At 42.9% G+C, this 63844-nt stretch overlaps 4 protein-coding genes and 1 long non-coding RNA gene across 5 annotated transcripts; all 5 read left to right on the forward strand.

Annotated features, from left to right (window-relative positions):
- The first annotated feature begins 1516 nt into the window (after window positions 1-1516).
- On the forward strand, window positions 1517-4519 carry LOC112244064. Its single transcript, XR_006082770.1, has 2 exons — window positions 1517-1566; window positions 3079-4519. It is a non-coding gene; the product is annotated as an uncharacterized LOC112244064 (long non-coding RNA).
- Window positions 4520-8859: 4340 nt separating this feature from the next.
- On the forward strand, window positions 8860-12144 carry LOC121845780 (zinc finger protein 558-like). Its single transcript, XM_042317692.1, has 2 exons — window positions 8860-9677; window positions 11918-12144. The coding sequence occupies exons 1-2, from the start codon at window positions 9308-9310 to the stop codon at window positions 12142-12144; spliced, it is 597 nt and encodes a 198-aa protein (XP_042173626.1). The 5' UTR covers window positions 8860-9307.
- A 6469-nt stretch (window positions 12145-18613) lies between these two features.
- LOC121845773 (zinc finger protein 180-like) lies at window positions 18614-23029 on the forward strand. Its single transcript, XM_042317686.1, has 2 exons — window positions 18614-18773; window positions 21676-23029. Exon 2 carries the CDS (start codon window positions 21915-21917, stop codon window positions 22920-22922), a length of 1008 nt encoding a protein of 335 aa, XP_042173620.1. The 5' UTR covers window positions 18614-18773; window positions 21676-21914; the 3' UTR covers window positions 22923-23029.
- Window positions 23030-34662: 11633 nt separating this feature from the next.
- Window positions 34663-40251, forward strand: LOC112248008 (zinc finger protein 501). The gene is made up of 2 exons (XM_024416829.2): window positions 34663-35392; window positions 39256-40251. The coding sequence occupies exons 1-2, from the start codon at window positions 34924-34926 to the stop codon at window positions 40029-40031; spliced, it is 1245 nt and encodes a 414-aa protein (XP_024272597.2). The 5' UTR covers window positions 34663-34923; the 3' UTR covers window positions 40032-40251.
- Window positions 40252-52942: 12691 nt separating this feature from the next.
- Window positions 52943-59295, forward strand: LOC112248004 (zinc finger protein 135). Its single transcript, XM_042317690.1, is given in 3 exon segments — window positions 52943-52994; window positions 57857-58433; window positions 58435-59295. Coding segments are annotated over 2 exon segments (885 nt in total). The 5' UTR covers window positions 52943-52994; window positions 57857-57918; the 3' UTR covers window positions 58805-59295.
- Window positions 59296-63844: the final 4549 nt, after the last annotated feature.

Here is a 63844-nt window from a genome sequence, read left to right on the forward strand (position 1 = left end):
CTCAATTTCGTTACCCACTCCAGTCAGCAGATGGCGATGTGCATCTTTCAGGTGATGCTGCTAGTGTGACATGTAAGCTTATTTACAATGACGGCCTACACCAGCCAAACCTGGACCACCCTGGGGCAATCGTGCGCCGCCCTATGGGACTCCCAATCACGGCCGGTTGTGGTACAGCCTGGAATCGAACCAGACCCTTCTGAGTATTCCCTACAATACTTTTAAAGGTAATTGTTGGGGGCATTTATTTGACCTTGGAACATGTTTTAAAAAACCCAAATTTAATACAAATGTCACTTAAATATGAATAATTGTTCATGTTTAGAAAAGTATTTTTCATGTATAATTAATGAATACAAGTTATTGACACGCTATTTAGAAAAATGTAGACATTCCAGAACTCCGGGAAGTTTTTGTGTTGCTGACGAGACTCAGAGCTAGTGCCGCTTTCAAAACATTTGGGAACTCGGAAAAATACGTGGTCAAATCATGATCTTCAGGTCGGAAAGTCGGAGCTCTAGAAAGAGGCCCGAGTTCCCAAGTTGGAATTCCGAGTTGAACGACCGTTCAAATCGACTTTTCCCAGTCGGAGCTAGTTTCCCCCCCTTATTTCCCAGTTGTGTTGAACGCACTGAATCGGAAGTCGGAGATTTCCGAATTCCCATTTGTTTTGTACGCGGCATAGAATTGTACCGCAGGAATCACAGAGGACAGATGCTGTGGTGGCGGCTGCAGAGAAGTACTTGGGTGTATGAGATTTTTACTGCAGAAAAGTTACAAGGTGTTTTGAGCGAAAGTGTCCCGTCCTCCCAGGCTGCTGTCCTGGTGTAGGATCAGATAGGGCCAAAGTAGTGGAATAGTGATGAGTTTTTAATGGGTGTAGGATTAGTTGCTAGGTCTTTTTTATTTCAGTGTAAAGAATTCATACTACAGAGTAGGCTGATACACAGCCATACAGTAGGTGGCGGCATGCACCTATAACAGTTGTTTGCAGACCGCCATAATACCAAAGAAGAAGCAGACGCTGCTCTTGTCAGCCATCTCGTTAGCTTGCTAGCCAACATAGCCGAAACATTTGAGCCGTTTAGACACTTTCAGTGACTGTTAGCCACTGTGTTTTAAACCCACTTCTGTCGTATCTACTAGTTACCCCATTTACTGTCATATGTACGCTGTTGCTGTTAGTTAGCTAGCTGGCTTGTTAAATTGGCAGTAGCACTAGGCTAGTCGCTAATTCTAACTAGGTGACATCCTCGACCACGAGTTCACTGAGTTACTTGCTAAAGAAGAGGGAGCATGCTGGGCGGAGGAAGAAGCTCTCGTGAAAGTGGAGAGGAGGCTGTTAAACAAGAAGTAGAGGATGAGGCTGTTTCAGTAGACATTTCAGTGAAGAAGAGGAAGAAGCTTTCAGAGTGAAAGAGGAGGATGTTAATGTGAAAGAAGAGGAGGAGTATGCGGTTTTTGTAGTGAAAGGAGGAGGGGGAGGATGACTGACAAAGAAGTTTTGGAATTGAAGGCGGGGGGAGATTGTCACATTAGAGGAGACTGGAGATTTAATGAACACCAGTGAGTACCGTCTTAAAAACATGGGCACAAACGCTACTGTTGTTGAACTGTGTGGCTTTAAAAGGGCATATTCGACACACATTTTATTTGATCACATATACATATTAGCAGATGTTATCCCAGGTGCGAAATGCTTATGTTTCCAGCTCCAACAGTGCAGTAATACCTAGCAAAACTTAATACCAAATAATACACACAAATCCAAAACATTTGAAGAAAGAAATGAAGTATCAGAACGAGCAATTGCCAGAGTCCAGAACATACATATTCTGGTGTTATATGTAATATATAATGGTGTTTATGGACAGAATCTGAATTAAAAAAGGTGGGTACAGCGTTAGTTATATAGGATGAGCCATAACTAGAATACAGTAGAATACATATACAGTATATACATATGAAGTGGGTAAAACACTATGTAAATATTGTTAAAGTGACCAATGTTCAATGACTATGTACATAGGGCAGCAATCTCTATGGTGCAGGGTAGAGTATCGGGTGGTAGCCGGCTAGTAACAGTGACTAAGTTCAGGGCAGGGTACCGGTAGGAGGCCTTCTAGTGGTGAATATTTAACTCTCTGATGGCATGGAGATAGAAGCTGTTTTTCAGTGTGTCTGTCCCAGCTTTGATGCAGCTGTACTGCCGCCGGCCTTCTAGATGGTAGAAGGGTGAACATGCTGTGGCTCGGGATCCTTGATGATCTTCTTGGCCTTCCTGTGACACCAGGTGCTGTAGATGTCCTGGAGGGCAGTGTGCCCCCTGGTAATGTGTTGGGCTGACCGCACCACCCTCTGGAGAGCACTGCGATTGCAACGGTGCAATTGCTGTACCAGGCGGTGATACAGCCCAGCAGGATGCTCTCAATGGTGCATCTGTAGAAGTTTGTCAGGGTTTTAGGGTCTTTAGCCTCCTGAGGTTGAAGAGGTGCTTTTGCGCCTTCTTCACCACACTGTCTTTGTGAATGAACCATTTTAGGTTGTCGGTGATGTGCAAGCAGAGGAACTTAACTTTTGACTGTGGCCTGTCGATATGATAGGGGCATGTTCTCTCCGCTGTCGCCTAAAGTCCACGATCAGCTCCTTGGTTTTGTTGACGTTGAGGGAGAGGTTAAATTCCTGGCACCACTCCGCCAGGGCCCCCACCACCTCCCTTTAAGCTGTCTCATTGTTGCTGGTCATCAGGTCTACCACTGTTGTGTTGTCAGTAAACTTGATGATTGAGTTGGAGACTAGAAGCTAAGGGGTAATAAATGTCAAAATATTTTTTCAGAGTGGAGCTTAGTTTATAAATTGCCTGGCTGGGCTGATGGGACAGTGGATGTGTAGAATGGAACTGTCAACAGGCATTACTTGTGGATCATCGTGATTAACTAACAGCTATCAACCATTCAGCATTCAAGATCCAAATGTACCATTTTATGAGGGATCTAGTCTGGATTAAACCTCATAGTTTAATCATGTGGCGGTTTCAGTTAGGGCTGTTTAACCAAATACTCTGTTTGTATTTGGCAGGAGAGAGGTCAGACTCTCACTCTGACAGCGGGAAGAGTCCTTCAAGGGAACCAGACCCAGAGACGCCCAAACCAGCGGGACGACACCACACCTCCCATTGTGGAAAGAGTTGTAAGAGGTTATGGACACTAAAAGAGCATGGGAGAACACACATAGGAGAAAAGCCTAACCACCGCTCAGACTTTGGGAAGAGGTTTTGCCAGATAGACAGCCTGAAACGACATAAGAGAACACACACAGGAGAAAATCCTCACCACTGCTTCCAGTGTGGCAAAGGGTTTTACCCGTTTATGTTACCTGAAAATACATGAGCGAATACACTCTGGAGTGAAGCCTCATCACTGTTCCCAATGTGGACAGAGTTTTACCCATTCAGGAGCCTGAAAAAACGAGAAAACACACTCAGCAGAGAAGACCTACCACTGCTACCTACACTCCCAGTGTAGAAAAATATTTATCAGTTTATGGCACCTGAGAATGCATGAGAGGGCACACACAGGAGGGGATAAGGCCTACCACTGCTCCCAGTGTGAAAAGAGTTTTACCCAGTTAGGGAACCTGAGGACGCATGAGAGGGCACACACAGGAGAGAAGCTTTATCATTCTTCCCACTGTGGAAAGAGTTTTACCCGGTGGGGGAGCCTGAAAAAGCATGAGTGGATACACATACGTGAAAAGCCCTACCAGTGCTCCTTGTGTGGAAAGAGTTTTACCCAGTTAGGAAACCTGAACCAGCATGAGAGGACACACACAGGAGGGGATAAGACCTACCACTGCTCTCAGTGTGGAAAGAGTTTTACCCGGTTAAGGCAGCTGAATAAGCATGAAAGAATACACACACAGGAGGAGAAGACATACCACTGCTCTCAGTGTGGAAAGACATTTTCCCAGTCAGAGGACCTGAAATCACATGAGAGAATAGAGAGGCTGTGTTCTGACTTATGTTTTTGATTGAGAATGTGTTTTTGTTTATGCCACACAAAACCAAATGGTATGTATGAAAGCTTTCGAAAAAAAGAATAGGTCTACTTTTTATTTTTTTATCGAGACCATGATCATATATAAAAAATCTGATATTAACATTTTGTTTTGATTAGGAACTTTGATTGACTGGATAGTATCAATCCTTAGATGTTCATTTTATGATTTTGGGATATTTCAAAATGTAAATAATTAAGTAGATTTATTGGAAGTTGAATTTCTTTGTTTTAACCTTAATCTCTGGAATGTAGTTGTTTCATTTCATTCATTTGTGTACGATTCATCAAGCTAAAAGTTGTATGAAAATGTAATGACGTAGTTCTGATGACATTAAGTTGTTGACATGAAAAACATTCATTACCTCGTGAATATTCCCATCAGTATTATTCCACCATGTCAGAGAAAACTCAGGTGTTGATTGTAAAAAGGATTTGATTAAATGCAAAATATTGTGTTTGAATTTTTTTTTAAATGTGGAACACCAATAGATCATTATATACATCTACATGATGTATTGTTACACCATGCAGGAGCAGTATAGACCTAGTCTGTTCATTATATACATCTACATGATGTATTGTTACACCATGTAGGAGCAGTATAGACCTAGTCTGTTCATTATATACATCTACATGCAATCTGTTTTCCGCTCAGGTTATGAATATGTTACTGCAACTTTAAAGGTTCTAAATGATGTCACCATTGCCTCGATTCTAAGCAATGTTGTGCTGCTATTTTTATTGACTTGGCCAAAGCTTTTGATACGGTAGACCATTCCATTCTTGAGGGCCGGCTAAGGAGTATTGGTGTCTCTGAGGGGTCTTTGGCCTGGTTTGCTAACTACTGCTCTCAAAGAGTGCAGTGTATAAAGTCAGAAGATCTACTGTCTCTGTCACTGCCTGTCACCAAGGGAGTACCCCAAGGCTCAATCCTAGGCCCCACACTCTTCTCAATTTACATCAACAACAAAGCTCAGGCAGTAGAATGCTCTCTTACCCATTTATATGCAGATGATAGTCTTATACTCAGCTGGCCCCTCCCTGGATTTTGTGTTAAACACTCTACAACAAAGCTTTCTTAATGTCCAATAAGCTTTCTCTGCCCTTAACCTTGTTCTGTACACCTCCAAAACAAAGGTCATGTGGTTTGGTAGGAAGAATTCCCCTCCCCACCGGTGTGATTACAAACTCTGAGGGTTTAGAGCTTGAGGTAGTCACCTCATACAAGTACTTGGGAGTATGGCTCGACGGTACACTTTCCTTCTCTCAGCACATATCAAAGCTGCAGGCTAAGGTTAAATCTAGACTTGGTTTCGTCTCTTGTAATCGCTCCTCTTTCACCCCAGCTGTCAAACTAACCCTGATTCAGATGACCATCCTACCCATGCTAGATCACAGAGACATAATTTATAGATCGACAGGTAAGGGCACTCAAGCGGCTATATGTTTTTTACCATTCGGCCATCAGATTTGCCACCATGCTCCTTATAGGACACATCACTGCACTCTATACTCCTCTGTAAACTGGTCATCTCTGTATTCCAGTCGCAAGACCCACTGGTTGATGCTTATTTATAAAAACCCTCTTAGGCCTCACTCACCCCTATCTAAGATAACTACTGCAGCCCTCATCCTCCACATACAACACCCGTTCTGCCAGTCACATTCTGTTAAAGGTCCCCAAAGCACACACATCCCTGGGTCGCTCCTCTTTTCAGTTCGCTGCAGCTAGCGATGGGAACAAGCTGCAAAAAACACTCAAACTGGACAGTTTTATCTCCATCTCTTCATTCAAGGACTCAATCATGGACACTCTTACTGACAGTTGTGGCTGCTTCGCGTGATGTATTGTTGTCTCTACCTTCTTGCCTATATGCTCTTGTCTGTGCCCAATAATGCTGCTACCATGTTGCTGTCATGTGGTGTCGCTACCATGCTGTGTTGTCATGTGCTGCTGCCTTGCTATGTTGTTCTTAGGTCTCTATGTAATTTTGTGGTGTCTCTCTTGTCGTGATGTGTGTTTTGTCCTATATCTTTATTTAATTTATTTTTAACCCCAGCCCCCTGCAGAAGGCCTTTTGGTAGGCCGTCATTGTAAATAATAATTTGTTATTAAATCTTGTTAGGGATAGGCGTCCCGTTAACGGGACAGTTGTAATCATGCAGCGCCTTGTGTCACGATCGCAGATTTTAGAGAAACAACAAATGACGGTACATATAAGTGTCTTATAACGTCTGAAAGCTTAAATTATTGTTAATATACCTGCACCTGTCCAATTTACAGTAGCTATTACTGCAAAAAAAATGCCATGTTATTGTTTGAGGAGAGCTCCTAACAACAAAACTATTTTTTTACCTGCGATTTTTTCACCTCTGAAGGTGAAATGTGTTCTTACATTCTGAAATGTGTTCTTACATTCTGAAATGTGTTCTTACATTCTGAAATGTGTTCTTACATTCTGAAATGTGTTCTTACATTCTGAAATGTGTTCTTACATTCTGAAATGTGTTCTTACATTCTGAAATGTGTTCTTACATTCTGAAATCTTGCTCTGATTTAACATCCAAAGGGTCGCAGGGATAACATGAAGTGTTGTTTTGTTAGATAAAATAATTTTTCATATCCTAAAAAGGTCCATATATCATGCACGATCGATTTTGTATTTCCACTCGTTCAATTTGCAAAGAAAGGAATCTGAAAATCTAACCCTAAACGTTGTTTCAACCAGTCAAATCACATTTGTATGTATTCCTCAGAGATCCTAGAACGTAACCAGACTCCAGTATATCATTAGGGGTGTAGGATATCCTATAGGACACACAATTTGGTCAGAGAGCGACGCCTTCATGTCATGCCGATGATGCGGCCGGTCTTCATTTGATCAAATCAAATCAAATGTATCTATATAGCCGGTCTTACATAAGCTGATATATCAAAGTGCTGTACAGAAACACAGCCTAAATCCCCAAACAGCAAGCAATGCAGGTGTAGAAGCACGGTGGCTAGGAAAAACTCCCTAGAAAGGCCAAAACCTAGGAAGAAACCTAGAGAGGAACCAGGCTGTGAGGGGTGGCCAGTCCTCTTCTGGCTGTGCCGGGTGGAGATTATAACAGAACATGGCCAAGATGTTCAAATGTTCATAAATGACCAACATGGTCAAATAATAATAATCACAGTAGTTGTCGTAAGTAAGTCAGCACCTCAGGAGTAAATGTCCGTTGGCTTTTCATAGCCGATCATTGAGAGTATCTCTACCGCTCCTGCTGTCTCTAGAGAGTTGAAAACAGCAGGTCTGGGACAGGTAGCATGTCCCGTGAACAGGTCAGGGTTCCATAGCCGCAGGCAGAACAGTTGAAACTGGAGCAGCAGTTTTAGTGCTTTATCCGGGTAGCCGGAAAGTAGTGCATTGCAGTAGTCTAACCTGGATGAATGGATGAATTTTTCTGCAACATTTTTGGACAGAAAGTGTCTGATTTTTGCAATGTTACGTAGATGGAAAAAGCTGTCCTTGAAACAGTCTTGATATGTTTGTCAAAAGAGAGATCAGAGTCCAGAGTAACGCCGAGGTCCTTCACAGTTTTATTTGAGACGACTGTACAACCATCAAGATTAATTGTCAGATTCAACAGAAGATCTCTTTGTTTCTTGGGACCTAGAACAAGCATCTCTGTTTTGATCGACTGTATCTTTGAGCCAGCTAGATAGCCAATGATTAACCTTGTGCGACAGCATGCCTTTTCCTTTTGGACAAAAATTATACGAATATTGGCTATCTAGCTAGCTTTGTTTGACCCCGATTGGTGCTTATTTGACAAAGATACACACCCTGATCTCTCTTTTGACAAACATATCAAGACTGTTTCAAGGACAGCTTTTTTTCCACCTACGTAACATTGCAAAAATCAGAAACTTTGAAAACTGGTTGTTTTGCAAATGTTGAACTTATAAAATGGCTACTAATACTAGAAAAGCTAAATCAAAGTCCAAGTATACAGATCTGACGATGTTCTCGGCTCTAGGAAGTCTTGGTGGTTCCAAACTTCTTCCATTTTAAGAATGATGGAGGCCACTTTATTGTTAAGGACCTTTTTTTGTTACCCTTCCGCACATCTGTGCTTCGACACAATCCCCTCAACCTCATGGCTTGTTTTTTTGCTGAACTGTCAACTGTGGGACCTTATATAGACAGGGTGTGTCTTTCCAAATCATGTCCAATCAATTCAATTTACCACAGGTGGAATCCAATCAAGTTGTAGAAACATCTCAAGGATGATCAATGGAAACAGGATGCACCTGAGCTCAGTTGTGAGTCTCATAGCAAAGGTTCTGAATACTTATATAAATAAGGTATTTATGTTGTTTTAAAATATGCCTAAAAACCTGTTTTTAGGTCCTCATTATGGGGTATGACACATTACTATGGCAACACTAAGCATTAACCATTACTATGACGTCACCAAGCATGATGGATTACTATGGCAAAACCAAGCCTGACGGATTACTATGGCAAAACCAAACTTGACAGATTACTATGGCAACACCAAGCATGACAGATTACTATGGCAACACCAAGCATGACAGGCTCAGGAAGAATCATAATGCTTATATGGGGAAACAGGAGTGAAAAATGTAGAGGAGAGGTGATTATGGGAGTGGGAACAGGTGTGGAGGGAAGGGGTGTGGCCTTTGGTAATTGGAGGCAATTAGAGTCATGTATGTAGAGGTGCCATAACCCTTCACAACAGTAAGTGTTGAAGATAATGGACCTATGTAATTAGTGCTGCACTCTCATGGAAGCCAATTGAGATTATATTGTCAACATTAGCTTAGCTAGGTTTTTTTAAACAATTACTATTCTAGTGTATAATGTACATACTCATATTCAGGTCTAAGTCTAGAAATATTGTCTGTACATTTTTATGACATTGTTTTCGTTTGTTTCTAAACTCCGTTACCCACTAGTCAGCAGCAGGCGATGTGAGTCTTTCAGGTGGCGCTTCTTGGGTGACGTATAATCTAGTGGACGGGACACATCTTCAACAACAACAACAACAAGGCTACCGATTCAACCCCTTCGGCAGCTTGCTAGCCAACATAAAACCGAAACATTGATGTTCTTTTTAAACACAATCTTGTTAACGTATATACCAGTTAACTTAAAAGTAATTTGCTTGTTCAATTTGTTGAAATTGTTACTCAGCCTAGCACTAAGCTAGTCGCTAATGCTAACTAGCTAACATCCCCGACCATGAGCTCACTAAACTACTCCTCCCCTGCTAAAGAAGATGATGTCTGCTGGGCGGAGAGAGAAGCTCTGGGCCTGAACATTGTCGTGAAAGAGGAGGATATTACAGTAAAAGGAGAGGAAGAAGCTTCCAGAACGATAAAGGAGGAATATCATGTTACATTTGGAGTGGAAGAGGGGATAGAGGCCGTCACAGTGGAAGAGGAGGAGGTAGAAGATTTCAGAATAAAAAAGGAAGAGGAGGAGGATGTTGTAGTGAAAGAAGAGGAAGAACCTTCTAGCGTGGAAGAGGAGGCTATCTCAATAAAAGAGGAGGAGGAAGACGTTTTGGGAGTGAAAGAGGAGGAGACTGAAAAAAATCTGATTAACACCAGTAAGTATAGCTTCTTTTGTCCTGCACGTGCGCACAAAAAAAGTACTAACTTGTGGGGGGACTTTTATTTTGACACGAGGTAAGCAGAGAGGAAGTGCGTCTCCAAAATACCCATGTTTGTAAAGTATGTTTAATAATATACTATCATATACAAAAGTATGTGGACACCCCTTCAAATTAGTGGATTCAGCTATTTCAGCCACACCTGTTGCTGACAGGTGTATAAAATCGAGCACACCGCCATGCAATCTCCATAGACAAACGTTGGGAGTAGAATGGCCTTATTGAAGAGCTCAGTGACATTCAACATGGCACCGTCATAGGATGGCACCTTTCCAACAAGTCAGTTCATAATATTTCTGCTCTGCCAGAGCTACCCCGGTCTACTGTAAGTGCTGTTATGTATTTTTATTTAATTGGGGATCCCAATTATCTGCTGCCCAGGCAGAAGCTACTCTTCCTGGGGTTTATTATGGATCCCCATTAGTTCCTGCCAAGGCAGCGGCTACTCTTCCTGGGGTTTATTATGGATCCCCATTAGTTATACTATAAGGTATAGGGAGACACGTAGTCCTTCATTAGGTCCTTAATATTTCAGCTATAAGGTATCGGGAGACATGTAGTCCTGTGATAGGTCCTTAATATTTCAGCTATAAGGTATAGGGAGACACGTAGTCCTTTAATAGGTCCTTAATATTTCAGCTATAAGGGAGACACATAGTCCTTCATCAGGTCCTTAATATTTCAGCTATAAGGTATAGGGAGACACGTAGTCCTTAATTAGGTCCTTAATATTTCAGCTATAAGGTATAGGGAGACACGTAGTCCTTCATTAGGTCCTTAATATTTCAGCTATAAGGTATAGGGAGACACGCAGTCCTGTGATAGGTCCTTAATATTTCAGCTATAAGGTATAGGGAGACATGTAGTCCTTAATTAGGTCCTTAATATTTCAGCTATAAGTTATAGGGAGACACGTAGTCCTTCATTAGGTCCTTAATATTTCAGCTATAAGGTATAGGGAGACACGTAGTCCTTTAATAGGTCCTTAATATTTCATCTATAAGGTATAGGGAGACACGTAGTCCTTCATTAGGTCCTTAATATTTCAGCTATAAGGTATAGGGAGACACGTAGTCCTTGATTAGGTCCTTAATATTTCAGCTATAAGGTATAGGGAGACACGTAGTCCTTCATTAGGTCCTTAATATTTCAGCTATAAGGTATAGGGAGACACGTAGTCCTTAATATTTCAGCTATAAGGTATAGGGAGATACGTAGTCCTTAATATTTCAGCTGTAAGAGAGACACGTAGTCCTTTAATTAGGTCCTTAATATTTCAGCTATAAGGGAGACAAGTAGTCCTGTGATAGGTCCTTAATGTTTCAGCTATAAGGGAGATACGTAGTCCTTAATTAGGTCCTTAATATTTCAGGTATAAGGTATAGGGAGACACGTAGTCCTTCATTAGGTCCTTAATATTTCAGCTATAAGGTATAGGGAGACATGTAGTTCTGTGATAGGTCCTTAATATTTCAGCTAAGGGAGTCACGTAGTCCTGTGATAGGTCCTTAATGTTTCAGCTATAAGGGAGATACGTAGTCCTTAATTAGGTCCTTAATATTTCAGGTATAAGGTATAGGGAGACACGTAGTCCTTCATTAGGTCCTTAATATTTCAGCTATAAAAGAGACACACAGTCCTTCATTAGGTCCTTAATATTTAAGCTATAAGGTATAGGGGCAGACACGTAGCCTAGTGGTTAATTGGAGGTCCGAAGGTTAATATTTCAGCTACAAATCTGGTTCTGAGACACAGTTAGTCCTTGAAAATAAGAATTTGTTGTTAACTGACTTGCCAAGTAAAATAAGGTTAAAAAAAAAAAAAAAAAAATAGGGGGCAAGTCAATCTAATGGCGCTTGTGAAAAGAAGAGCTAAATTACTAAAATGTCAGACTGTTCTGATTGAAATCTCTCCACATTTTATGTCCTTTATTATTACAACTAATGTCTGATTTCGTGACAATTGGTTAAAATCTTGACTTTCAGTTTCTTTTCAAATGATGAATCAAGACAACCAATTATAATTTTGATTTGGATTAAACAACCTAAGATGCTGACCTCAGGTTATTGAGGGATCTTTTCTGGATTAAACCTCAGAGGAAGACAGTTTTATCATGTGCAGGTGTTATTCAGGTCCCTGTTTAGTATTTACCTAAATACACTGTTTGTCTTTGGCAGGAGAGAGACCACACTGTCAATCTGACAGCAGGAAGAGTACTTCAGGGGAACAAGACCTAGAGACGCCCAAACCAGTGAGACCACACCAGTGTCCCCACTGTGTAAAGAGTTTTAAGTGGTTATGTTACCTAAAAGAACATGAAAGAATACACACAGGAGAAAAGCCTTTCCAATGTTCCCAGTGTGATAAAATGTTTTACCCAATTAGGGAGCCTGAAAATACATGAGAGATCACACACAAGAGAGAAACCTTACCACTGTTCCCACTGTGAAAATACTTTTTTCTCATCAGGGGACCTGCTAAAGCATAAAAGAATACACACTGCAGAGAGGCCCTACCGATGTTCCCAGTGTGGAAAGAGTTTTATCCAGTTAGGGAACCTGAAAAGGCATTTGAGAACACACACAGGGGAGAAGCCCTACCACTGCTCATACTGTGAAAAGATATTTACTCAGCTAGTGAACCTAAAAAGGCATGAGAGGACACACAAAGGTGAAAAACCTTTCCAATGTTCCCAGTGTGAAAAGAGTTTTACAGAGTTTGGGAGCATGAAAAGACACGAGAGAATACATACAGGGGAGAAGCCTTACCACTGCTCCCAGTGTGAAATGAGATTTTCCTCATCATGGTGCCTAAAATCACACAAGAGGACACACTCAGGAGAGAAGCTTTTCCAATGCTCTCGGTGTGTAAAGAGTTATACCCGGTTAGGGGACCTGAAAAGACATGAGAGGACACACACAGGATGAGCCTCATCACCGCTCCCAGTGTTGCAAGGGTTTTATCTGGTTAGGGAGCCTGAATAATACACTCTGAAGAGAAGCTTTACCACTGCTCCCACTGTGGATTTAAACTTACATGCTCTTTCAGTTGCTTTAACCATGTAAGTCCACACCTGAGAGAAACGTTATCAATGCTCCCAGTGTGGAAAGAGATATGAAGTCAAATTATAAAAATGACCTGAATATGGAGTATGTCAGAAAGAATGTAGATGCTCTGTGATTAAATTGCCCATTTTAAACTCACAATCTGTGTGTATCATTCCTGGAGCCCTACAGAGGGGTATACTACGACACGAGATAGAGGAGATGGTAGAATTTTTTTTTAAATTTAATTTTAATTTTACCTTTATTTAACCAGGCAAGTCAGTTAAGAACAAATTCTTATTTTCAATGACAGCCTAGGAACAGTGGGTTAACTGCCTGTTCAGGGGCAGAACGACAGATTTGTACCTTGTCAGCTCAGCGGTTTGAACTTGCAACCTTCCGATTACTAGTCCAACGCTCTAACCACTAGGCTACCCTGCCGCGGAATAGAGGAGATATTGGAGATAGATGGAGGAAATATAGGAGATGGAGATATATATAGGAGATTGGAGATAGATAGAGGAGATATAGGAGATGGAGATAGATAAATAGATGGGGGAGAGAGAGATAGATAGATAGATAGATAGATAGATAGATAGATAGATAGATAGATAGATAGATAGATAGATAGATAGATAGATAGATAGATAGATAGATAGATAGATAGATGGGGTAGAGGAGAGGGAGATAGAGGAGATGGATGGATGGAGAAGTAGAGGATATGGAGATAGATAAGGGGGTAAATGAGATGGAAGTAGAGGAGATGGAAGTAGAGGAGATGGAGATAGATAGGGGGTAGAGGAGATGGAGATAGATAGGGGTAGAGGAGATGGAGATAGATAGGGGGTAGAGGAGGGTAGAGGAGATGGATGGGTAGAGGAGATGGAGATAGGGGGTAGAGGAGGGTGGGTAGAGAAGGTATAAGATAGAGAATATGTAGTTTGGAAGGTGTCCTTAATGTTATGTACACTCCCAACTGGTAAAAAAAAAAAAATCTTAAGAAAAAAACATGAGTTGATCACCTGCAGTACCACCGTGGCCCACAGGTTAGTACTCTAGGTAATGCAACGAGGCTACAGTTCAATCCAAGGGAGAAGATAGGCATTTGTGACATCATACTTTTTACATCAAATTGATTAAAACAAATAAACAAGATGAAATAACATCATGTGATTGTTCTGGGGAAAAATACAAAGTTGGGTCAACCCTTTAGACGGGTGCAAATTGTCCTGTGTGGATTGGGCCAGATGTTTCTAACAGAAGAAATATAAAAAGCACATGACCATGGTAGCAATTAAAAGATAACAATTTGGAGAGCATTGGGAAATTATCAGACCAAAAGGTAGGGACTCTACGCTTCCCCTGACACAAGACTGAATCCTAACATTAGAGGTGAGTGAGGACTCAACATTTCCCCTGACACAAGACTGAATCCAAACATTAGAGGTGAGGACTCAACACTGGTGATTTTGTGTGCCTTTTACATTTACTGTAGTTTTTGCAGCATTTGTCAATAACAACCTCTGAAATACTGTGGATACCATTCAGTAGCATAAGAATATTCATGAACATTTTGGGGACTGCAAGCGTTTGAGTGAGAGGTCTACCTGTTGTCTCCAAGTGGCCACACACTTCTCTAAACTGTGCACAGTTCCTAAGTCATTCCATTGCACTTTTATGACTCAAGGAAAGAGCCTTCAACTATGAAATGGAGCTTTTTGGAGCTCTCCTAGTTGTGCTGTTGAGGAACTGAAGGGTTGTAGTTTTCTGTTTGGAACACAGCCCTACGTCCCCACAAACACACAGTATCTGTTGTTTACGGAATCCCAACAAAAATTCCATTATGAAATCATAATCAGGTGGGCCACTATTGACAACTTATTCTATTGCCAACAAGACCAGCTAATATATAAAATAGGGTCTTACAGTGTGAGGGCTTTGATTTACAGTATGCCTCTTGATTACAGCAGGCCTCTTGATTTTAGCAGGCCTCTTGATTTTACAGCAGGCCTCTTGATTTTACAGCAGGCCTCTTGATTTACAGCAGGCCTCTTGATTTACAGCAGGCCTCTTGATTTTACAGCAGGCCTCTTGATTTACAGCAGGCCTCTTGATTTCTTGATTTTTACAGCAGGCCTCTTGATTTTACAGCAGGCCTCTTGATTTACAGCAGGCCTCTTGATTTACAGCAGGCCTCTTGATTTACAGCAGGCCTCTTGATTTACAGCAGGCCTCTTGATTTACAGGCCTCTTGATTTACAGCAGGCCTCTTGATTTACAGCATTTACAGCAGGCCTCTACAGCAGGCCTCTTGATTTTACAGAATTTACAGCAGGCCTCTTGATTTCAGCAGGCCTCTTGATTTGCTTGATTTACAATATTTACGCCTCTTGGCAGGCCTCTTGATTTACAGCAGGCCTCTTGATTTACAGCAGGCCTCTTGATTTACAGCAGGCCCTTGATTTACAGCAGGCCTCTTGATTTACAGCATCCCCCTCACTCAGAAAACACATCAAATGCAAATATTTACGGGAGGGATCAAGTTTCCATTCAGGTCCTGCCTAAACAAACCCTGTTTGTCTTTGGCAGGTGAAAGACCAGACTCAGTGAAACCCCAGCCAGAGACATCCAAACCAGCTAGACGAAACCACTACTCCCAGTGTGAAAAGAGTTTAACCATTAGGGGGCCTGAAATCACATAAGAGAATAAACTCAGGAGAGAAGACTTTCCAATGTTCCCAGAGAAATAATTTTATTATGGAGTTATGGAGCCTGAAAACACATGAGATGACACACACAGGAGAGAAGCCTTGAAAGAATCCACACAGCAGAACAATATATCTTTCTCCCAAAAGATATTTACCCAGTCAGGGAACCTGAAATATCACCAGGGAAGAGTGTGGAAAGAGATTTTGCATCTCACATACAGTGTCTTCAGAAAGTATTCACACCCCTGGACTTTTTCCACATTTTGTTGTGTTACAAAGTTGGATAATATTGTATTTAATTGTCTTTTTAGTTTTTCAACTAAATACTCTGTAATGTCAAAGTGGAAGAGAAACAAATAAATGTCTTGATTAGATAAGTATTCAACCCCCTCAATCAATAAATGATAGAATCACCTTTGGCAGCGATTACATCTGTGAGTTTTCTGGGTAAGTCTCTTAATCTCTTAAGAGCTTTGCAAACCTGGATTGTACAATATTTGCACATTATAATTTTTTTAAATTCCTCAAGCTCTGTCAAGTCTTGCCATCGATTTCAGGCCGATTTAAGTCAAAACTGTAACTAGGCCACTCAGGAACATTCAATGTTGTCTTGGTAAGTAACTCCAGTGTATCTTGGTAAGTAACTCCAGTGTATCTTGGTAAGTAACTCCAGTGTATCTTTGGCTGTTATTATCCTGCTGAAATGTGGTCTCCCAGTGTCTGTTGGAAAGCAGACTGAACAATGTTTTCCTCTAGGATTTTGCCTGTGCTTAGCTCTATTCCTATTATTTTTATCCTAAAAAACTCCCTAGTCCTTGCCGATGACACGCATACCCATAACATGATGCGGCCAGCACCATGCTTGAAAATAAGAAGAGTGTTACTGAGTGATGTGTTGTGTTGGATTTGCCCCAAATATAAAATTTTAATTTATTTTCCATATTGTTTTGCAGTATTACTTTAGTGCCTTATTGCAAACAGGATGCATGTTTTGGAATATTATTTATTCTGTACAGGCTTCCTTCTTTTCACTCTGTCATTTCGGTTAGTATTGGGGAGTAACTCCAATGTTGTTGATTCATCCTCTATTTTCTCCCATCACAGCCATTAAACTCTAACTGTTTTAAAGTCACCATTGGACTCATGGTGAAATCCACGAGTGGTTTCCTTTCTCTCTGGCAGTTGAGTTAGGAAGGAGGCCTGTATTTTGGGGTGACTGGGTGTATTAATACAACATACAAAGTGTAATTGATAGCTTCACAAGGCTCAATAATAATAAGGAAAAATATATTTAAACATCCCCCCCCCCTCCATAATAATTAGGCAAGTTAGCTAAATATCTAATTGTTCTTGCTTTGTTGAATCCCTTTCAGGTCTAATCTGCATAGAGGAAAGCATATCTGTAAGAAGTAAGAGAACACATGTCACCTGGTTATTTTGAAATGACTTCTTATGACATTATTTGCCAGAATAAACAATGTCGTGAATATTTTCCTAAACTGCGTTACTCAGTCCAGTCAGCAGATGGCGATGGGGCGGCAGGGTAGCCTAGTGGTTAGAGCGTTGGACTAGTAACCGGAAGGTTGCAAGTTCAAAGTTCAAACCCCGAGCTGAGAAGGTACAAATCTGTCGTTCTGCCCCTGAACAGGCAGTTAACCCACTGTTCCTAGGCCGTCATTGAAAATAAGAATTTGTTCTTAACTGACTTGCCTGGTAAAATAAAGGTAAAAAGAAAAGAAAAAGAAAGTGATGCTTCTTGCGTGACGTATAATCTAGTGGACCGGGTGCTTACTTTTTAAACATGGCTACTGATTCAACCACATCCGTAGCTTACTAGCAAACATAAAACTAAAACATTGGAGCTCTTTGGACCATTATATAGGTATTTACCTCAGCGTTTTAAACACACTGTCTGCGTATAACGTTGATTCATTTCATATTGACGTTGTTAGTCAGCTCTGGTTAAGATAGCACTAGCACTATAGGCTAATCGCAGTTCTGCCCCTGAGCAAGACAGTTAACCCACTGTTCCCCGGGCGCAGAAGACGTGGATGTCGATTAAATGCGGAAGACACATTTCAGTTGAAGTCATTCAGTTGTACAACTGACTAGGTATCCCCCGTTCCCTTTCAGTAATGCTTATTAGCTAGCTAACATCCCAGACTATGAGCTTAATAAGCTACTTCCCCCCTGCTAAAGAAGAGGTCTGCTGGTCGGAGAAAGAAGCTCTGGGACTGAACATTGTCGTGAAAGAGGAAGAGGAGGACATGACTGTCACAGTCAAAGAAGAAGATAAAGAAGCTTTTGGAATGACAGAAGAAGAGGAGAAAGCTATCACATTAAAAGAAGAGGAGAAAGCTATCACATTAAAAGAAGAAGAGAAAGCTATCACATTAAAAGAAGAAGAGAAAGATATCACATTAAAAGAAGAGAAAGCTATCACATTAAAAGAAGAAGAGAAAGCTATCACATTAAAAAGAAGAGAAAGCTATCACAAGAAAGCTATCACATTAAAAGAAGAAGAGAAAGCTATCACATTAAAAGAAGAAGAGAAAGATATCACATTAAAAGAAGAGAAAGCTATCACATTAAAAGAAGAAGAGAAAGATATCACATTAAAAGAAGAGAAAGATATCACATTAAAAGAAGAAGAGAAAGCTATCACATTAAAAGAAGAGAAAGCTATCACATTAAAAGAAGAGAAAGCTATCACATTAAAAGAAGAGAAAGCTATCACATTAAAAGAAGAGAAAGCTATCACATTGAAGAAGAGGAAAAGTTATCACATTGAAAGAGAAAGATATCACATTGAATGAAGAAGAAGAAAGATATCACATTGAAAGAAGAGGAGAAAGATATCACATTGAAAGAAGAGGAGAAAGATATCACATTGAAAAAGAAGAGAGAAAAACTTTTGAATGAAGAAGAGGAGAAATCTGTCACATTGAAAGAAGAAGAGAAAGATATCACATTGAATGAAGAAGAGGAGAAAGATATCACATTGAATGAAGAGGAGGAGAAAGATATCACATTGAATGAAGAGGAGGAGAAAGATATCACATTGAATGAAGAGGAGGAGAAAGATATCACATTGAATGAAGAGGAGGAGAAAGATATCACATTGAATGAAGAGGAGGAGAAAGATATCACATTGAATGAAGAGGAGGAGAAAGATATCACATTGAAAAAAGAAGATGATGTAACAGTGAAAGATGAGGAAGAAGCTTTCAGGGCGGAGGGGAAGGATGAAGAGGAGAAGACTGGAGATCTGATTAACACCAGTGAGTATTGTCTTAAAAACAAAGGAATACATTCTGCAGTTGTGTGGTTTTAGAGGGGTATTCTACTGAAGTTATACACTTTAATAATTATATTCTGTAGGAATTGTTAAAGCTAGAAAGACTGGGGGCAACCTAGTCCAATAATGAACTAAAGCAGTCTGTTACTCCTAACAGTCCAAGGACATGATCTGTTTTACAGGCAAATTGGCTCTGGAAGCCAAAAATACTCACTCGAAACGTGAATCGATTCTCCATTGCGGTACGGTTCTAGAAACATAAATCTCTCGACTTTCATATGAACACATCAAAATAATTTCACAAATGCGAAATACACACATACTGTTTTAACCGGTTACGTTTGTGGCTTCCGTCTTCCCGTTTACACACAGGTGTTCGGGGATGCATATAGCTAATTAGCGCATGTAATCCACGCTGTCTTCCGTCTGTTTGCCGTAAACACGCGCTGTAACATGGAGATATGGCCGTGTGGGAACACAAACCCTATAAAGGTGTGTTTCTATTGAACCTTTAGTTGTTTTTAATTTATTATTTCTCGCTGATATGAAAGATATGGTCCTTATTTCTACCAAAACCATTGTGTGTTAGTGTGAGCATCGGGGCTCTTAACAAAACTCAATGAGTCTTATGTGTAATGTAATGGAACTGAGTCATGATCAAATGACTCTTATGTGTAATGTAATGGAACTGAATCATGATCAAATGACTCTTGTGTGTAATGTAATGGAACTGAATCATGATCAAATGACTCTTATGTGTAATGTAATGGAACTGAATCATGGTCAAATGACTCTTATGTGTAATGTAATGGAACTGAATCATGATCCAGGGCTAGGGGCCATTCACAAAACGTGAACAATGGATGTAATGCTCCTATTTTGGATATATATTTTCCCATTTAAACCAAAACATCTCTGAATATCTATGTTTGTAGTTCTTTGTTCAGTCTCAACGCAACATCCCATGAGAACATTATTATTATTATTTTTTAAACAAACATGATTTTGAAGCTCTATATTATTTGTTTTTAAAATCTCTATGGTGTTATTAGGTCCCTAATATTTGAGTCGGGCCTATAAGGTAAGACGGACTGATCTGATTGAAATCTCTATGGTGTTATTAGGTCCCTAATATTTGAGTCAGGCCTATAAGGTAAGACGGACTGATTCAATAGAAATCTGGAGCTTTGAGGGTTTATGAAATAGCCTCTCTGGTAATTTAATAGGTCGTTAATAAATAAAACGTGACAATACGGTGCGGATCGTTCCATTTGGCTGCTGGGGGGGTAAGGAGACCTCAGCTCCACTAAAACCCTTGACAACTATGTGCCGTTTTCAGGTGATTGTTAAATAAATGTAACTATTTGGTTTAAATATCATCATCCTCTTTTAAGCTCATAGTCAGAACTACACATTTCTGATTATTCCACATGTATCTATATATCAGAGTTATACAGAAAGTAGCTGCATGCTTTTCATGATCAGTAAACATCGATGGATCATGTATTTTCAGATACGCGAGGGCAGCCAGAACCATTAGCTAAGCAAACAACGTGTCGTTTAGCTTGCTTCATCAGAGATTAGGCTTTTGGAAAGAGTTTGACGTCGGCAAGTCCTCCTTCTGGTAAAGTTGTCAGTCAGAACAACTGTCATCACCACTATAGATGGCAAGCAAATGTAGCCATCTAGTTTATCCCCTGAAAGTTAGCTAGTTAACTAGCCATAATGACATAATCTGTTATTACATATTGACGTGATCTGTTATTAGCTAGCTAGCAAATTTGATGTGGTCAATAAATCAATTTAAATCATGTTTTGTCAGGAGCCATCCTGATTAAACACCATTAAGATACAGTATCTAGTTTAAATATATTTTTATGGGGATTTTTTTAATGCTAATTTAGTTTTCCGCTGGGCTGTGGAAATGGACTCAGGAGTGTTTTAAAGACAATGCTGAAAAGGGGGGCTAATGTGAGATCATTTCGCTAGGTAGGCCTACGTGGGTTGGAGAAAAAAGTACCATAGGTCTGTCTACCCGCCACTGTTTTTAGCCGACTGAACAAAGTCTCCCCATATACATTTTTTAAAACATTTTAGCAGATGCTATTATCCAGAGCAACCTAATCTAAAGTTTGTTCATCTAGATTTATAATTAATCAGAGATGTGTTGCACCACTTAATTTTAAACCTGGATTAGTTCATGTAAGGTTAAATAAACTAAACTATGGTTAGTGACATGTGTCAATGGATTCACCATAGCAACATGTTCTAATTCTTTTTCTTTGGAAACAAACCAGCATGGGTCATTGCTAGCTTACTAGATAGCTAGCAAAGTGAGCTTTCACTTCGGGCTAATGATTTTTAAAAAAAATGTTAATGAGTTAGCTGGCTAGTTTAATTGTACATTCACGGATAAGCCACAGGAGCTAAACTTGTGTATCGCACCTAAAATAAAGCACATGCATGGACATTTGATACATTTAAACTTCTTCAATCAGTAGCAGTTTAAATGAAACTTTTTTTTTTAAACAATGGAGCAACAAGATTACATTTGATCTTGGATTAAAATTCCAAATTAAAGTTAGTCTAGCAGGATTACATATATCTAGGATTACTTCAAATCTAGGTTTTAAGTTTGGTGCAAGAAGATTACATATTAAACCTTGATTTAACCCAGTTTGAGTTAACCCATGTTGGTGAAACCCACCTTAAATGTAATAGTGTTTTTATTTGCCAACAAAGCACTACAGCCACTCTGTGATGACGTGCTCTGCTCTTTTATTGAGGGATCTAGTCTAGATTAAACCTCATAGGAAGACAGTTTTATCATGTGGAGGTTTCATTCAGGTCTCATTTTAACCAAATACTATGTTTGTCTTTGACAGAAGAGAGACCAGACTCTCACAGCGGGAAGAGTCCTTCAGAAGAAGCAGCCCCAAAGACATCCAAACCAGTAAGACCACATGACTGCTCCCAGTGTGGAAAGAGATTTATCAGGTTAGGGCACCTGAAAGAACATAAGAAAACACACACAGGAGAGAACCCTTTCTACTGCTCCCAGTGTGGAAAGAGTTTTAGACACTCAGGCCATCTTAAAGTGCATGCAAGAAAACATACTGGAGAGATGCCATATCAATGCTCCCAGTGCGATTTTTTCTTTTACTCATCAGGGGTCCTTAAATCACATGAGAGAACACACTTAGGAGAGAGGCCATTTCAATGCTCTCAGTGTGGAAAGAGTTTTACCCGGTCAGGGAATCTGAATATGCATTTGAGAACACACACAGGGGAGAAGCCTTTCCACTGCTCCCTGTGTGGAAAGAGTTTTACCTGGTTAGGGAACTTGAAAGTGCATGAGAGAATACACACAGGAGAGAAGCCTTTCCACTGCTCCCTGTGTGGAAAAAGGTTTACCTATTTAGTGACACTGAAGAAGCATGAGTTGACACACACAGGGGAGAAGCCTTTCCAATGCTCCAAATGTGGAAAGAGTTTTACCCAGTTAGTGAACCTGAAAAGGCATGAAGGAACACACACAGGAGAGAAGCCTTTCCACTGCTCCTTGTGTGGTAAGCGTTTTACCCAGTTAGTGAACCTGAGAAGGCATGAAAGAACACACACTGGAGAGAAGCCATATCAATGCTCCCAGTGTGGAAATATATTTTTCTCATCACGTGACCTGAAATCACATGAGAAAACTCACTTATCAGAGAGGCATTTCCAATGTTCTCAGTGTGGAAAGAGTTTTACCCGGTTAGGGAACCTGAATAGGCATTTGAGAACACACACAGGGGAGAAGCCCTACCACTGCTTAGACTGTGGAAAGAGCTTTACCCAGCAAGGGGACCTGAAATCACATGAGCGGACACACACAGGAGATAAGCCTTTCCAATGTTCCCAGTGTGGAAAAAGTTTTGCCTGCTTAGGGAACTTGAAAATGCATAAGAGAACACACACAGGAGAGAAGCCTTTCCACTGCTCCCTGTGTGGAAAGAGTTTTACCTATTTAGGGACACTGAAAAAGCATGAGATGACACACACAGGAGAGAAGCCTTTCCAATGCTCCCAATGTGGAAAGAGTTTTACCCAGTTAGTGAACCTGAAAAGGCATGAAGGCACACACACAGGATAGAAGCCTCTCCAATGTTCTCATTGTGGAAAGATATTTTCCCAGTCAGAGGACCTGAAATCACATGAGAGAATAGAGAGGCTGTGTGTTGACATACAGTACCAGTCAAACGTTTGGACACACCTACTCATTCAAGGATTTTCTTTATTTTTACTGTCAGAGCTTGAAAGGATCTGCAGTGAAGAATAGGAGAAACTCCCCAAGTACAGGTGTGCCAAACTTGTAGCGTCACACCCAAGAAGACTCGAGGCTGTAATTGCTGCCAAAGGTACTTCAACAAAGTACTGAGTAAAGGGTCTGAATATTTTTGTAAATGTAATATTTTTTTGGTGTGTGTAGATCGTTGAGGGGAAAAGCTGGTTGAGAGAATGCCAAGAGTGTGCAAATCTGTCATCAAGGCAAAGGGTGACTACTTTGAAGAATCTAAAATATATCATATTTTGATTTGTTTAACACTTTTTGGTTACTACATGATTCCATATGTGTTATTTCATAGTTTTGATGTCTTCACTATTATTCTACAATGTAGAAAATACATTTTTGACTGATACTGTATACAGTTGTGGTCAAAGTTTACATACACTTAGGTTGTAGTCATTAAAACTCGTTTTCAACCACTCCACAAATTTCTTGTTAACAAACTATAGTTTTGGCAAGTCAGTTAGGACATCTGCTTTGTGCATGACACAATTTTTCAACAATTGTTTATAGACAGATTATTTCACTTATAATTCACTGTATCACAATTCCAGTGGGTCAGAAGTTTACACTAAGTTGACTGTGCCTTTAAACAGCTTGGAAAATTCCAGAAAATGTTGTCATGGCTTTAGAAGCTTCTGATAGGCTAGTTGACATCATTTGAGTCAATTGGAGGTACACCTGTGGATGTTTTTCAAGGCCTACCTTCAAACTCAGTGCCTCTTTACTTGACATCATGGGAAAATAAAAAAAAATCAGCCAAGACCTCAAAAAAAAAACATTGTAGACCTCCACAAGTCTGGTTCATCCTTGGGAGCAAATTTCCAAACGCCTGAAGGTACCACATTCATCTGCACAAACAATATTATGCAAGTATAAACACCATGGGACCACGCAGCCGTCATACAGCTCAGGAAGGAGACGTGTTCCATCTCCTAGAGCTGAACGTACTTTGGTGTGAAAAGTGCAAATCATTCCCAGAAAAACAGCAAAGGACCTTATGAAGATGCTGGAGGAAACAGGTACAAAAGTATCTATATCCACAGTAAAACGAGTCCTATATCGACATAACCTGAAAGGCCGCTCAGCAAGGAAGAAGCCACTGCTCCAAAACTGCCATAAAAACAGCCAGACTAGGGTTTGCAACTGCACATGGGGACAAAGATCGTAATTTTTGGAGAAACGTCCTCTGGTCTGATGAAAAAAAAATAGAAATGTTTGGCCATAATGACCAACGTAATGTTTGGAGGAAAAAGGGGGAGGCTTGCAAGCCGAAGAACACCATCCCAACCGTGAAGCACGGAGGTGGCAGCATCATGTTGTGTGGGTGCTTTGCTGTAGGAGAGACTGGTGCACAACACAAAATAGATGGCATCATGAGAGAGGAAAATGATGTGGATATATTGAAGCAACATCTCAAGACATCAGTCAGGAAGTTAAAGCTTGGTCGCAAATGGGTATTCCGAATGGACAATGACCCCAAGCATACTTCCAAAGTTGTGACAAAATGGCTTAAGGACAACAAAGTCAAGGTAATGGAATGGCTATCACAAAGCCCTGACCTCAATTCTACAGAAAATCTGTGGGCTGAACTGAACAAGCATGTGTGAGCAAGGAGACCTGTACAAACCTGACTCAGTTACACCAGCTCTGTCAGGAGGAATGGGCCAAAATTTGCCAAACTTGTGGGAAGCTTGTGGAAGGCTACCCAAAACATTTGACCCAAGTTATCCAATTTAAAGGCAATGCTACCAAATACTAATTGAGTGTATGTAAACTTCTGACCCACTTGGAATGTGATGAATGAAATATGAATTAAATAAAAGCTGAAATAAATCATCCTCTCTACTATTATTCTGACATTTCACATTCTAACAATAAAGTGGTGATCCTAACTGACCTCAGACAGGTGATTTTTTTTACTAGGATTAAATGTCAGGAATTGTGGAAAAACTGAGTTTAATGCATTTGGCTAAGGTGTATGTAAACTTCTGACTTCAACTGTATATTTGATATTTTTTTACTAAGAATTTGTGTTTTTTGCTTTGTATGTATTAAAGCTTACTCAAAAATATTCCTACATTTGTTGTTTTTTCTTCTCAAGACATGTTTTTAATTATGAGTTTTGATTGATTGTGTTCATGTATAAACACTTTGATGTTTATTGTAAGATTTGGATATTTTCCAGATGAATAAAATGCGTTTCTTTAACCTTGAAAACTCTCGAATTTAGTTGCATTTCATTGAGTTAATTTGTGTAGCAGACATCAAGCTGAAAATGTAATGACTTTGCAACATTTATATCTGAATAAAAGTCTAAATGAATATTTGTTTAACTGTGTTAGTCATTAGTGGACATTCATTATACATCTACATCTATTTAAATCAAATCAAATTTTATTTGTCACATACACATGGTTAGCAAATGTTAATGCGAGTGTAGCGAAATGCTTGTGCTTCTAGTTCCGACAATGCAGTAATAACCAACAAGTAATCTAACTAACAATTCCAAAACTACTGTCTTATACACACACAAGTGTAAGGGGATAAAGAATATGTACATAAGGATATATGAATGAGTGATGGTACAGAGCGGCATAGGCAAGATACAGTAGATGGTATCGAGTACAGTATATACATATGAGATGAGCATGTAAACAAAGTGGTATAGTTAAAGTGGCTAGTGATACATGTATTACATAAAGATACAGTAGATGATATAGAGTACAGTATATACGTATACATATGAGATGAATAATGTAGGGTATGTAAACATTATATTAGGTAGCATAGTTTAAAGTGGCTAGTGATATATTTTACATAATTTCCCATCAATTCCCATTATTAAAGTGGCTGGAGTTGAGTCAGTGTGTTGGCAGCAGCCACTCAATGTTAGTGGTGGCTGTTTAACAGTCTGATGGCCTTGAGATAGAAGCTGTTTTTCAGTCTCTTGGTCCCAGCTTTGATGCACCTGTACTGACCTCGCCTTCTGGATGATAGCGGGGTGAACAGGCAGTGGCTCGGGTGGTTGTTGTCCTTGATGATCTTTATGGCCTTCCTGTAACATCGGGTGGTGTAGGTGTCCTGGAGGGCAGGTAGTTTGCCCCCGGTGATGCGTTGTGCAGACCTCACTACCCTCTGGAGAGCCTTACGGTTGTGGGCGGAGCAGTTGCCGTACCAGGCGGTGATACAGCCCGCCAGGATGCTCTCGACTGTGCGTCTGTAGAAGTTTGTGAGTGCTTTTGGTGACAAGCCGAATTTCTTCAGCCTCCTGAGGTTGAAGAGGCGCTGCTGCGCCTTCTTCACGATGCTGTCTGTGTGGGTGGACCAATTCAGTTTGTCTGTGATGTGTATGCCGAGGAACTTAAAACTTGCTACCCTCTCCACTACTGTTCCATCGATGTGGATAGGGGGGTGTTCCCTCTGCTGTTTCCTGAAGTCCACAATCATCTCCTTAGTTTTGTTGACGTTGAGTGTGAGGTTATTTTCCTGACACCACACTCCAAGGGCCCTCGCCGTCTCGTCGTTGTTGGTAATCAAGCCTACCACTGTTGTGTCCTCCGCAAACTTGATGATTGAGTTGGAGGCGTGCGTGTCCACGCAGTCGTGGGTGAACAGGGAGTACAGGAGAGGGCTCAGAATGCACCCTTGTGGGGCCCCAGTGTTGAGGATCAGCGGGGTGGAGATGTTGTTGCCTACCCTCACCACCTGGGGGCGGCCCGTCAGGAAGTCCAGTACCCAGTTGCACAGGGCGGGGTCGAGACCCAGGGTCTCGAGCTTGATGACGAGCTTGGAGGGTACTATGGTGTTAAATGCCGAGCTGTAGTCGATGAACAGCATTCTCACATAGGTGTTCCTCTTGTCCAGATGGGTTAGGGCAGTGTGCAGTGTGGTTGAGATTGCATTGTCTGTGGACCTATTTGGGCGGTAAGCAAATTGGAGTGGGTCTAGGGTGTCAAGTAGGGTGGAGGTGATATGGTCCTTGAAAGCACTTCATGATGACGGAAGTGAGTGCTACGGGCGGTAGCCGTTTAGCTCAGTTAGCTTTCTTGGGAACAGGAACAATGGTGGCCCTCTTGAAGCATGTGGGAACAGCAGACTGGGATAGGGATTGATTGAATATGTCCGTAAACACACCAGCCAGCTGGTCTGCGCATTCTCTGAGGGCGCGGCTGGGGATGCTGTCTGGGCCTGCAGCCCTACGAGGGTTAACACGTTTAAATGTTTTACTCACCTCGGCTGCAGTGAAGGAGAGGCCGCATGTTTTGGTTGCAGGCCGTGTCAGTGGCACTGTATTGTCCTCAAAGCGGGCAAAAAAGTTATTTAGTCTGCCTGGGAGCAAGACATCCTGGTCCGTGACGGGGCTGGTTTTCTTTTTGTAATCCGTGATTGACTGTAGACCCTGCCACATACCTCTTGTGTCTGAGCCGTTGAATTGAGATTCTACTTTGTCTCTATACTGACGCTTAGCTTGTTTGATTGCCTTGCGGAGGGAATAGCTACACTGTTTGTATTCGGTCATGTTACCGGTCACCTTGCCCTGATTAAAAGCAGTGGTTCGCGCTTTCAGTTTCACGCGAATGCTGCCATCAATCCACGGTTTCTGGTTTGGGAATGTTTTATTCGTTGCTATGGGAACGACATCTTCAACGCACGTTCTAATGAACTCGCACACCGAATCAGCGTATTCGTCAATGTTGTTGTCTGACGCAATACGAAACATATCCCAGTCCACGTGATGGAAGCAGTCTTGGAGTGTGGAATCAGATTGGTCGGACCAGCGTTGAACAGACCTCAGCGTGCGAGCTTCTTGTTTTAGTTTCTGTCTGTAGGCAGGGATCAACAAAATGGAGTCGTGGTCAGCTTTTCCGAAAGGAGGGTGGGGCAGGGCCTTATATGCGTCGCGAAAGTTAGAATAGCAGTGATCCAAGGTTTTGCCAGCCCTGGTTGCGCAATCGATATGCTGATACAATTTAGGGAGTCTTGTTTTCAGATTAGCCTTGTTAAAATCCCCAGCTACAATGAATGCAGCCTCAGGATGTATGGATTCCAGTTTGCAAAGAGTCAAAAAAAGTTCGTTCAGAGCCATCGATGTGTCTGCTTGGGGGGGAATATATACGGCTGTGATTATAATCGAAGAGAATTCCCTTGGTAGATAATGCGGTCGACATTTGATTGTGAGAAATTCTAAATCAGGTGAACAGAAGGACTTGAGTACCTGTATGTTGTTATGATCACACCACGTCACGTTAACCATGAAGCATACGCCCCCGCCCCTCTTCTTACCAGAAAGATGTTTGTTTCTGTCTGCGCGATGCGTGGAGAAACCAGCTGGCTGCACCGATTCCGATAGCGTCTCTCCAGTTAGCCATGTTTCCGTGAAGCAAAGAACGTTACAGTCTCTGATGTCCCTCTGGAATGCTACCCTTGCTCGGATTTCATCAACCTTGTTGTCAAGAGACTGGACATTGGCGAGAAGAATGCTAGGGAGTGGTGCACGATGTGCCCGTCTCCGGAGTCTGACCAGAAGACCGCTCCGTTTCCCCTTTTACGAAGTCGTTTTTTTGGGTCGCCGGCTGGGATCCATTCTGTTGTCCTGGGTGAAAGGCAGAACACAAGATCAGTACAAGATGCATTAAAGGCCAGGAGACCATCTCAAGGTCATTAAAGGCCATCTCAAGGCCATGAGACCGTTAAACAGCCATCACTAACAGAGATTATTTGTAATTATTTCACCACTATGGCCTATTTATTGCCTTACCTACCTTATCTTACCTCATTTGCACACACTGTATATAAATGTTTCTATTGTGTTATTAACTGTACGTTTGTTTATCCCATGTGTAACTCTGTGTTGTTGTTTTCGTGGCACTGCTTTGCTTTATCTTGGCCAGTTCGCAGTTGTAAATGAGAACTTGTTCTCAACTAGCCTACCTGGTTAAATAAAGGTGAAATAAAATAAACAAATAAGAGGCTGCAGCCTACATACAGACTAAATCATTGTCAGGTTTAATAATTGGATCACTAGTCACTTTAATGTTTACATATCTTGCATTACTCATCCCATATGGACAGTTGAAGTTAGAAGTTTACATATACCTAAGCCAAATACATTTAAACTCATTTTTTTCACAACTCCTGACATTTAATACTAGTGAAAATTCCCTGTCTTAGGTCAGTTAGGATCACCACTTTATTATTAGTATGTGAAATGTCAGAACAATAGTAGAGAGAATGATTTATTTCAGCTTTTATTTCTTTCATCACATTCCCAGTGGGTCAGAAGTTTACATACCTTCAATTAGTATTTGGTAGCATTGCCTTTAAATTTGTTTAGCTTGGGTCAAACATTTCAGGTAGCCTTCCACAAGCTTCCCACAATAAGTTGGGTGAATTTTGGCCCATTCCTCCTGACAGAGCTGGTGTAAGTGAGTCAGGTTTGTAGGCTTCCTTGCTCGCACATATTTTTTCAGTTCTGCCCACAAATGTTCTATAGGACTGAGGTCAGGGCTTTGTGATGGCCACTCCAATACTTTGACTTTGTTGACCTTAAGCCATTTTGCCACAACTTTGGAGGTATGCTGGGGTCATTGTCCATTTGGAAGACCCATTTGTGACCAAGCTTTGATGTCTTGAGATGTTGCTTCAATATATCTACATAATTTTCCAGCCTCATGATGCCATCTATTTTGTGAAGTGCACCAGTCCCTCCTGCAGCAAAGCAACTCCACAACATGATGCTGCCACCCCCTTGCTTCATGGTTGGGATGGTGTTCTTCGGCTTGCAAGCCTCCCCCTTTTTCCTCCAAACATAAAGTTGGTCATTATGGCCAAACAGTTCTGTTTTTGTTTCAACAGACCAGAGGACATTTTTCCAAAAAGTACGATCTTTGTCCCCATGTGCAGTTGCAAACCGTAGTCTGGCTTTTTTATGGCTGTTTTGGAGCAGTGGCTTCTTCCTTGCTGAGCGGCCTTTCAGATTTTGTCAATATAGGACTCTTTTTACTGTGGATATAGATACTTTTGTACCTGTTTCCTCCAGCATCTTCATAAGGTCCTTTGCTGTTGTTCTGGGATTGATTTGCACTTTTCACACCAAAGTACGTTCATCTCTAGGAGATCTCCTTCCTGAGTGGTATGACGGCTGTGTGGTCCCATGGTGTTTATACTTGTGTACTATTGTTTGTGCAGATGAACGTGGTACCTTCAGGTGTTTAGAAATGAACCAGACTTCTAGAGGTCTACAAAAAAAATTCTGAGGCCTTGGCTGATTTCTTTTGATTTTTTTTCCATGATGTCAAGCAAAGAGGCACTGAGTTTGAAGTTAGTTCTTGAAATACATCCACAGGTTCACCTCCAATTGACTCAAATTATGTCAATTAGCCTATCAGAAGCTTCTAAAATCATGACATAATTTTCTGGAATTTCCTAAGCTGTTTAAAGGCACAGTCAACCTAGTGTATGTAAACTTCTGATCCACTGGAATTGTGATACAGTGACTTATAAGTGAAATAATCTGTCCGTAAACAATTGTTGGAAAAATTACTTGTGTCATTCACAAAGTAGATGTCCTAGCCGACTTGCAAAAACTATAGTTTGTGAACAAGAAATTTGTGGAGTGGTTGAAAAACGAGTTTTAATGACTCCAACATAAGTATGTAAACTTGAAGTCGGCTTCAACTGTATATTATACCATCTATTGCATCTTGCCTATGTCGCTCGCTCATTGCTCATCCATATATTTATATGGTTATATTCTTACTCCATCCCTTTACCTAGATTTGTGTGTATAAGGTAGTTGTTGTGGAATTGTTAGAATACTTTTTAGATATTGCTGCACTGTCGGAACTAGAAGCACAAGCATTTCGCTACACATAACATCACATAACAGCTAACCATACATAACAGCTAACCATGTGTATGTGACCAATAACATTTGATGAAACCAAGATTGAACTCTTTGTCCTGAATGCCAAGCGTCACGTCTGGAGGAGACCTGGAACCATCCCTACGGTGAAGCATGGTGGTGGCAGCATCATGTCTGGAGGAGACCTGGACCCATCCCTACGGTGAAGCATGGTGGTGGCAGCATCATGTCTGGAGGAGACCTGGAACCATCCCTACGGTGAAGCATGGTGGTGGCAGCATCACGTCTGGAGGAGACCTGGAACCATCCCTACGGTGAAGCTTGGTGGTGGCAGCATCATGCGGTGGGGAGGTTTTTCAGCGACAGGGAAACTAGTCAGGATCGAGGGAAAGATGGACGGAGAAAAGTACAGAAAGCGTCTTGATGAAAACGTCAGACTGCTTAGGACAACGACCCTAAGTACACAGCCAAGACAACGCAGGATTGGCTTTGGGACAAGTCTCCGAATGTCCTTGAGTGGCCCAGCCAGAGCCCAGACTTGAACCCGATCGAACATCTCTGGAGCGACCTGAAAATAGCTGTGCAGGGATGCTCCCCATCCAACCTGACAGAGCTTGAGAGGGTCTGCAGAGAAGAATGGGAGAAACTCCACAAATACAGGTGTGTCAAGCTTGTAGCGTCATACCCAATAAAACTCTAGGCTGTAATCGCTCCCAAAGGTGCCTCAAACAAAGTATTGAGTAAAAGGTCTGAATACTTATGTAAATATGATATGTCAGGGGGGTTTTATTTATACATTTGCAAAAATGTATATAAACCTGTTTTTGCTTTGTCAATATGGTGTATTGTGTGTAGATTGAGGGGAAAATAACTCTACTTTGCTGATGCTCAACACAGGGGACCCACAAGGGTGCATGCTCAGCCCTCTCCTGTACTCCCTGTTCACCCATGTGCGGCAATGCACAGTTCTAACTGTAATGACGAGACAACCTACAGGGAGGAAGTGAGAGTGGTGCAAGGAAAATAACCTCTCCCTCAACGTCAACAAAACGAAGGAGCTGATCGTGGACTTCAGGAAACAGCAGAGGGAGCACGCCGCTATCTACATCGACGGGACAGTAGTGGAGAAGGTAGAAAGCTTCAAGTTCCTCGGCGTACACATCACTGACACTCTGAAATGGTCCACCCTGACAGACAGGGTGGTGAAGAAAGTGCAAAAGCCCCTCTTCAACCTCAGGAGGCTGAAATAATGTGTCTTGGCCACTAAGACCCTCACAAACTATTATAGATACACTATTGAGAGCATCCTGTCGGGCTGCATCACCACCTGGTACGGCAACGGCACCGCCCGCAACTGCAGGGCTCTCCAGAGGGTGGTACAGTCTGCCCAACACATCACCGGGGGGCACACTACCTGCCCTCCAAGGTCACCTACAACACCCGATGTCACAGGAAGGACAAAAAATATCATCAAGGACATCAATCACCCGAGCCACGGCCTGTTCACCCCGCTATCATCCAGAAGGTGAGGTCAGCACAGGTGCATCAAAGCTGGACTGAGAGACTGAAAAACAGCTTCTATCTCAAGGTCATCAGACTGTTAAACAGCTTCTATCTCAAGGTCATCAGACTGTTAAACAGCTTCTATCTCAAGGTCATCAGACTGTTAAACAGCTTCTATCTCAAAGGTCATCAGACTGTTAAACAGCTTCTATCTCAAGGTCATCAGACTGTTAAACAGCTTCTATCTCAAAGGTCATCAGACTGTTAAACAGCCATCACTAGTCAGCTCCCACCTGGCAACTCAAACCCTTAGAGGCTGTTTCCCTATATACATAGACATGGAATCACTGGCCACTTCTAATAATGGAACACAAGTCACTTCTAATAATGGAACACGAGCCACTTCTAATAATGGAACACGAGTCATTTCTAATAATGGAACACGAGTCACTTCTTATAATGGAACACGAGCCACTTCTAATAATGGAACACAAGTCACTTCTAATAATGGAACACGAGTCACTTCTAATAATGGAACACGAGTCACTTCTAATAATGGAACACGAGTCATTTCTAATAATGGAACACGAGCCACTTCTAATAATGGAACACGAGTCACTTCTTATAATGGAACACGAGCCACTTCTAATAATGGAACACAAGTCACTTCTAATAATGGAACATGAGTCACTTCTAATAATGTTTGCATGCTGCTTTACTCCAGGTCTCAGTTGTAAAGGAGAACTTGTTCTCAACTAGCCTACCTGGTTAAATAAAGGTGTTCTCAACTAGCCTACCTGGTTAAATAAAGGTGTTCTCAACTAGCCTACCTGGTTAAATAAAGGTGTTCTCAAAGCCTACCTGGTTAAATAAAGGTGTTCTCACTAGCCTACCTAATAAATGTTCTCAACTAGCCTACCTGGTTAAATAAAGGTGTTCTCAACTAGCCTACCTGGTTAAATAAAGGTGTTCTCAACTAGCCTACCTGGTTAAATAAAGGTGTTCTCAACTAGCCTACCTGGTTAAATAAAGGTGTTCTCAACTAGCCTACCTGGTTAAATAAAGGTGTTCTCAACTAGCCTACCTGGTTAAATAAAGGTGTTCTCAACTAGCCTACTTGGTTAAATAAAGGTGTTCTCAACTAGCCTACCTGGTTAAATAAAGGTGTTCTCAACTGGCCTACCTGGTTAAATAAAGGTGACCTCAACTGGCCTACCTGGTTAAATAAAGGTGTTCTCAACTAGCCTACCTGGTTAAATAAAGGTGTTCTCAACTAGCCTACCTGGTTAAATAAAGGTGTTCTCAACTAGCCTACCTGGTTAAATAAAGGTGTTCTCAACTAGCCTACCTGGTTAAATAAAGGTGAAATAAAAAAATACTCATCTCATATGTATATACTGTATTCTATTCTACTGTATTTAGTCAATGCCACTCTGACATTGCTTTTCCTAATATTTATATATTTCTTAATTCTATTATTTTACTTTTAGATGTGTGAATTGTTTAGATACAACTATACTGTTGGAGCTAGGAACACAAGCATTTCGCTACACCCTTCAATAACATCGGCTAAATATGTGTGTGTGATTGTATTTGGTTTGATGTATCTAATTATAGACAAGTTGACGAGCCTAACAAATAGCTTACCAAAATGTTGAGAATTATAAACCGGAACATATTGTAATGACCCTATGTTTATAATCGCGGAAATCGACACTGCCGTTCGAGCAAGCTTTTGCGGCACAGTCGATAGCGCGCCGGACTTCGGGCTTGAAGGTCGAGGGTTCGAGACCTGCTCCCTGCCTGTTTCATTACAATATCAATCAGGAAAACAAACAAAAATAATGTACCCCCTGTCAATTTTATTAGCGGGTTAGGGTTGTGTACGTGCCTCAGATTTTCACTTTTTCACATGGAGTCGGGCGGTTGCGGATGAGCGATTATCAATTGCGGGTGAACAATCAGCTGACCCGCGCACCACTAGCCACCATACATTCAGCTTCTACGTCCACCTAGAGAAAATTATTATCTGTAAGAGCTAAAGAGAAAACACGTCTGGTTGTTTTTACAATTATTTGTTTTTACGTTGTTTGCAGAATTATTTTTGTTTGTTAAACTGCGTTTCCAACTCCAGTCAGCAGATGGCGATGTGATTTTTTTCAGGTGATGCTTCTCGAGTGACGTAAAATCTAGTGGACGGGACGGGAGGTTTCTTCAACAACCATCTCGGTAACTCGTTAGCAAACATGAAACATTGAAGCTCTTTGGACTAATTTAGTGTATATTAATCACAGTGTTTTAAACGCACTGTATATGTATGCACTAGTTACTCCGTTTAAGTTCATATTTACGTTATCAGCTATCTGGCTTGTTAAGTTAGCCCAGCACTAGGCTAGTCGCTAATGCTAAATAGCCAGCTAGCTCACGTCCCTGAACATGAGCTCACTAAACTACTCTTCCTCTGCTAAAGAAAATGTGGTCTGCTGGACGGAGAAAGAAACTCCAGGGCTGAACATTGACGTGAAAGAAGAAGAATTTACTGTAAAAGAAGAAGAATTTACTGTAAAAGAAGAGGACGTGGAGGAAGCTATCGCAGTGAAAGAAGAACAGGACGTTACAGTGAAGGAAGAGGACGCATCAACATTGAAAGAAAAAGAGGATGTTAGAGTGAAAGAAGAGGACGCATCAACATTGAAAGAAAAAGAGGATGTTAGAGTGAAAGAAGAGGAAGCTTTCAGAGTGAAAGAGGAGGATGAACAGAAAGAGGAGGATGCCATGGTTGTAGTGAAAGAGGAGGAGGAGGTGATTGTCACATTGAAAGAAGAGGAGCAACATTTTGAAATGAAGGAAGAGGGGGAGATTACTGTCACATTGGAGGAGGAGACCGGAGTTCTGATGAACACCAGTGAGTACAGTCGTCATTTTTTTCCTAGCTTCCAATTAGGCACATTCTTCTTCTCACGTGGGTAAAACCACTGGGGAAGCTGCCCTTCTCCTGACCAGGAGCGGTGTGTGGGTAAAACCACTGAGGAAACTTCCCCTCTCCTGTCTTGGAGCAGCATGTGGGTAAAATCACTGGGGAAGCTGCAGCTCTTCCTGAGTTTTTAGTACCCTACTTTCTCTTGCACACTATGTTGCCAACTCTTCCCCCAGGTCCTTAGTGTACAAGAGATTGTAGTGCACTATGTTTTCTGTCAATATACCGGGTAAAATAATCGTTAATAAACAACTATAAAATCTGTGATTTTGTTTTTTACTTTCCCAAATTATGTTTTCTCTGTTTTACTTTTCTGGTTTTAGAAAGAAAAAAATCATTCAAAATTACAATTGTTTTATAGAGAAACAACAAAACTGGATGTTCTGAGAATATGTCAATGGTTAAATCACGTTAGAATAAAAAAACAAATAGGTCTGGAAGAAAACTGACATCCCCTTTAATTGTTCATCTGCCCCTTTAATTGCCTGTGGAGGGAGTGAGGAATGTTCCATCCAATGAGCCGGTCTAACGATGGTTCTGTACTGCTGCTACTCATTTCATGACAAAGTTATGCAAATAACAAATAATGGATACAAATGATACACTTCCTCATGATATACTTCTGCCAGGTACTACTATTTGCAGTTAACGTTTAACTGAGAAGATTTTGGGGAAAATATTTTCATCAACCCACAAGACGGTTATGACATCAACTTGCTTCAGGCAGAGTGATAGACAAACACGCGCACCACAGAAACAGACAGGGGCGATATTGCTGGAAATTAATTGGCAGATATTGTGTAAGGCTTGGCTTTTAAAGCCAATAGTGTCTAACCAGAGGTGGGGATAATGTTGTGTTGTTTAGATAGTAGCTGGGAGCTTGCGGTGTCTGCTACTTCAATCAATCAATCAAATGTATTTATAAAGCCCTTCTTACATCAGCTGATGTCACAAAGTGCTGTACAGAAACCCAGCCTAAAACCCCAAACAGCAAGCAATGCAGATGTAGAAGCACGGTGGCTAGGAAAAACTCCCTAGAAAGGCCAGAACCTAGGAAGAAACCTAGAGAGGAACCAGGCTATGAGGGGTGGCCAGTCCTCTTCTGGCTGTGCTGGGTGGAGATAACAGAACATGGCCAAGATGTTCAAATGTTCATAGGTGACCAGCAGGGTCAAATAATAATAATCACAGTGGTTGTCGAGGTTGCAACAGGTCAGCACCTCAGGAGTAAATGTCAGTTGGCTTTTCATAGCTGATCATTCAGAAGATCTCTACCGCTCCTGCTGTCTCTAGAGAGTTGAAAACAGCAGGTCTGGGACAAGGTAGCACGTCCAGTGAACAGGTCAGGGTTCCATAGCCGCAGGCAGAACAGTTGAAACTGGAGCAGCAGCATGACCAGGTGGACTGGGGACAACAAGGAGTCATCAGTCCAGGTAGTCCTGAGGCATGGTCCTAGGGCATAGGTCCTCTGAGAGGAAGAGAAAAAGAGAGGGAGCATACTAAAATTCGCACAGGACACCGGATGAGACAGGAGAAATACTCCAGATATAACAGACTGACCCTATCCCTCCGACACATAAACTACTGCAGCATAAAAACTGGAGGCTGAGACAGGAAGGGTCGGGAGACACTGCGGCCCTGTCCGACAATACCCCTCTGACAGGGCCAAACAGGCAGGATATAACCTCACCCACTTTGCCAAAGCACAGCCCCCACACCACTAGAGGGATATCTTCAACCACCAACTTACCATCCTGAGATAAGGCCGAGTATAGCCCACAAAGATCTCTGTCACGGCACAACCCAAGGGGGGGGCGCCAACCCGGACAGGAAGATCACGTCGGTGACTCAACCCACTCAAGCGATGCACCCCTCCTAGGAACGGCATGGAAGAGCACCAGTAAGCCAGTGACTCAGCCCCGGTAATAGGGTTAGAGGCAGAGAATCCCAGTGGAGAGAGGGGAACCGGCCAGGCAGAGACAGCAAGGGCGGTTCGTTGCTCCCGTGCCTTTCCGTTCACCTTCACACTCCTGGGCCAGACTACACTCAATCATATGACCTACTGAAGAGATGAGTCTTCAATAAAGACTTAAAAGTTGAGACCAAATCTGTGTCTCTCACATGGGTAGGCAGACCGTTCCATAAAAATGGAGCTCGATAGGAGAAAGTCCTGCCTCCAGCTGTTTGCTTAGAAATTCTAGGGACAATAAGGAGGCCTGCGTCTTGTGACCGTAGCGTACGTGTAGGTATGTACGGCAGGACCAAATCAGAGAGATAGGTAGGAGCAAGCCCATGTAATGATTTGTAGGTTAGCAGTAACACCTTGAAATCAGCCCTTGCCTTGACAGGAAGCCAGTGTAGGGAGGCTAGCACTGGAGTAATATGATCCAATTTTTTGGGTTCTAGTCAGGATTCTAGCAGCCGTATTTAGCACTAACTGAAGTTTATGTAGTGCTTTATCCGGGTAGCCGGAAACAGCCTCCAGCTGTTTGCTTAGAAATTCTAGGGACAATAAGGAGGCCTGCATCTTGTGACCGTAGCGTACGTGTAGGTATGTACGTGTAGGTATGTACGTGTAGGTATGTACGGCAGGACCAAATCCGTGTAATGCTTTTGTACTTGTGAGCTTTGTTTATGACTGTTCACAGTGGAACACGTGAAAAATTGCATTTACTTTTCGGAATTGTTTGGCGAGCTATTGATTTATCCGTTATTTTACCAGGTAAGTTGACTGACAACACATTCTCATTTGCAGCAACGACCTGGGGAATAGTTACAGAGAGGAGAGGAGGGGGATGAATGAGCCAATTGTAAACTGGGGATTATTAGGTGACCGTGATGGTTTGAGGGCCAGATTGGGAATTTAGCCAGGACACTGGGGTTAACACCCCATCTCTTACGATAAGTGCCATGGGATCTTTAATGACCTCAGAGAGTCAGGACACCCGTTTAACGTCTCATCCGAAAGACGGCACCCTACACAGGGCAGTGTCCCCAATCACTGCCCTTGGGGCATTGGGATATTGTTTAGACCAGAGGAAAGAGTGCCTCCTACAGGCCCTCCAACACCACTTCAAGCAGCATCTGGTCTCCCATCCAGGAACTGACCAGGACCAACCCTGCTTAGCTTCAGAAGCAAGCCAGCAGTGGTATGCTGCTGGCAAGTGACCTGCTGGAGACCCCATTAGCAATAGGTATTGGTTTGATATTTGGAGTTCGCTCCTCAATACCTCTTCAATGAAGGTCATAGGATGATGAGAGTGACACGTCTAAAATCAGATCCAAGTTGACCCTTTCTGCCAGTCATACCCCACCCTACCATGAGACAGACATATCTTGGTCATTGATCAAAAGACAAAAAGGTTTGATTTTGATCGATATTTGAAATCTTACAAACAGGATTGAAATTCTGCGTAATTTGTTTTTTAAAATCTTAATGGTATTGTTAGATCCTTCGTATTTTAGCTATAAGGTAAGACAGACTGATCTGATTGAAATCTCTATGGTGTTATTAGGTCCTTCATCAGATTAAATGGATTAAATGTTTTTTTTAAATGACCTCAGGTTATTGAGGAATCTAGTCTAGATTAAACCTCAGACAAGACAGTTTGATAATGTGGAGGTTTTATTCAGGGTTCGTATCCACAAAGCGTGCTGAACCATCGTCACTATTCACTTTAATATAACAATGAATGAGATTGTATGGACAGATCAGCGTTCCTACTATGAGACGCTCTTGTGAATATGGGCCCAGGTCTCTCTGTTTACTAAATACTGTCTGTCTTTGGCAGGAGAGAGACCAGACTCTCACACTGACAGCGGGAAAAGTCCTTCAGGGGAACCAGACCCAGAGACGTCTAAACCAGCAAGACGACACCACTGCTCCCAGTGTGGAAAGAGTTTTTCTAGGTTAGGAAGCCTGAAATCACACGAAAGAATACACACAGGAGAGAAGCCATACCACTGCACTCAATGTGGAAATAGATTTACCTCTTTAGGGACCCTGAAAGATCACGTAAGAAAACATACAGGAGAGAAGCCCCACCAATGCTCCCAGTGTGAAAAGAGTTTCCCCCGGTTATGGGACCTGAAATCACATGAGAGGACACACACAGGAGAGAAGCCTTACCCCTGCTCCCAGTGTGGAAAGAGTTTTTCCACATCAGGGTCCCTGAAAAACCATGAGCAAACACATTCCGTAGAAAAGATTTTCCGCTGTTCACATTGTGAAAAGAGTTTTAGGAATTTACAGTACCTGAAAAGGCACGAGAAAAGACATACGCGGGAGAAGACGTTTCACTGCTCCCACTGTGGAATTAAATTTACCTTGTTTCAGCAACTGAAAAAGCATGAAAAAATCCACAGCGGAGAGAAACGTTATGAATGCTCCCAGTGTGGGAAGATATTTACCCAGTTAGGGCACCTGAAAGACCACGAGGTAACACACACAGGGGAGAAGCCTTACCACTGCTCACAGTGTGGAAAGGAATACAACACATCAAATGGACTTAAAGTTCATGAGAGAACACACATACTGCTCCCACACCTGTCTCATATTTTTGACTGAGAAATTGTGCTTTTGTTTATGCTACATGAAATCAAATCGTATAAAGCGCATTCCAAATTACATTTGTATGTTTTTTATTTAAACACATGAACTGAACATGGTGTCTGTCAGTTGGAACGTAGAGTTTGAATGTAGACCTGATTTAAACTTTTTTAACCTCTGGCTGCGTATGTCAGTTTAAAAGTAGAGTTTGAATGTAGACCTGATTTAAACTTTTTTAACCTCTGTGTGTTTGCGTATGTCAGTTTAAAAGTAGAGTTTGTCTGTTTGAATGTAGATGCTCTGTGATTAAATTATCATTTTCAAACTCTCGCTGTGTTTTCTTTCTGTGTGTGTTTGTATCTGTGTGCGTCATTCCTCCAGCACTACACATAATCGTGTGCTCTGTGGTATTTTCTCTGTTGTTGATATTTGCTATGGTGGCTCACTCAGATACAAATGTCAAACAGAGTGTGGCTTTAAAGGGGCAGATGGTGTTGCACCCGCTTTGCTGCTATAACAGCCTCCATCCACTCTTCAGGGAAGCTTTCCACTAGATGTTGGAACATTGCTGCTATAACAGCCTCCACTCTTCAGGGAAGGCTTTCCACTAGATGATGGAACATTGCTGCTATAACAGCCTCCACTCTTCAGGGAAGGCTTTCCACTAGATGTTGGAACATTGCTGCTATAACAGCCTCCACTCTTCAGGGAAGGCTTTCCACTAGATGTTGGAACATTGCTGCTATAACAGCCTCCACTCTTCAGGGAAGGCTTTCCACTAGATGTTGGAACATTGCTTCTATAACAGCCTCCATCCACTCTTCAGGGAAGCTTTCCACTAGATGTTGGAACATTGCTGCTTCCACTCTTCAGGGAAGGCTTTCCACTAGATGTTGGAACATTGCTGCTATAACAGCCTCCACTCTTCTGGGAAGGCTTTCCACTAGATGTTGGAACATTGCTGCTATAACAGCCTCCACTCTTCTGGGAAGGCTTTCCACTAGATGTTGGAACATTGCTGCTATAACAGCATCCACTATTCAGGGAAGCCTTTCCACTAGATGTTGGAACATTGCTGCTATAACAGCCTCCACTCTTCAGGGAAGCCTTTCCACTAGATGTTGGAACATTGCTGCTATAACAGCCTCCACTCTTCAGGGAAGGCTTTCCACTAGATGTTGGAACATTGCTGCTATAACAGCCTCCACTCTTCAGGGAAGGCTTTCCACTAGATGTTGGAACATTGCTGCTATAACAGCCTCCACTCTTCTGGGAAGGCTTTCCACTAGATGTTGGAACATTGCTGCTATAACAGCCTCCACTCTTCAGGGAAGGCTTTCCACTAGATGTTGGAACATTCCTCTGACACCACCTGGTATAGAGGTCCTGGATGGCAGGGAGCATGATGTACTGTGCAGTCTACACCACCCTCTGTATTGCCTTATGGTCGGATGCCAAGCAGTTGCCATACCAAGTGATGATGCAGCCAGTCAAGATGCTCTTAATGGAGCAGCTGTAGAACGTTTGGAGGATCTGAGGGCCTGTTCTAAATCTTTCCGGCTTTTCGGGTTTTTATGAAAAGATGGTGCTGCAGTGGAGAGAGGCCATTTCACGGTCTCCTGACTAATTCTGCTACTTTTTTGTGGGTTTTTACGCTGATCTTTACTTGTTTTCGTACATAATGTCTCCGCCATCATTTCCCATGACCAAAAACAGAACAGCAACATCATGTGTAACTACGTTGAGGATTTTAATTGGCTGATGCGGATTTTGAGAGGAAGAATTTAAAAACATTCTAATGTTCACAAGTATGGACCCAGTATGTTCACATCTAGATGTGAAAAAATAACAGAGAGAAAACAATTCCTATTAAATTCCTATTATAACAGTATATATTCAAAGTCCCTGTGCCCAAGGAAGCGAAAGTAACCTGCCTAAATGATTACCGCCCCGTAGCACTCACGTCGGCAGCCATGAAGTGCTTTGAAAGGCTGGTCATGGCTCACATCAACAGCATCCTCCTGGATACCCTAGACCCACTCCAATTCGCATATCGCCCAAACAGATCCACAGATGATGCAATCTCAATCGCACTCCACACTGCCCTTTCCCACCTGGACAAAAGGAACACCTATGTGAGAATGCTGTTCATTGACTACAGCTCAGCATTCAACACCATAGTGCCTATAGCATTACTAAGCTAAGGACCCTGGGGCTAAACACCTCCCTCTGCAACGGTATCCTGGACTTCCTGACAGTCTGCCCCCAGGTGGTAAGAGAAGGCAACAACACATCTGCCACGCTGATCCTCAACACTGTGGCCCCTCAGTGGTGTGTACTTAGTCCCCTCCTGTACTCCCTGTTCACGCACAACTGAGTGGCCAAATACGACTCTAACACCATCATTAAGTTTTCTGACGACACAACAGTGGTAGGCCTGATCAAATCAAATCAAATGTATTTATATAGCCCTTCGTACATCAGCTGATATCTCAAAGTGCTGAACAGAAACCCAGCCTAAAACCCCAAACAGCAAGCAATGCAGGTGTAGAAGCACGGTGGCTAGGAAAAACTCCCTAGAAAGGCCAAAACCTAGGAAGAAACCTAGAGAGGAACCAGGCTATGTGGGGTGGCCAGTCCTCTTCTGGCTGTGCCGGGTGGAGATTATAACAGAACATGGCCAAGATGTTCAAATGTTCATAAATGACCAGCATGGTCGTATAATAATAAGGCAGAACAGTTGAAACTGGAGCAGCAGCACGGCCAGGTGGACTGGGGACAGCAAGGAGTCATCATGTCAGGTAGTCCTGGGGCATGGTCCTAGGGCTCAGGTCCTCCGAGAGAGAGAGAGAGAGAGAGAAAGAGAGAATTAGAGAACGCACACTTAGATTCACACAGGACACCGAATAGGACAGGAGAGGTACTCCAGATATAACAAACTGACCCTAGCCCCCCGACACATTAACTACTGCAGCATAAATACTGGAGGCTGAGACACTGACAATGATGGACAACAACCTCTCCCTCAATGTGAGCAAGACAAAGGAGCTATTGTGGATTACAGGAAAAGGTGGGCCAAACAGGCCTGCATTAACATCGACGGGGCTGTAGTGGAGCGGGTCAAGAGTTTCAAGCTCCTTGGTGTCCACATCACCAACAAACTATCATGGTCCAAACACACCAAGACAGTTGTGAAGAGGACACGATAACACCTTTTCCCCCTCAGGAGACTGAAAAGATTTGGCATGGCTCCCCAGATCCTCAAAATGTTCTACAGCTGCACCATCGAGAGCATCCTGAGTGGTTGCATAACCGCCTGGTATGGCAACTGCTCAGCATCTGGCCGTAAGCCGATAGGTAGCCTAGTGGTTAGAGTGTTGGGCCAGTAACTGAAAGCTTGTTAGATCGAATCCCCGAGCTGATAAGGTAAAAGTCTGCCATTCTGTCCCTGAACAAGGCAGTTAACCCACTGTTCTCCGGTAGGCCGTTAACCTACTGTTCCCCGGTAGGCCGTCATTGTAAATAAGAATTTGTTCTTAACTGACTTGCCTCGTTAAATAAAAAATAAAATACAGAGGGTAGTGCGTACGGCCCAGTACATCACTGAGGCCGAGCTTCCTGTCACCACATGGCAAGTGGTACCGGAGCGCCAAGTCTAGGACCAAAAGGCTCCTTAACAGCTTCTACCCATAAGACTGCTGAACAATTACTCAAATGGCCACTGGACTATTTACAGTGCCTTGCGAAAGTATTCGGCCCCCTTGAACTTTGCGACCTTTTGCCACATTTCAGGCTTCAAACATAAAGATATAAAACTGTATTTTTTGTGAAGAATCAACAACAAGTGGGACACAATCATGAAGTGGAACGACATTTATTGGATATTTAAAACTTTTTTAACAAATCAAAAACTGAAAAATTGGGCGTGCAAAATTATTCAGCCCCCTTAAGTTAATACTTTGTAGCGCCACCTTTTGCTGCGATTACAGCTGTAAGTCGCTTGGGGTATGTCTCTATCAGTTTTGCACATCGAGAGACTGAAATTTTTCCCATTCCTCCTTGCAAAACAGCTCGAGCTCAGTGAGGTTGGATGGAGAGCATTTGTGAACAGCAGTTTTCAGTTCTTTCCACAGATTCTCGATTGGATTCAGGTCTGGACTTTGACTTGGCCATTCTAACACCTGGATATGTTTATTTTTGAACCATTCCATTGTAGATTTTGCTTTATGTTTTGGATCATTGTCTTGTTGGAAGACAAATCTCCGTCCCAGTCTCAGGTCTTTTGCAGACTCCATCAGGTTTTCTTCCAGAATGGTCCTGTATTTGGCTCCATCCATCTCCCCATCAATTTTAACCATCTTCCCTGTCCCTGCTGAAGAAAAGCAGGCCCAAACCATGATGCTGCCACCACCATGTTTGACAGTGGGGATGGTGTGTTCAGGGTGATGAGCTGTGTAGCTTTTATGCCAAACATAACATTTTGCATTGTTGCCAAAAAGTTCAATTTTGGTTTCATCTGACCAGAGCACCTTCTTCCACATGTTTGGTGTGTCTCCCAGCTGGCTTGTGGCAAACTTTAAACAACACTTTTTATGGATATCTTTAAGAAATGGCTTTCTTCTTGCCACTCTTCCATAAAGGCCAGATTTGTGCAATATATGACTGATTGTTGTCCTATGGACAGAGTCTCCCACCTCAGCTGTAGATCTCTGCAGTTCATCCAGAGTGATCATGGGCCTCTTGGCTGCATCTCTGATCAGTCTTCTCCTTGTATGAGCTGAAAGTTTAGAGGGACGGCCAGGTCTTGGTAGATTTGCAGTGGTCTGATACTCCTTCCATTTCAATATTATCGCTTGCACAGTGCTCCTTGGGATGTTTAAAGCTTGGGAAATCTTTTTGTATCCAAATCCGGCTTTAAACTTCTTCACAACAGTATCTCGGACCTGCCTGGTGTGTTCCTTGTTCTTCATGATGCTCTCTGCGCTTTTAACGGACCTCTGAGACTATCACAGTGCAGGTGCATTTATACAGAGACTTGATTACACACAGGTGGATTGTATTTATCATCATTAGTCATTTAGGTCAACATTGGATCATTCAGAGATCCTCACTGAACTTCTGCAGAGAGTTTGCTGCACTGAAAGTAAAGGGGCTGAATAATTTTGCACGCCCAATTTTTCAGTTTTTGATTTGTTAAAAAAGTTTGAAATATCCAATAAATGTCGTTCCACTTCATGATTGTGTCCCACTTGTTGTTGATTCTTCACAAAAAAATACAGTTTTATATCTTTATGTTTGAATCCTGAAATGTGGCAAAAGGTCGCAAAATTCAAGGGGGCCGAATACTTTCGCAAGGCACTTGACCCGCTCTGTTTGGTTTGTACACTGCTGCTACTCGCTGTTGATTATCTATGCATACTCACTTCACCCCTACCTACACGTACAAATTACCTCGACTAACCTGTACCCCCGCACATTGACCCCCTGTATATAGCCTCGTTACTGTTATTTTACTGTGTTACTTTTTAATATTTTTTTACTTTAGTTTATTTGATAAATGTTTTCTTAAATCTTCTTGAACTGCACTGTTGGTTAAGAGGTTGTAAGTTAGCATTTCATGGTAATGTCTACACTTGTAATTGGCGCAAAAAAGTTTGCAAAAATCTAATAAAATAAAGTTTGATTTGATGTGTTCAGTATATATTCAGTATAAATTCAGTATATATTCAGTATGTACATATTCATATCCAGGACTTAGAGGAATGTATTGGCTGAAACAAAAGAGAAAACATATTTGCTTATTTGGAATGATTTGTTATGTCATTCAGACATTGTTTGCCAGAATAAATAGTGTGGTGAATATTTATTCTAAAGTGTGTTACCCACTCCAGTCAACAGATAGCGATGTGAGTATTTTAGGTGGCGCTTCTTGCGTGACGTCTGATCCTGTGTAACGGCACCGGATGTTTCATCAACAACAACAACAACACGGCTACTGATTCAACCACCTCGGTAGCTTACTAGCCAACATAAAAATGAAACATTGAATCTCTGAATAATTGTATAACTACACGAATCCCAGTGTTTTAAACACAGCGCTGTTAATGTATGTACAAGTTGATTTAAACTTAATTCGCTTGCTAAATTTGCTACGGAGCCTAGCACCAGGGTAGTCGGTAATGCTAGCTAGCATCCCCGACCATGAACTCACAAAGTTACTCCCCCCCCCCCTGCTGAAGAAGAGGTCTGCTGGATGGAGAAAGAAGCTCTTAGGCTGAACCTTGTCGTAAAAGAGGAAGATCGTGATATTACAGTGAAAGGAGAAAGGAAGAAACATTCAGAATGAAAAAATATAAAATGGAGGCTATCACGTTGAAAGAAGAAGAGGATGTTATTACAGTGAAAGAAGAGAAAATACCGTTTGTTGTGAAAAAGGAAGAGGGGATCGAGGCTGTCACATTGAAAGAAGAGGAGACTGTGAGTACTTGTGGGTGGTGTGAGTATAGAATATAGGCTTATCCTATAAATTCATGAAAACTAACTATGTGCTTTTTGGTTGATATTTTTTTAGCCTCTGTAACTTTCTCACTCGTCATTATTCACCATTAATTCAGCATGATCCGTAATCATTGTGGCATCCACATGAATGTAGAAGTGTTTAGAAACATATTTTATTCTTATTTATATTAAGTGACTCCAAAATGATACAATACACTATTTACCATTAATTTATATTTGGCACGAAATTATCTGAAACACTACCAAAACAGAAAATGCATCCAACAAATTTGTAGAGTCATACTCTTGATGTAATCATTGTGTGCTAGGAACAGGGGACAAAATACAACACTTTTTACTACTTTAATACACATAAAGGTGAATTTGTCCCAATACTTTTGGTCCCTTAAAATCAGGGGGACATTGTACAAAAAGTTGTGTACTTTCTAAATGGTTCGCCTGATATGGATGAAAAATGCCCTCAATGACAGTCTGCACTTTAACCTCATAGTCATTGTGTCATTTCAAATCCAAAGTGCTGGAGTACAGAGGCAAAACAACAACAGCATGTGTCACTGTCCCATTACTGTTGGAGCTCACTGTATGTAAATGTAGTTGGTAAATAGAGGTTCCTCCCCTTGGACTTCCTCCTCCATTTACAGCAGGAGGTTCCTCCCCTTGGACTTTCTCCTCCAATTACAGCTTGAGGTTCCTCCCCTTGGACTTCCTCCTCCAATTACAGCAGGAGGTTCCTCCCCTTGGACTTTCTCCTCCAATTACAGCAGGAGGTTCCTCCCCTTGGACTTCCTCCTCCAATTACAGCAGGAGGTTCCTCCCCTTGGACTTCCTCCTCCAATTACAGCAGGAGGTTCCTCCCCTTGGACTTTCTCCTCCAATTATACAGCAGGAGGTTCCTCCCCTTGGACTTTCTCCTCCAATTACAGCAGGAGGTTTCCTCCTCCCCAATTGGAGGTTCCTTCCCTCCTCCAATTACAGCAGGAGGTTCCTCCCTTGGACTTTATCCTCCAATTACAGCAGGAGGTTCCTCCCCTTGGACTTTATCCTCCAATTACAGCAGGAGGTTCCTCCCCTTGGACTTCCTCCTCCAATTACAAATGTAATCCTCCTCCATATGTACATGGGTCCACTTTGTTTCCCCCCACTCTTTTTACCTTTATTTAACTAGGCAAGTCAGTTAAGAACAAATTCTTATTTTCAATGACGGCCTAGGAACAGTGGGTTAACTGCCTGTTCAGGGGCAGAACGACAGATTTGTACCTTGTCAGCTCGGGGTTTGAACTTGCAACCTTCCGGTTACTAGTCCAACGCTCTAACCACTAGGCTACCTGCCGCCCCTACACTCTAACCACTAGGCTACCCTGCCGCCCCTCCACTCTAACCACTAGGCTACCCTGCCGCCCCTACACTCTAACCACTAGGCTACCTGCCGCCCCTCCACTCTAACCACTAGGCTACCCTGCCGCCCCTACACTCTAACCACTAGGCTACCCTGCTGCCCCTACACTCTAACCACCAGGCTACCTGCCGTCCCTACAGTCTAACCACTAGGCTACCCTGCCGCCTCTACACTCTAACCACTAGGCTACCCTGCCACCCCTACACTCTAACCACCAGGCTACCCTGCCGTCCCTACACTCTAACCACTAGGCTACCCTGCCGCCCCCACTTGACAGATCTTAAAGAATTTTATGGAAATATAAGTGTAAATAAATATAAGACTTACCAGAAAGACTCACAGCTGTAATCTCTTCCAAAGGGGATTCTAGCATGTATTGAATCAGTGGTGTGAATATTTATGTAAATTAGATATTTATATTTTGCATTTTCAATAAATTTGCAAACATATTACCCCACTTTGTCATTCTGGGGTATTGTGTTTAGATCAATGAGAATTTGTAGGTATTTAATCCATGTTGAATTCAGGTTTTAACACAACAAAATGTGGAGTAAGTCAAGGGGTATAAATACTTTCTGAAGACACTAACTCTGAGCCGGATGCTGGATGTAACTCTGAGCCGAATGCTGGGTGTAACTCTGAGCCGGATGCTGGATGTAACTCTGAGCTGAATGCTGGATGTGACTCTGAACCGAATGCTGGGTGTAACTCTGAGCCGAATGCTGGATGTAACTCTGAGCTGAATGCTGGATGTGACTCTGAACCGAATGCTGGGTGTAACTCAAATCAAATCAAATCAAATTTATTTCTATATAGCCCTTCGTACATCAGCTGATATCTCAAAGTGCTGTACAGAAACCCAGCCTAAAACCCCAAACAGCAAGCAATGCAGGTGTAGAAGCACGGTGGCTAGGAAAAACTCCCTAGAAAGGCCAAAACCTAGGAAGAAACCTAGAGAGGAACCAGGCTATGTGGGGTGGCCAGTCCTCTTCTGGCTGTGCCGGGTGGAGATTATAACAGAACATGGCCAAGATGTTCAAATGTTCATAAATGACCAGCATGGTCGAATAATAATAAGGCAGAACAGTTGAAACTGGAGCAGCAGCACAGTCAGGTGGAAGTTGAAACTGGAGCAGCAGCATGGCCAGGTGGACTGGGGACAGCAAGGAGTCATCATGTCAGGTAGTCCTGGGGCATGGTCCTAGGGCTCAGGTCAGTTGAAACTGGAACAGCAGCATGGCCAGGTGGACTGGGGACAGCAAGGAGTCATCATGTCAGGTAGTCCTGGAGCTCAGGTCCTAGGGCTCAGGTCCTCCGAGAGAGAGAAAGAAAGAGAGAAGGAGAGAATTAGAGAACGCACACTTAGATTCACACAGGACACCGAATAGGACAGGAGAAGTACTCCAGATATAACAAACTGACCCCAGCCCCCGACACATAAACTACTGCAGCATAAATACTGGAGGCTGAGACAGGAGGGGTCAGGAGACACTGTGGCCCCATCCGAGGTCACCCCGGACAGGGCCAAACAGGAAGGATATAACCCCACCCACTTTGCCAAAGCACAGCCCCCACTCCACTAGAGGGATATCTTCAACCACCAACTTACCATCCTGAGACAAGGCTGAGTATAGCCCACAAAGATCTCCGCCACGGCACAACCCAAGGGGGGCGCCAACCCAGACAGGATGACCACAACAGTGAATCAACCCACTCAGGTGACGCACCCCCTCCAGGGACGGCATGAGAGAGCCCCAGTAAGCCAGTGACCCAGCCCCTGTAATAGGGTTAGAGGCAGAGAATCCCAGTGGAAAGAGGGGAACCGGCCAGGCAGAGACAGCAAGGGCGGTTCGTTGCTCCAGAGCCTTTCCGTTCACCTTCCCACTCCTGGGCCAGACTACACTCAATCATATGACCCACTGAAGAGATGAGTCTTCAGTAAAGACTTAAAGGTTGAGACCGAGTTTGCGTCTCTGACATGGGTAGGCAGACCGTTCCATAAAAATGGAGCTCTATAGGAGAAAGCCCTGCCTCCAGCTGTTTGCTTAGAAATTCTAGGGACAATTAGGAGGCCTGCGTCTTGTGACCGTAGCGTACGTGTAGGTATGTACGGCAGGACCAAATCAGAGAGATAGGTAGGAGCAAGCCCATGTAATGCTTTGTAGGTTAGCAGTAAAACCTTGAAATCAGCCCTTGCTTTGACAGGAAGCCAGTGTAGAGAGGCTAGCACTGGAGTAATATGATCAAATTTTTTGGTTCTAGTCAGGATTCTAGCAGCCGTATTTAGCACTAACTGAAGTTTATTTAGTGCTTTATCCGGGTAGCCGGAAAATAGAGCATTGCAGTAGTCTAACCTAGAAGTGACAAAAGCATGGATTAATTTTTCTGCATCATTTTTGGACAGAAAGTTTCTGATATTTGCAATGTTAATTAGATGGAAAAAAGATGTCCTTGAAATGGTCTTGATATGTTCTTCAAAAGAGAGATCAGGGTCCAGAGTAACGCCGAGGTCCTTCACAGTTTTATTTGAGACGACTGTACAACCATTAAGATTAATTGTCAGATTCAACAGAATATCTCTTTGTTTCTTGGGACCTAGAACAAGCATCTCTGTTTTGTCCGAGTTTAATAGTAGAAAGTTTGCAGCCATCCACTTCCTTATGTCTGAAACACATGCTTCTAGCGAGGGCAATTTTGGGGCTTCACCATGTTTCATTGAAATGTACAGCTGTGTGTCATCCGCATAGCAGTGAAAGTTTACATTATGTTTTCGAATAACATCCCCAAGAGGTAAAATATATAGTGAGAACAATAGTGGTCCTAAAACGGAACCTTGAGGAACACCGAAATTTACAGTTGATTTGTCAGAGGACAAACCATTCACAGAGACAAACTGATATCTTTCCGACAGATAAGATCTAAACCAGGCCAGAACTTGTCCGTGTAGACCAATTTGGGTTTCCAATCTCTCCAAAAGAATGTGGTGATCGATGGTATCAAAAGCGGCACTAAGGTCTAGGAGCACGAGGACAGATGCAGAGCCTCGGTCCGATGCCATTAAAATGTCATTTACCACCTTCACAAGTGCCGTCTCAGTGCTATGATGGGGTCTAAAACCAGACTGAAGCATTTCGTATACATTGTTTGTCTTCAGGAAGGCAGTGAGTTGCTGAGCAACAGCCTTCTCTAAAATTTTTGAGAGGAATGGAAGATTCGATATAGGCCGATAGTTTTTATATTTTCTGGGTCAAGGTTTGGCTTTTTCAAGAGAGGCTTTATTACTGCCACTTTTAGTGAGTTTGGTACACATCCAGTGGATAGAGAGCCGTTTATTATGTTCAACATAGGAGGGCCAAGCACAGGAAGCAGCTCTTTCAGTAGTTTAGTTGGAATAGGGTCCAGTATGCAGCTTGAAGGTTTAGAGGCCATGATTATTTTCATCATTGTGTCAAGAGATATAGTACTAAAACACTTGAGCGTCTCTCTTGATCCTAGGTCCTGGCAGAGTTGTGCAGACTCAGGACAACTGAGGTTTGGAGGAATACGCAGGTTTAAAGAAGAGTCCGTAATTTGCTTTCTAATAATCATAATCTTTTCCTCAAAGAAGTTCATGAATTTATCACTGCTAAAGTGAAAGTCATCCTCTCTTGGGGAATGCTGCTTTTTAGTTAGCTTTGCGACAGTATCAAAAAGGAATTTCGGATTGTTCTTATTTTCCTCAATTAAGTTAGAAAAATAGGATGATCGAGCAGCAGTAAGGGCTCTTCGGTACTGCACGGTACTGTCTTTCCAAGCTAGTCGGAAGACTTCCAGTTTGGTGTGGCGCCATTTCCGTTCCAATTTTCTGGAAGCTTGCTTCAGAGCTCGGGTATTTTCTGTGTACCAGGGAGCTAGTTTCTTATGAGAATTTTTTTTAGTTTTTAGGGGTGCAACTGCATCTAGGGTATTGCGCAAGGTTAAATTGAGATCCTCAGTTAGGTGGTTAACTGATTTTTGTCCTCTGGCGTCCTTGGGTGGGTGTAACTCTGAGCTGAATGCTGGATGTGACTCTGAACCGAATGCTGGGTGTAATTCTGAGCTGAATGCTGGGTGTAACTCTGAGCCGAATGCTGGATGTAACTCTGAGCCGAATGCTGGGTGTAACTCTGAGCCGAATGCTGGATGTAACTCTGGATGTTATACTAGATGAAACATCCCGTTTATAACCCTGTGTTACAGCCCCAACTGCACATTTTCCATCATCTTTTGTTGCAATAAAAAAAGTTATACAGAAGACCATTCCAGCCCTGCTTAACTGAGACTAAAATTGCATCTTTTGAAGATTTCTCCTGCCGTTTCTGTTACACAGGTCGCAATGATTTTCTTTCTGCGACATTGCTTTTCGAATTATCCTGGGTAAATGAAAACCTGCCTAGTGTTTAATTAATTGCAAGAATATTATTTTTGTTAAATTGCGTTTACCCACATGAGTCAGCAGATGGCAATACGAGTCTTTCAGCTGGTGCCTCTTGCGTGACGTATAATCTAATGGACGGTGCGGGACGCTTCTTCAACAACAGCTACAACTCTGCTACTGATTCAGCCATCTTCACAGCTAGCTAGCCAACATAACACCGAAACATTGGAGCTCATTGACCATTTATTGGTGTATATTAACCTCCGTGTTTTAAACACACTATCTGCTTATTTACTATACTTCATAAAATGTCATTTATGTTGTCGGTAAGATTACTTATTAACTTAGCCTAGTAACGTTAGTGGGCTATTCGCTAATGCTAACTAGCTAGCTAACATATTCGACCATGAGCTTGTCCCTTGCTAAAGAAGAGCAGGTCTGCTGGACAGAGAAAGAAGCTCTCGTGAAAGAGGAGGAGGGAGAGGAGGCTGTCACAGTTAAAAAAGATGAAGCTGTTACATTGAAAGAAGAAGAAGAAGCTTTCAGAGTGAAAGAGGAGGATGTTACTGTGAAGGAAGAGGCGACGACTGTCACAGTGAAAGAAGAGGAGGGGAGATTACTGTCACATTGGAGGAGGAAGAAGAGCAGACTGGAGATCTGATTAACACCAGTGAGTAGTGTACTATCTTAAAAACATGGGCACAAGTGCCGCAGTTGTTGATCCAAACGAGTGGTTTTTAAGGGGAAATCTGCAGTTGAAACAATATCAAAGCGGGATCCCCGCCCCTGTTCCTGTAAAACTCTGAGGGATGGGGCTGATGAAACGTAACCACTCTCAAATTCATAGACAGAACTATGGATGCAAAGACTGACCATCCAAAATGATAGTTTTAACCTTGTTTTGATTGTATATAGTGGGTTCTGGTGGGGGTATGACAGTTGAACTAAGCTCATGAGGCATTAATAACTTCTATTTTCAAGAATCAATGGGTACATATAATTCATGTATAAGCCCATAAAAGGTGGACGTAGTAACTGCAGGTTTCCCCTTTATTAAATGGGCATTCTACTGAAGTTCTACACCTTTATTAAATGGGCATTCTACTGAAGTTCTACACCTTTATTAAATGGGCATTCTACTGAAGTTCTACACCTTTATTAAATGGGCATTCTACTGAAGTTCTACACCTTTATTAAATGGCCATTCTACTGAAGTTCTACACCTTTATTAAATGGCCATTCTACTGAAGTTCTACACTTTGAGTCATTTGTTCTGTAGTAGGAATTGTTAAAGGTATGGAATCGCGAGACTCCGATTTCTTACTTTAAATGTATGCCAACCAACAACAAAAACATTGATTTCAAAGCTGAACAAACCTTTCCACTCTATGCACAATCACTACTTTTAACATTTGACAACAACAACAAACCACTTATACTGTCGGGAACTGTGCAGATGCAAAATTTGGTTACAGAATGTTGGTTCCATCTCCCTCAGTTTGTGTACATTCCAAAAAAACTCTGTTAAATATTCACTCCGAATTAAGAATCAACGATGTCTGCAGAAAGAATGAGGTGTCATCTATGACATCACTCACTGACTTTGATAAACATCTGTTTTGGTTCTTGAAGTACAGTAAGGGAAGTGAGTTCTCTCTTCGTGGTGATGTATCCTGAATAGTTAGAAAAAAGGTAGAAATATGCACTGTCCTACTTTGCATATTCGGGTATTGTTCTATACACTGGCTATTATTTTAATGAGCTTCTGTCCCCAAACAAGACCACATTTGGTTGGTCCGGACCAAATCTGAAGTTTGGACATCAAAGGACAGCACAGTTCCGAACAGATCAGTAGAGTTCAGTACATAACTGTAGAGTAGAGAGCAGTGCAGAGCATAACAGCAGAGTGCAGTGCAGTACAGAGCAGTAGAGTGCAGTACAGAGCAGTAGAGTGCAGTGCAGTACAGAGCAGTAGAGTGCAGTACAGAGCAGTAGAGTGCAGTACAGAGCAGTAGAGTGCAGTACAGAGCAGTAGAGTGCAGTACAGAGCAGTAGAGTGCAGTACAGAGCAGTAGAGTGCAGTACAGAACAGTAGAGTGCAGTACATAACATAACAGTAGAGTGCAGTACATAACAGAACAATAGAGTGCAGTACAGAACATAACAGTGGAGTTCAGAACAGTAGAGTTCAGTACATGACAGAACAATAGAGTGCAGTACATAACATAACAGTAGAGTGCAGAACAGTAGAGTGCAGTACAGAACATAACAGTAGAGTGCAGTACATACAGTGCCTTGCGAAAGTATTCGGCACCCTTGAACTTTGCGACCTTTTGCCACATTTCAGGCTTCAAACAGAAAGATATAAAACTGTATTTTTTTGTGAAGAATCAACAACAAGTGGGACACAATCATGAAGTGGAACGACATTTATTGGATATTTCAAACTTTTTTAACAAATCAAAAACTGAAAAATTGGGCGTGCAAAATTATTCAGCCCCTTTACTGTCAGTGCAGCAAACTCTCTCCAGAAGTTCAGTGAGGATCTCTGAATGATCCAATGTTGACCTAAATGACTAATGATGATAAATACAATCCACCTGTGTGTAATCAAGTCTCCGTATAAATGCACCTGCACTGTGATAGTCTCAGAGGTCCGTTAAAAGCGCAGAGAGCATCATGAAGAACAAGGAACACACCAGGCAGGTCCGAGATACTGTTGTGAAGAAGTTTAAAGCCGGATTTGGAAACAAAAAGATTTCCAAGCTTTAAACATCCCAAGGAGCACTGTGCAAGCGATAATATTGAAATGGAAGGACTATCAGACCACTGCAAATCTACCAAGACCTGGCCGTCCCTCTAAACTTTCAGCTCATACAAGGAGAAGACTGATCAGAGATGCAGCCAAGAGGCCCATGATCACTCTGGATGAACTGCAGAGATCTACAGCTGAGGTGGGAGACTCTGTCCATAGGACAACAATCAGTCGTATATTGCACAAATCTGGCCTTTATGGAAGAGTGGCAAGAAGAAAGCCATTTCTTAAAGATATCCATAAAAAGTGTCAGTTAAAGTTTGCCACAAGCCACCTGGGAGACACACCAAACATGTGGAAGAAGGTGTTCTGGTCAGATGAAACCAAAATGGAACTTTTTGGCAACAATGCAAAATGTTATGTTTGGCGTAAAAGCTACACAGCTCATCACCCTGAACACACCATCCCCACTGTCAAACATGGTGGTGGCAGCATCATGGTTTGGGCCTGCTTTTCTTCAGCAGGGACAGGGAAGATGGTTAAAATTGATGGGAAGATGGATGGAGCCAAATACAGGACCATTCTGGAAGAAAACCTGATGGAGTCTGCAAAAGACCTGAGACTGGGACGGAGATTTGTCTTCCAACAAGACAATGATCCAAAACATAAAGCAAAATCTACAATGGAATGGTTCAAAAATAAACATATCCAGATGTTAGAATGGCCAAGTCAAAGTCCAGACCTGAATCCAATCGAGAATCTGTGGAAATAACTGAAAACTGCTGTTCACAAATGCTCTCCATCCAACCTCACTGAGCTCGAGCTGTTTTGCAAGGAGGAATGGGAAAAAAATTCAGTCGCTCGATGTGCAAAACTGATAGAGACATACCCCAAGTGACTTACAGCTGTAATCGCAGCAAAAGGTGGCGCTACAAAGTATTAACTTAAGGGGGCTGAATAATATTGCACGCCCAATTTTTTCAGTTTTTGATTTGTTAAAAAGTTTGAAATATCCAATAAATGTCGTTCCACTTCATGATTGTGTCCCACTTGTTGTTGATTCTTCACAAAAAATACAGTTTTATATCTTTATGTTTGAAGCCTGAAATGTGGCAAAAGGTCGCAAAGTTCAAGGGGGCCGAATACTTTCGCAAGGCACTGAAACAGAACAATAGAGTGCAGTACAGAACATGCCAGTATAGTGCAGTACATGACATGATGGTAGAGTGCAGTACATGACATGACGGTAGAGTGCAGTACATGACATGACAGTAGAGTGCAGTACAGTACATAACAGTAGAGTGCAGTACAGTACATAACAGTAGAGTGCAGTGCAGTACATAACAGAGTGCAGTGCAGTACAGAACACTAGAGTGCAGTACAAAACACTAGAGTGCAGAACAGAACATAAGTTGAGTGCAGTACAAAACATAACAGTAGATTTCAGTACAGAACGGAACAGTAGAGTGCAGTACAGAACATTACACAAGAGTGCAGTACAGAACAGAACAGTGGAGTGCAGTACAGAACAGTGGAGTGCAGTACAGAACAGTAGTGTGCAGTAGAGTTCAGAACAGTAGAGTACAGAACAGAACAGTTGAGTGCAGCACAGAACAGAACAGTAGAGTGCAGCACAGAACAGAACAGTTGAGTGCAGCACAGAACAGAACAGTTGAGTGCAGTACAGAACAGAACAGTTGAGTGCAGTACAGAACATAACAGTAGAGTGCAGTACACTAGAGTGCAGTACAGAACACTAGAGTGCAGTACAAAACACTAGTTGAGTGCAGCACAAAACATAACAGTAGATTTCAGTACAAACATAACAGTAGAGTGCAGTACAGAACATAACAGTAGAGTGCAGTACAGAACATAACAGTAGAGTGCAGTACAGAACATAACAGTAGAGTTCAGTACAAAACAGAACAGTAGAGTGCAGTACAGAACTTCCTATGGCTTCCACTAAATGTCAACAGTCTTTAGAATTGGTTTCAGGTTTGTATTCTGAACAATGTGGGAGTAAGACCACTCTGAATGAGTGGACCATTCAGTGTCCCAGAGAGAGCGTGCCTTTCTTGTTTTCCTTTTATATTGACGAAGCTTTTGTCCGTTTGAAATATTATTGATTATTATGACTAAAAACAACTTGAGGATTGATTATATTTTCATCTTCCTGTTGTGACTGCCTTTGAGCCTGTGGATTACTGAACAAAAGGAGGTTTTTTTGGAGGTTTTTGGCTATAAAGAGGGACTTTATCGAATGAAACAAACATTTATTGAGTAAATGGGAGTCTTGTGAGTGCAACCATATGAAGATCATCAAAGGTAAGTGATTAATTTTATCGTTTTTCTGACTTGTGTAACAGTTCAGTACAGAACGGAACAGTAGAGTGCAGTACAGAACATTACATAACAGATTGCAGTAACTCCTCTACTTGGCTGGTAACTGTTTGTAATGATTTGTCTGCTGGGCGCTGTTCTCAGATAATCGCATGGTATGCTTTCGCCGTAAAGCCTTTTTGAAATCTGACACAGTGGTTGGATTAACAAGAAGTTAATCTTTAAACCGATGTGTAACACTTGTATGTTTTTGAATTTGGCACTCTGCAATTTCACTGGATGTTGGCCAGGTGGGACGCTACCGTCCCACATCCCCTAGAGAGGTTAATGGCCTATAATGTTAATTTCTACGTGTACAATTGTCATTACTTCAAAGGTAACAGAGAGCCCACTCTGGAAATTCTCTGTTAAACTGAAAAATACTCTGTCTTTTGCAGGAGACCGACCAGACTCTTACTCTGAAAGTGGGACGTGTCCCGCCGAGGAACCAGACCCAGTGATGTCCAAATCAGCAAGACCACATCACTGCTCTCAGTGCGGAAAGAGATTTATCCAGTTAGGGCACCTGAAAAAACATAAGAGAACGCACACAGGAGAGAAGCCTTATCACTGCTTTCAATGTGAAAAGAGATTTTCCTCATCAGGTTCCCTGAAATCACATGAGAGAATACACTCAGGAGTGAAGCCTTTCCAATGCTCCCAGTGTGGAAAGAGATTTTCCTCGTCAGGTTCCCTGAAATCACATGAGAGAATACACTCAGGAGAGAAGCCGTTCCAATGCTCCCTGTGTGGAAAGAGATTCTCCCGGTCATCGCATCTTAAATTGCATAAGAGTGTACACACAGGAGAAAAACCTTTCCAATGCTCCCAGTGTGGAAGTAGTTTTACCTCATCAGATTCCCTGAAAAGACATATAGGTTTACACTCTGGAGAAAAGCCTTACTACTGCTCAGACTGTGGGAAGAGATTTAGCCGGTTAAACGGCCTGAAACGACATGAGAGAATACACACTGGAGAAGCCCTACCAATGCTCCCAGTGTCAAAATAGTTTTTCCCAGCCCGCTTACCTGAAATACCATGAAAGAACACACACGGGAGAGAAGCCTTACCATTGCTCACAGTGCGGAAAGAATTTCACCATGTCATGTAACTTAAAAACACATGAGAGAATACACTCAGGAGAGAAGCCCTATCAATGCTCCCAGTGTGGAAAGAGTTTTAACCAGCTAGGGAGTCTGAAAATACATGAGCGAGCACACACAGCGGAGAAGCCTTACCACTGCTCCCAGTGTGGAAAGAGTTTTAAGAAATTAGGCAAACTGAAACAGCATGAGAAAGTACACACAAGCGTGAAGCCTTTTGGAATTACTCCCACTGTGGAATAAAATTAACATGAGCTAACAAACTCTGTAGAGTAGCCTTTACACTGATCCTACTGTGGAATGAGATTTACCTTTGTAAGGCAACTGACAGAGCATGAAAGAATCCACACTAAAGAGAAACAATATCAATGCTCTCAGTGTGGAGAGATATTTACCCAGTTAGGGAACCTGAAGGACCATGAGGTAACAAACACATGGGAGAAGAGAACAGGGGAGAAGCCTTACCACTACTCCCAGTGTGGAAAGAGCTCTAGTACATCACACATACTTGAGAGAACATACTTGACATACTTGAAAGAACAAGTGCTCCTATTATCTCATATTTGTTACAGAAAATGTGTGCTTTTTGTTATGCCATATGAAATCTAATTGGATAAAGTCTACTAAAAAATAATTGGTATGTTTTAAAACAAATCTCAAGACATGAATTCTTGAGTATAGAGCACATCAGAATCAATTTGTATGCTTTATGTGATTAAATTGTTATTTTCAAACTCTTGGCTCTCTCTCTCTCTCTCTGTGTGTGTGTGTCATTCCTCTACAGATAATCCGGTTATGTTTGCATGTGATGCACGTGCTCCATGGTCGACATCTGCATCTTCGGTCCCCCACTTGGAAGATGGTTCTTCCAGTGTGGCTTGAAAGGAATAGTATGGTCTCATCTCGAAAGGAATAGTATGGTCTCATCTAGAAAGGAATAGTATGGTCTCATCTTGAAAGGAATAGTATGGTCTCATCTCGAAAGGAATAGTATGGTCTCATCTCGATTTAAAAAAAAAAACTTTGGATGTGAAAAAGAGCAACAATAGAGTAGAGTACCCCAGACACTATCTGTAAGAGAAAACATGTCTGGTTATTTTGATATGATTTTTTTTATGACAGTAGATAGGTTTTCTAGCGGAGTAGAACACCTGCTTAGGAGAGGTGCTGGGTAGCAGAGTAGAACACCTGTTTAGGAGAGGTGCTGGCTAGGGGAGTAGAACACCTGTTTAGGAGAGGTGCTGGCTAGGGGAGTAGAACACCTGCTTAGGAGAGGTGCTGGCTAGCAGAGTAGAACACCTGTTTAGGAGAGGTGCTGGCTAGGGAGTAGAACACCTGTTTAGGAGAGGTGCTGACTAGGGGAGTAGAACACCTGTTTAGGAGAGGTGCTGGCTAGCAGAGTTGAACACCTGTTTAGGAGAGGTGCTGGCTAGCAGAGTAGAACACCTGTTTAGGAGAGGTGCTGGCTAGCAGAGTAGAACACCTGTTTAGGAGAGGTGCTGGCTAGCAGAGTAGAACACCTGTTTAGGAGAGGTGCTGGCTAGCAGAGTAGAACACCTGTTTAGGAGAGGTGCTGGCTAGCAGAGTTGAACACCTGTTTAGGAGAGGTGCTGGCTAGCAGAGTAGAACACCTGTTTAGGAGAGGTGCTGGCTAGCAGAGTAGAACACCTGTTTAGGAGAGGTGCTGGCTAGCAGAGTGGAACACCTGTTTAGGAGAGGTGCTGGCTAGGGGAGTAGAACACCTGTTTAGGAGAGGTGCTGGCTAGGGGAGTAGAACACCTGTTTAGGAGAGGTGCTGGCTAGGGGAGTAGAACACCTGTTTAGGAGAGGTGCTGGCTAGCAGAGTTGAACACCTGTTTAGGAGAGGTGCTGGCTAGCAGAGTTGAACACCTGTTTAGGAGAGGTGCTGGCTAGCAGAATTGAACACCTGTTTATGAGAGGTGCTGGCTAGGGGAGTAGAACACCTGTTTAGGAGAGGTGCTGGCTAGCAGAGTAGAACACCTGTTTAGGAGAGGTGCTAGCTAGCAGAGTAGAACACCTGTTTAGGAGAGGTGCTAGCTAGCAGAGTAGAACACCTGTTTAGGAGAGGTGCTGGCTAGGGAGTAGAACACCTGTTTAGGAGAGGTGCTGGCTAGCAGAGTAGAACACCTGTTTAGGAGAGGTGCTGGCTAGGGAGTAGAACACCTGTTTAGGAGAGGTGCTGACTAGGGGAGTGAACACCTGTTTGAGAGGTGCTGACTAGGGGAGTAGAACACCTGTTTAGGAGAGGTGCTGGCTAGGGAGTAGAACACCTGTTTAGGAGAGGTGCTGGCTAGCAGAGTAGAACACCTGTTTAGGAGAGGTGCTGGCTAGCAGAATTGAACACCTGTTTATGAGAGGTGCTGGCTAGGGGAGTAGAACACCTGTTTAGGAGAGGTGCTGGCTAGCAGAGTAGAACACCTGTTTAGGAGAGGTGCTGGCTAGCAGAGTAGAACACCTGTTTAGGAGAGGTGCTGGCTAGCAGAGTAGAACACCTGTTTAGGAGAGGTGCTAGCTAGCAGAGTAGAACACCTGTTTAGGAGAGGTGCTGGCTAGGGGAGTAGAACACCTGTTTAGGAGAGGTGCTGGCTAGCAGAGTAGAACACCTGTTTAGGAGAAGTGCTAGCTAGCAGAGTAGAACACCTGTTTAGGAGAGGTGCTGGCTAGCAGAGTAGAACACCTGTTTAGGAGAGGTGCTGTCTAGCAGAGTTGAACACCTGTTTAGGAGAGGTGCTGGCTAGCAGAGTTGAACACCTGTTTAGGAGAGGTGCTGTCTAGCAGAATAGAACACCTGTTTAGGAGAGGTGCTGGCTAGCAGAGTTGAACACCTGTTTAGGAGAGGTGCTGGCTAGCAGAGTAGAACACCTGTTTAGGAGAGGTGCTGGCTAGCAGAATAGAACACCTGTTTAGGAGAGGTGCTGGCTAGGGGAGTAGAACACCTGTTTAGGAGAGGTGCTGTCTAGCAGAGTTGAACACCTGTTTAGGAGAGGTGCTGGCTAGCAGAGTAGAACACCTGTTTAGGAGAGGTGCTGTCTAGCAGAGTTGAACACCTGTTTCGGAGAGTTGATGCACCATCTGCTTTTCTAATTTATTACTTTGATTCAAATCAGATCAAGTCTTAACTGATGATAGCAGACACCCACGTAGCGGATGTGGTGGTGGAACTGCGTTGGAGCCCCACATAGCGGATGTGGTGGTGGTGGAACTGCATTGGAGCCCCACATAGCGGATGTGGTGGTGGAACTGCGTTGGAGCCCCACATAGCGGATGTGGTGGTGGAACTGTTGGAGCCCACATAGCGGATGTGGTGGTGGAACTGCGTTGGAGCCCCACATAGCGGATGTGGTGGTGGTGGAACTGCGTTGGAGCCCCACATAGCGGATGTGGTGGTGGTGGAACACCTGGAGTTAGCGGATGTGGTGGTGGTGCGTTGGAGCCCCACATAGCGGATGTGGTGGTGGTGGAACACGTTGGAGCCCTGTTTAGCGGGTGGTGGTGGTGGAACTGCGTTGGAGCCCCACATAGCGGATGGTGGTGGTGGAACTGCGTTGGAGCCCTACATAGCGGATGTGGTGGTGGTGGAACTGCGTTGGAGCCCTACATAGCGGATGTGGTGGTGGTGGAACTGCGTTGGAGCCCTACATAGCGGATGTGGTGGTGGTGGAACTGCGTTGGAGCCCTACATAGCGTTTGGTGGTGGTGGCTGGAGCCCCACATAGCGGATGTGGTGGTGGTGGAACTGCGTTGGAGCCCCCATAGCGGATTAGGAGTAGTGGTGGTGGAACTGCGTTGGAGCCCCACATAGCGGATGGTGGTGGTGGAACTGTGTTGGAGCCCCACATAGCGGATGTGGTGGTGGTGGAACTGCGTTGGAGCCCCACATAGCGGATGTAGTGGTGGTGGAACACCTGTTTAGCGGATGTGGTGGTGGTGGAACTGCGTTGGAGCCCCACATAGCGGATGTAGTGGTGGTGGAACAGCCCCACATAGCGGATGTGGTGGTGGTGGAACTGCGTTGCCCCACATAGCGGATGTGGTGGTGGTGGAACTGCGTTGGAGCCCCACATAGCGGATGGTGGTGGTGGAACTGCGTTGGAGCCCCACATAGCGGATGGTGGTGGTGGAACTGTGTTGGAGCCCCACATAGCGGATGTGGTGGTGGTGGAACTGCGTTGGAGCCCCACATAGCGGATGTAGTGGTGGTGGAACTGCGTTGGAGCCCCACATAGCGGATGTGGTGGTGGTGGAACTGCGTTGGAGCCCCACATAGCGGATGTAGTGGTGGTGGAACTGCGTTGGAGCCCCACATAGCGGATGTGGTGGTGGTGGAACTGCGTTGGAGCCCCACATAGCGGATGTGGTGGTGGTGGAACTGCGTTGGAGCCCCACATAGCGGATGGTGGTGGTGGAACTGCGTTGGAGCCCCACATAGCGGATGGTGGTGGTGGAACTGTGTTGGAGAGCGGATGTGGTGGTGGTGGAACTGCGTTGGAGCCCCACATAGCGGATGTAGTGGTGGTGGAACTGCGTTGGAGCCCCACATAGCGGATGTGGTGGTGGTGGAACTGCGTTGGAGCCCCACATAGCGGATGTAGTGGTGGTGGAACTGCGTTGGAGCCCCACATAGCGGATGTGGTGGTGGTGGAACTGCGTTGGAGCCCCACATAGCGGATGTGGTGGTGGTGGAACTGCGTTGGAGCCCCACATAGCGGATGTAGTGGTGGTGGAACTGCGTTGGAGCCCCACATAGCGGATGGTGGTGGTGGAACTGTGTTGGAGCCCCACATAGCGGATGTGGTGGTGGTGGAACTGCGTTGGAGCCCCACATAGCGGATGTAGTGGTGGTGGAACTGCGTTGGAGCCCCACATAGCGGATGTGGTGGTGGTGGAACTGCGTTGGAGCCCCACATAGCGGATGTAGTGGTGGTGGAACTGCGTTGGAGCCCCATACGGATGTGGTGGTGGTGGAATGGAGCCCCACATAGCGGATGTGGTGGTGGTGGAATGGAGCCCCACATAGCGGATGGTGGTGGTGGAACTGCGTTGGAGCCCCACATAGCGGATGGTGGTGGTGGAACTGCGTTGGAGCCCCACATAGCGGATGTGGTGGTGGTGGAACTGCGTTGGAGCCCCACATAGCGGATGTGGTGGTGGTGGAACTGCGTTGGAGCCCCACATAGCGGATGTGGTGGTGGTGGAACTGCGTTGGAGCCCCAGCGGATAGCGTTGGAGCCCCACATAGCGGATGTGGTGGTGGTGGAACTG

This window comes from Oncorhynchus tshawytscha, unplaced genomic scaffold, assembly GCF_018296145.1.
Source record: "Oncorhynchus tshawytscha isolate Ot180627B unplaced genomic scaffold, Otsh_v2.0 Un_contig_3872_pilon_pilon, whole genome shotgun sequence".
Taxonomy (NCBI): domain Eukaryota; kingdom Metazoa; phylum Chordata; class Actinopteri; order Salmoniformes; family Salmonidae; genus Oncorhynchus; species Oncorhynchus tshawytscha.

Coding starts and splice junctions, on each gene's coding strand:
- LOC121845773 (XM_042317686.1), top strand. CDS start 21,915: ATGCCATATCAATGCTCCCAGTGCGATTTTTTCTTTTACTCATCAGGG.
- LOC121845780 (XM_042317692.1), top strand. CDS start 9,308: ATGAGCTCACTAAACTACTCCTCCCCTGCTAAAGAAGATGATGTCTGC. Junction 9,678..11,917: donor AAAAAATCTGATTAACACCA/GTAAGTATAGCT, acceptor TGTCTTTGGCAG/GAGAGAGACCACACTGTCAA.
- LOC112248008 (XM_024416829.2), top strand. CDS start 34,924: ATGAGCTCACTAAACTACTCTTCCTCTGCTAAAGAAAATGTGGTCTGC. Junction 35,393..39,255: donor CGGAGTTCTGATGAACACCA/GTGAGTACAGTC, acceptor TGTCTTTGGCAG/GAGAGAGACCAGACTCTCAC.